General features: G+C 44.7%; 2 protein-coding genes across 3 annotated transcripts; one reads left to right on the forward strand and one right to left on the reverse strand.

The window, feature by feature from the left end:
* The first annotated feature begins 29881 nt into the window (after positions 1-29881).
* On the forward strand, positions 29882-39744 carry LOC109740321 (glycerol-3-phosphate 2-O-acyltransferase 6). Of its 2 annotated transcripts, XM_020299364.3 has the most exons (3): positions 29882-30680; positions 38494-39390; positions 39502-39744. In XM_020299364.3, exons 1-2 carry the CDS (start codon positions 29907-29909, stop codon positions 39373-39375), a joined length of 1656 nt encoding a protein of 551 aa, XP_020154953.2. In that variant the 5' UTR covers positions 29882-29906; the 3' UTR covers positions 39376-39390; positions 39502-39744. The 2 variants fall into 2 exon arrangements, with proteins under 2 accessions (XP_020154953.2, XP_045083819.1); XM_045227884.1 differs by having other exon boundaries at positions 38494-39744.
* Positions 39745-41552: 1808 nt separating this feature from the next.
* Positions 41553-43451, reverse strand: LOC109740316 (uncharacterized acetyltransferase At3g50280). The gene has a single exon (XM_020299359.4). It carries the CDS (start codon positions 43343-43345, stop codon positions 41759-41761), a length of 1587 nt encoding a protein of 528 aa, XP_020154948.1. The 5' UTR covers positions 43346-43451; the 3' UTR covers positions 41553-41758.
* Between the last annotated feature and the right edge of the window lie 28638 nt (positions 43452-72089).

A 72089-nucleotide genomic window follows, 5' to 3' on the forward strand; every position in this document is an offset into this window, starting at 1 on the left:
TGTTGCAATCAATAACAGCCCCTACAGTATTCAAAAAGAGTCTACCAAGGATAGTAGACATACTATTGTCCTCGGGAATATCAAGAATAACAAAGTCCGTTAAAATAGTAACGTTTGCAACCACAACAGGCACATCCTCACAAATACCGACAGGTATAGCAGTTGATTTATCAGCCATTTGCAAAGATATTTCAGTAGGTGTCAACTTATTCAATTCAAGTCTACGATATAAAGAGAGAGGCATAACACTAACACCGGCTCCAAGATCACATAAAGCAGTTTTAACATAGTTTCTTTTAATGGAGCATGGTATAGTTGGTATTCCTGGATCTCCTAGTTTCTTAGGTATTCCACCTTTAAAAGTATAATTAGCAACCATGGTGGAAATTTCAGCTTCCGGTATCTTTCTCTTATTAGTAACAATTTCTTTCATATACTTAGCATAAGGATTCATTTTGAGCATATCAGTCAAACGCATACGCAAAAAGATAGGTCTAATTATTTCAGCAAAGCGCTCAAAATCCTCATCATCCTTTTTCTTGGATGGTTTAGGAGGAAAAGGCATGGGTTTCTGAACCCATGGTTCTCTTTCTTTACCGTGCTTCCTAGCAACAAAGTCTCTCTTATCATAACGTTGATTCTTTGATTGTGGGTTATCAAGATCAACAGCAGGTTCAATATCTACATCATTATCATTGCTAGGTTGAGCATCAACATGAACATCATCATTAACATTATCACTAGGTTCATGTTCATTACCAGATTGTGTTTCAGCGTCAGAAATAGAAATATCATTAGGATTCTCAGGTGTGTCTACAATAGGTTCACTAGAATCATGCAAAGTCCTATCATTTTTCTTTTTCTTCCTCTTAGAAGGACTAGGTGCATCTACATTATTTCTCTTAGAATCTTGCTCAATTCTCTTGGGGTGGCCTTCAGGATACAAAGGTTCCTGAGTCATTCTACCAGTTCTAGTAGCCACTCTAACAGCAAAATCATTATTCTTACTATTTAATTCATTGAGCAAATCATTCTGAGCCTTGAGTACTTGTTCTACTTGAGTGGTAACCATAGAAGCATGTTTACTAATGAGTTTAAGTTCACCTTTAACTCTAGACATATAATCACCCAAGTGTTCAAGCATATAAGCATTGCGCTTTAATTCTCTACCAAAATAAGCATTGAAGTTTTCTTGCTTAACAATAAATTCATCAAACTCATCTAAGCATCGGCTATGAAACTTAGTAAGCGGGATTTCAGCTTTATCGTATCTATAGAGAGAATTTACCTTTACTACCTGTGTCGGGTTATCAAGACCATGTATTTCTTCAACAGGCGGTAAATTAAGACCATGTATTTCTTCAATAGGAGGTAAATTCTTAACATCTTCAGCTTTAATACCTTTTTCTTTCATGGGTTTCTTTGCCTCTTGCATATCTTCAGGACTGAGAAATAGAACACCCCTTTTCTTCGGAGTTAGCTTAGGAGTTGGTTCAGGAATTGGCTCGGGAGTTGACTCAGGAAGTGTCCAATTATTTTCATTTGTCAACATATTATTCAATAGAATTTCAGCCTCATCTAGAGTTCTTTCCCTGAAAACACAACCAGCACAACTATCCAGGTGGTCTCTGGAAGCATCGGTTAGTCCATTATAAAAGATATCAAGTATTTCATTTTTCTTGAGAGGATGATCAGGCAAAGCATTAAGTAATTGGAGAAGCCTCCCCCAAGCTTGTGGGAGACTCTCTTCTTCAATTTGCACAAAATTATATATTTTCCTTAAGGCAGCTTGTTTCTTATGAGCAGGGAAATATTTAGAAGAGAAGTAATAAATAATATCCTGGGGGAGAATTAAACCATATCTTAGCATCACCCTTTAATGAGAACGGAAATATTTGAAGGATATAAAAGTAGCGAGTTCTCTCATCATTAGTGAATAGGGTGGCTATATCATTTAATTTAGTAAGATGTGCCACAACAGTTTCAGATTCATAGCCATAGAAAGGATCAGATTCAACCAAAGTAACTATATCATGATCAACAGAGAATTCATAATCCTTATCAGTAACACAGATAGGTGAAGTAGCAAAAGCAAGGTCAGGTTTCATTCTAGCATTAAGAGATTGCTGCTTCCATTTAGCTAATAACTTCTTAAGATCATATCTATCATTGCAAGCAAGAATAGCTCTAGCAGCTCCTTTCTCCAAAACGTAACCCTCAGGAACAACAGGCAATTCATATTTATTAGGGGGAGAGCCTTCATCATCACTATCTTCAACTCGCTAGGGGAGCCAAAGAATATTCTCAAGTATTAGCAGTTGAGTTGTCAATTCAACCACACCCGGATAACTTAATATCTGCAGCAAAGTATTTAGTAGCAAAGTAATATGATAGTAGTGGTAACGGTAGCAAAGGTAATGGTAGCAAAAGTAATATTTTTGGGTTTTGTAGTGATTGTAACAATAGCAACAGAAAAGTAAATAAGCAAAGAACAAAATAGGAAAAGCTCATAGGCATTGGATCGGTGATGGATAATTATGTCGGATGCGGTTCATCATGTAACAGCTATAACATAGGGTGACACAGAACTAGCTCCAATTCATCAATGTAATATAGGCATGTATTCCGAATATAGTCATACGTGCTTATGGAAAAGAACTTGCATGACATCTTTTGTCCTACCCTCCCGTGCCAGCGGGGTCCTATTGGAAACTAAGGGATATTAAGGCCTCCTTTTAATAGAGTACCGGCACAAAGCATTAACACATAGTGAATACATGAACTCCTCAAACTACGGTCATCACCGGGAGTGGTCCCGATTATTGTCACTTCGGGGTTGCCGGATCATAACACATAGTAGGTGACTATAGACTCGCAAGATAGGATCAAGAACTCACATATATTCATGAAAGCATAATAGGTTCAGATCTGAAATCATGGCACTCGGGCGCTAGTGACAAGCATTAAGCATAACAAAGTCATAGCAACATCAATCTCAGAACATAATGGATACAAGGGATCAAACCCTAACAAAACTAACTCGATTACATGATAGATCTCATCCAACCCATCACCGTCCAGCAAGCCTACGATGGAATTACTCATGCACGGCGGTGAGCATCATGAAATTGGTGATGGACGATGGTTGATGATGAAGACGGCGACGGATCCCCCTCTCCGGAGCCTAGAACGGACTCCAGATCAGCCCTCCTGAGAGAGTTTAGGGCTTGGTGGCGGCTCCGTATTGTAAAACGGGATGAATCCTTCTCTCTGATTTTTTTCTCCCCGAACACGAATATATGGAGTTGGAGTTGAGGTCGGTGGAGCACCAGGGGGCACGCCCAGGGGGGTAGGCGCGCCTCCCACCCTCATGGACAGCGTGTGGGCCCCCCGGCCTTGATTCTTTCGCCAGTATTTTTTATATTGTCCAAAAATAATCTCTGTGGAGTTTCAGGTCAATCCGAGAACGTTTGTTTCTGCACAAAGATAACACCATGGAAATTCTGCTGAAAATAGCGTCAGTCCGGGTTAGTTCCATTCAAATCATGCAAGTTAGAGTCCAAAACAAGGGCAAAAGTGTTTGGAAAAGTATATACGACGGAGACGTATCAATTTACCACTATCATTTTGGGGTTATGCTTTAGAGACGGCTGCATTCACGTTAAATAGGGCACCATCTAAATCCATTGAGACGACACCATATGAATTGTGGTTTAGCAAGAAACCTAAGCTATCGTTTCTTAAAGTTTGGGGCTGCGATGCTTATGTGAAAAAGCTTAAACCTGATAAGCTCGAACCCAAATCAGAGAAATGCGTCTTCATAGGATACCCAAAGGAGACTGTTGGGTACACCTTCTATCACAGATCCGAAGGCAAGATATTCGTTGCTAAGAATGGATCCTTCCTAGAGAAGGAGTTTCTCTCGAAAGAAGTGAGTGGGAGGAAAGTAGAACTTGATGAGGTAATTGTACCTTCTCCCGAATTGGAAAGTAGTTCATCACAGAGATCAGTTGCAACGATGCCTACACCAATTAGTGATGAAGTTAATGATAATGATCATGAAACTTCAGATCAAGTTACTACCGAACCTCGTAGGTCAACAAGAGTACGTTCTGCACCAGAGTGGTACGGTAATCCTATTCTGGAAGTCATGTTACTAGACCTTGATGAACCTACGAAGTATGAGGAAGCGATGATGAGCCCAGATTCCGCGAAATGGCTTGAGGAGATGAAATCTGAGATGGGATCCATGTATGAGAACAAAGTGCGGACTTTGGTTGACTTGCCCGATGATCAGCAAGCCATAGAGAATAAATGGATCTTCAAGAAGAAGACTGACGCTGATGGTAATGTTACTGTCTACAAAGCTCGACTTGTTGCGAAAGGTTTTCGACAAGTTCAAGGAGTTGACTACGATGAGACCTTCTCACCTGTAGCGATGCTTAAGTCTGTCTGAATCATGTTAGCAATTGCCGCATTTTATGATTATGAAATTTGGCAAATGGATGTCAAAACTGCATTCCTTAATGGATTACTTAAAGAAGAGTTGTATATGATGCAACCAGAAGGTTTTGTCGATCCTAAAGGTGCTAACAAAGTGTGCAAGCTCCAGCGATCCATTTCTGGACTGGTGCAAGCCTCTCGGAGTTGGAATATATGCTTTGATAGTGTGATCAAAGCATATGGTTTTATACAGACTTTTGGAGAAGCCTGTATTTACAAGAAAGTGAGTGGGAGCTCTATAGCATTTCTAATATTATATGTGGATGGCATATTGTTGATTGGAAATGATACCGATTTCTGGATAGCATAAAAGGATACTTGAATAAGAATTTTTCAATGAAAGACCTCGGTGAAGCTGCTTATATATTGGGCATCAAGATCTATAGATATAGATCAAGACGCTTAATTGCACTTTCACAAAGCACATACCTTGATAAAGTTTTGAAGAAGTTCAAAATGGACCAGTCAAAGAAAGGGTTCTTGCCTGTGTTACAAGGTGTGAAGTTGAGTCAGACTCAATGCCCGACCATTGCAGAAGATAGAGAGAAAATGAAAGTCATTCCCTATGCCTCAGCCATAGGTTCTATCTTTTGGGTAACGTAGCAATAATTCAAAATTTTCCTACGTGTCACCAAGATCAATCTAGGAGATGCTAGCAACGAGAGAGAGGGAGTGCATCTGCATACCCTTGAAGATCGCTAAGCGGAAGCGTTACAAGAACGCGGTTGATGGAGTCGTACTCGCGGCGATTCAAATCGCGGAAGATCCGATCTAGCGCCGAACGAACGGCGCCTCCGCGTTCAACACACGTACAGCCCGGGGACGTCTCCTCCTTCTTGATCCAGCAAGGGGAGAGGAGAAGTTGAGGGAGGACTCCGACAACACGACGGCGTGGTGGTGGAGCTTGGGGTATTCCTGCAGGGCTTCGCCAAGCTCTACGGAGGAGAAGGAAGAGTTGGAGGAGGAGAGGGCTGTGCCAGGGGAAGGGTGCGGCTGCCCTCTCTCTCCCTCACTATATATAGGGGGAAGGGGGTGGAGGAGGCGCCCTAGGGTTCCCTAGGGGAGGGGCGGCGGCCACAGGGGAAACCCTAGATGGGTTTGGGCGCCCCCACCCCTAGGAAACTTGCCCCCCAAGCCGGGAGGGGCGGCTGCCCTAGGGGAGGCGCCCCCACCTCTCCAGGTTACGTGAGAGAGGGTGGGAGGGGCGCACAACCCCTTAGTGGGCTGGTGTGCCCCCTCCCCTTGGCCCATAAGGCCCCCCAACGCTTGCCGGGGCCTCCGAAACACCTTTCGGTCACGCTGGTCGTCACCCGGTACTCCCAGAACAATTCCGGACTCCAATACCCTTCGTCCAATATATCAATCTTCACCTCCGGACCACTCCGGAGTTCCTCGTCATGTCCGGGATCTCATCCGGGACTCCGAACAACCTTCGGTAACCACATACTATTTCCCATAACAACTCTAGCGTAACCCGAACCTTAAGTGTGTAGACCCTACGGGTTCGGGAACCATGCAGACATGACCGAGACACCTCTCCGGCCAATAACCAATAGCGGGATCTGGATACCCATATTGGCTCCCACATGTTCCACGATGATCTCATCGGATGAACCACGATGTCGAAGATTCAGTCAATCCCGTATACAATTCCCTTTTGTCTATCGGTATGTTACTTGCCCGAGATTCGATCGTCGGTATCCCTATACCTTGTTCAATCTCGTTACCGGCAAGTCTCTTTAGTCGTTCCGTAACGCATGATTCCATGGCTAACTCATTAGTCACACTGAGCTCATTATGATGATGCATTACCGAGTGGGCCCAGATATACCTCTCAGTCATACGGAGTGACAAATCCCAGTCTCGATTCGTGCCAACTCAACAGATACTTTCGGAGCTACCTGTAGTGCACCTTTATAGTCACCCAGTTATATTGTGACGTTGGGTACACCCAAAGCATTCCTACGGTATCCGGGAGTTGCACAATCTCATGGTCTAAGGAAATGATACTTGACATTAGAAAAGCTCTTAGCAAACGAACTACACGATCTTGTGCTATGCTTAGGATTGGGTCTTGCCCATCACATCATTCTCCTAATGATGTGATCCCGTTAGCAATGACATCCAATGTCCATGGTCAGGAAACCATAACCATCTATTGATCAACGAGCTAGTCAACTAGAGGCTTACTAGGGACATGTTGTGGTCTATGTATTCACACATGTATTACGGTTTCCAGTTAGTACAATTATAGCATGAACAATAGAAAATTATCATGAACAAGGAAATACAATAATGACCATTTTATTAGTACCTCTAGGGCGTATTTCCAACAGTCTCCCACTTGCACTGGAGTCAATAATCTAGTTCACGTCACTATGTGATTGTAATGAATCCAACACCCATGAGGTTTGTTCATATCTCGCTTGTGAGAGAGGTTATTAGTCAACGGGTCTGAACCTTTCAGATCCGTGTGTGCTTTAGAAATCTCTATGTCATCTTGTAGATGCAGCTACCACGCGCTACTTGGAGCTATTCCAAATAACTGCTCTCCTATACGAATCCGGTTTACTACTCAGAGTCATCCGGATTAGTGTCAAAGTTTGCATCGACGTAACCCTTTACGACAAACTCTTTTACCACCTCCATAATCAAGAAAATTCCTTAGTCCACTAGTTACTAAGGATAAGTTCGACCGCTGTCATGTGATCCATTCCTGGATCACTCTTGTACCCTTTGACTGACTCATGGCAAGGCACACTTCTGGTGCGGTACACAGCATAGCATACTGTAGAGCCTACGTCTAAAGCATAGGGGACGACCTTCGTCCTTTCTCTCTCTTCTGCCGTGGTCAGGTCTTGAGTCTTACTCAATACTCACACCTTGTAACACAGCCAAGAACTCCTTCTTTGCTGATCTATTTTGAACTCCTTCAAAATCTTGTCACGGTATGTATTCATTTGAAAGTACTATTAAGCGTTTTTGATCTATCCTTATAGATCTTGATGCTCAATGTTCAAGTAGCTTACTCCAGGTTTTCCATTGAAAAACACTTTTCAAATAACCCTGTATGCTTTCCAGAAATTCTACATCATTTCTGATCAACAATATGTTAACAACATATACTCATCAAAAATTCTATAGTGCTCCCACTCACTTCTTTGGAATTAAAAGTTTCTCATAAACTTTGTATAAACCCAAAATCTTTGATCATCTCATCAAAGCGTACATTCCAACTCCGAGATGCTTACTCCGGTCCTTAGAAGGATTGCTGGAGCTTTAGATACATGTTAGCATCTTTCAGGATTGACAAAACCTTCTGGTTGTATCACATACAACCTTTTCTCAAGAAAATCATCGAGGAAACAATGTTTTGACATCCCATCTGCAAGATTTCATAAATAATGCAGTAACTGCTAATATAATTCCAACAGACTCTTAGCATCGCTACGAGTGAGAAAGTCTCATCATAGTGAACTCCTTGAACTTGTCGGAAAACATCTTAATGACACGTCGAGCTTTCTTAATGGTGACACTTACCATCATTGTCCGTCTTCCTTTTAAAATCCATCTGCATGTAGCAACCCGACCCAAATGGATCAAGTCTCTGTGCTTAAGTGTCATCCCTGGATCGGTATGCTGACACACACAGTACTCGAGGATTTATAACAGAGGTAAATCACATGTATAAAGTAACGTAAATACCATTACCTCAATCCAAAATAGCGGAAGTAACAAGGTTGTGGATTCCCATCAACACCAACGGCAAAGTTGAGTGTAGAAATCGTAACCCTAACGTATCACTTACTCGTCGTAAGATATCCTGCAACATGAAACGTTGCAGCCCGAAAACGGGTCAGTACATTGAATGTACTGGCAAATTCACACCATAGAGAAATGATGAACAAAGGCTATCACTACATGCATATATGGCTGGTGGAAAAGCTCTATGGTTATAATGTTTTTGCGAAAAGCCAATTTTTCCCTACTGCAAAGGAATAAACTTTATATAACTATCATGGTGGTTGTGAAACATTGAGATGGTTGACAGCATCTCAATCCCAATTAAGTATCATCATTAACCCAACAATATTAATTAAAAGTAACATGATGAGATCAACGGGATAATCCAAGAACTAGATACTCAAGATGTCCATAACCGGGGACACGGCTAATCATGATTAGTTTGTACACTCTGCAGAGGTTTGTGCACTTTTCCCCACAAGACTCGATCGCCTCCGCTTGATTCTCGCACAGCATGATGTTTGAGAAACGGATGACCGAGACACAGTCTTTCAGAAACAATCACTCTTTACTCTGGATGGACCGGTACACCTACTTTCCCCTACATCTCCTAGTCCACCTCTTCAAGAGATCCTGTAACCTACTCAGCTATGCTAGAGCCCATAATAGCTTGTGGCTGCACACGGAAGTTTCTAGCATGAATAATCTTATGATCCCTTTGAGCCTGGGTGGCGGACCTTATACATGCAGGCAACACTGGGTTCTCCAGGTGCCTCAATCCACCCAGATGTGAGTTTTAGTTGCCACCTTAAGTTGAACCATTAATAAACATCTCACATCTGTCATGAATATCACTCAAACCCAAATCCACGTCTACGAGCATAGCATGCAATAATAAAAGCAACGTAGAAGTAACTCCCAAGGGTTTGATAAGAAAACAGGTAATAGGCACTACCTCAACTACTTCCCAGTACCCACAGTTTAATTAGATCCTAATCATACAAGTGTTTGAGGAAAACAGATCTAATGCAATAAAACTGGGTATGAACGGGGTATGATCAAAGTGTGAACTTGCCTGCAATGCTGATGAAGATGATTCGCACTCAAAACTCTTGATAGATCTACTCGTCACACTCCGGTCAATCTATCGTAAGCAAGCAGTAGCAACCATACATAAGCAATCACTCAAGATCAGAAAGATCGAAGAAAACAATTCGGAAAACTTCAAAACCAAGCAAATAACTCTTGCAACATAAAACAATTTCTAACAGCACCAAAATTATGTGAATTTGGCCTTATCAGAAAGTTTAGGTCAAGAGCTTCGATTTGCAAAAAGAATCAACTCAAACGGAGTTACGAAACTCAAGTTATGAACAAAAGAAGTTTGAATACAAATCTGTTTGAATTCAAATTTTAAAACTTTCAAAAACATGTTTAAGTTGTTTTACTAAATAGAGGGGATCATAACGAAGACGTGGGCGTTGGTTTCGTTGGATTTGGACAAACGGTTGAAAAGTTGTGATCATTTGAAAACCAGGAGCTAATCTGCAAATAAAATATTTACGGATAGGTCCCTGACGTAAAACTAACAGAAAAAGAAAAGGACTAAATAACGAACGTTCGTTTTCTAACCCTAACCAGCGAACGTTCACTAAATAACTAGATTAAAAGAAAAACCGGGTTTTAAAACAGAAAACCGAAAAAAAACCTAAACCCTAAACGAAATAAACCGGGCCTGGCGGTTTACCGGATCAGCGGTTCGGGCAAGAAAACCGAACGGCGACGGTCGACGGCAGCAGCGGCTCCGGCGACGGTTGGCGGTGGCGCGGCGGCGGAGAGGTGCGGCGAGGCAGTGAGGTCGCAGCGGCGGGCAACGGCGCTGCGGGCGGCGGATCCAGGCGCGACGGCGGCGTGCAGCGCAAGGAGGTGGCGCGGGCGGCTAAGTGCGGCGGCGGCGAGCTCCGGCGCGGCGCGTCTTGCGGCGGGAGGGCGGCGGCGCGGGGAGAGAGAGAGAGGGGGGGGCCGGGGCGGCGCTATTTAAGGGGGGAGGGGCGGCGCGGTGCCGTGCAGGAGGGGGCAGGAGAGGAGGAGTCCGGCGGGGAGACGGCTCCGGCGAGCCGTGGCGGCGGCGGACTCCCGCCTGGAGTCGGTCGCGCGGGGGTGACGGGGCGGCACGCTGGGCTGGCCTGGCCTGGCGGCCAGCGGGGGCCGGCCCAGTTCGGCGGTGAAGAGAATTGTTTTTTAAACTCCGACAAACAAAAAAATATTATATAGGCATATAATATATCAAAATTTTCAGAAAAAGATTTCCTACAGCGTGAACATTTTTGTAAAGTCAAATAAAGACCACAAAAATTCAAATAAATCAAACAGTTCTACTGCCTTAATAAAATCCAATAAAAATCATTTTAAAAATACCAAAATGATTTCAAATTTATTTTTCTCCAATTTTCTGATGTAGGGAATCATGTTACCCTATTTTCTGTATATTTTATTTTTGGAGAAAAATAATTTGAATAAAACTCAAATAACTCCAATATTGAAAAATAATTGCAATGGGACTTTGAATAAATCCTTTGAAACTCCCAACTCATATTTCATTTGTTTTGAAGAAGTCATTTTATCTTCTCTCGTGAAAATCATTGAGTTGCATAAAGTTTCAGAATTGGAAAATATTTTCAAATGATATTCAAATATTTTCAACACCCCCCTTTCATTTAAATAAATGGAAGAAGTCATGTCATCTTCTCTCCAGGGTTTTGTGATGAAAAGAATTTGATTTCATGGAGACCATAAAAGCAAAATGAAAGTTTGGGAAAGTCCTTTTATTCCCTCTCATTTAACTTTCAAAAGATTTCGAATTTCACTCACTTTCAGTCAATCAATCAAACAATCAATCCAATCTATCTGTTTATTATAACATTCCAAAATTTAAAATTTTGGGATGTTACAAACCTACCACCCTTGAAATGAATCTCGTCCTCGAGATTCGGAGAGGCTAGAAAGAAATAGGTTAGGGTTTGGGGGTGTCCTCAAAATCCAACGATCATCACCGGGGTCTGGGGTGCTACCACCCTTAAAAGCATTGTTACGGTTCCACCAAAACTCGTATACTCCATCCTTGTTGTTGACAATGTCAGTCTTCTCAGATTCTCGGAAAAATTCCTTCTCTTGCTCTTTGGGTAGCGGCATAACCTTTTCCTCAATTCTTCTGTCTTTCATCTCGGTAAGGTTATTCCGAGACTGGGTCTTCTTAGCTGACGGGTCAGGCGCCAATACTAAACAACTATCGACATCTCCTGGTGGTCAACAATTTATGGTTTCTCCTGCAGAAAATGGGTCTGGGTTGATCCTCATCGTATAACCTACGATTGGCAAGAACTGCCGTGTACAAGGGAAACATTCTTATACCATTCTAAGGTTCAAGCAAGGTTTAATACCGTCGTCTCTCTACTATAGGTAGGTCACTCAGATTTGCCATACCATATAGCAAAGCGAACAATAAGAGTAAGTCGGTATGGTGATCAATCCATCCCGCACCCAAATCATTTCCTTGTACATGGTTTAGCGAATCTCGCATTCTAACACTCGGTCATCCTCGCAAGCATTGCAGAATTTCTCTTGTCGACGAACCAAGTTCGGAAAAATCCAATGATTCTGCAAGCCAAACAAACATCTATCGTTCCTTCACAACTCTCAGGTTTTGCGTTACTCCTATAAAATCGTCTGTCGATAAAATCGTAACTTCTTCCAGGGTCTTCCCTTCAACAAGAGTGTGCTTGCTTCTTGGCAGGTCCTGGGGCCTGTGGGTTATGGCCCATCTCATCACTTGTAGTTCCTTGAACTTATCGTCGGGTAACTGATCCTTAATCCAACATCCAACTTCCTGGTATTCTTAAATCCATCCAATTGTACTGTCTTCCTTCCTTCTATTGGCACCACTAGGACATGATTACTCAGACTCATCATGGAATTTCCATTGGTACATATTTCCAACATCATACCTCCTTTATATCCAATAGTAGTTCATCCCTTCATCCTCGGGGATATCCCACATACCGAGATAAAAAAACACTTATACTTATGAAGTCCATACTCCACTTCGTGGAACATCATTATCCTTTCCAGGGTCAAGCGTCCTTACAGGGGAATATTGGCCATCTCTGCATGGCACTTCTTCAACTGGGAAACGTGAAACACATCATGAACTCATGACAGTCCTTCGGGTGACTCCAACTTGTTGGCCACTTCTCCCATACGTTCCAAAACTCGGTATGGTCCTACAAATCTCGGGGCTAACTTTCCCTTAACTCCAATAGGTTAACTCCTCGCAGAGGGAACACACGAAGACATGCTCTGTCTCCAATTTCATAGACTACCTCCTTTACATCCAATAATACTCCATACCCTCATATTCTTGGGGTATCCAACATATCAAGATAAAACTCATACTTATTTTGTTCGAAATCCACTTCGTGGAATATCATTACCTTTTTCCAAGGGTCAAGTTTCCTCACAGGGTACTACCACCCTTAAGATGCACAATCTTCCATAGACCATATTTCTCATATCCTCGAAAATGGTCAAAATCTTTCTTCATAGAGTAACAACTCATAGAATCCAAATCAATACCAATGATGCTAACTTTATTGATTCTCAAATTATTACAATCTCCTGCATTCCATTACATGCCTCAATCCGACACCTCACTAATAAAAGAAATGTCCACACTACTACTACTATATTTCTCGTTCCGCTCAACTATTTATCACAAGTCTCCGTCTCCTTGGGGCATTCTCTGGCAAAGTGCCCTGCTTCATCACAACGGAAACATATTACTTCTGACATATCTCGAGGTTTCCTTGTGATTATATAGCCTCCTGGGGTCCTCATCTTCCCTTTTGGGCAATCATTGAAGTAGTGTCCTGAATTTTTGCACCTGAAACATGTGATATGACTCAGGTCTCTCTTTGTAGAAATTGGGTTGTTCCTGGGATCCAATCTATTTCTCTTCCTGGACTTTTCCGTTCCAATCAGGGCTTCTATTTCTTGTGGGTCATACTCTATTTCCTCTGTCGGGAATTCTACTAAATCCCCATTCAGACAATTTTGGGAGATGTGTCCTTCTTCTCCACATGAATAGCATGACTTGGTGCAGGGTTTAATTTGTTCTTCTTTGGGTGTGTCCTCCACCTCTTCCTTCATCACAGGTTCCTCTAAAATTTCCATGAGGGCTCTTTTCATTGCTTCTTTCTTTTGCTGGACGGTCCTTTGTACCATGGGGTAGATGTGACACTGAGCAGGGTAGTGGGTAGTCCCTTCACACAAGAAACAAGTGATCTGCCTAGTTGGGCATTCTTCAGCTGGGTGACTTCCTTCACAATTAGGGCATTCATCCTTGTGTTCCTTATGGTTGTGGCCTATTTCTCCACAAGGCTTGTATGCACAAGGTTTCTTCATATCCTTTCCATAAGGCTTCAATTTCTGGGACACAAGACGAGATCTTTGTAGAGTCCACTTACATTCTTTCCAAGTGGTTACTTCTTGCCATCCATTGGTGGTTTGGTACATCCTCCACCAAGTAGCAGCACCTCTTTCAAAACATTGAAGAGCATGCCGGGTCATATCCTTTCCGACTATAGGGTTATTCTTCATGTGATCCTCCATGTTCTGAATCCATCGGTCCGTCTCCAATTGACTCATCGGTCCAGAAAATACAAGCTCATCTCCATTCATCCTCTGTTGGGTCCATGGGTTTGGGGGTGAGATAAGAGAGGTAGAGAGGGATACACACAATACAAACAATAGTTTTGAAAAGACAGATTTTTTTATTGTGGCTGTAGGAAAAACAACAAACAAATGACAGCTCACAAACGTCGCATCTAACGTAGGTATAACATGGGTTTGGTCTTCTAAAGGTCAATATGTCTTCAACGTCGCCAAACTCTTCAAGTCTTGTTAATGTCTCCGATGGCTTCTTCCAATCATGCTTGTCCTTCTCAAGTTCTTTTGCCAAATCATCTCTGTTGACGCGAAGTCTCTCGTGACGTCCTTTAATATTTCTGGAGCTATGCTCCAACTTCTGGGTTTCAACACCCTTGACATGAACCATGATCCTACTGTCCTTCAGTTCCTGACGAGTCTTTGATGTCTCAGGGTTTTGCTCCTCTAGCTTGGCTACTTTCAGTTTCTGGGTCATGAGTCCTTCACGAAATGCTTACTTGTCGAAAACTTCTTGATGTAATACTCCAGATCCTGGTGATACACCGGTCTAAAGTTAAAACTTCATCTTGCTGATAGGTGCTCCATCAGCCTTCTACCATCCAATCCTTCCATGCATATGCATACTTAACTCAACACGGTGACAATATGATAAGCGGGCGATAACATCATGGGTATCCGTGTTTCTGCTCTTGTCATTACCATGAGCTATCATTCCATAGTTGATATCTCCTGCCTTGGGGTTTCCTTGACAAAACTTTGAGTTTCTAACTCTCCATGTTTCGGTCTTTCTCCGATACACCTTGCTCTCGAGTATTGACAGCTTCCATAGTCTGCCAAGTTCCATAAGGGTAACCTTCCTAGGTCATACACATCTGGCAATTCTTCAGAGCCTTCAAATTCTCCTAGTCTTCGGAGTCTTCAATCATTGTAGTTTCCATGCACGATAAAATCCTCTTCATTCCGAATGGTCTTAGTTGTCCGATATCCTGTACTTCTTGGAGTGGTCTCATCAGTCGAATCTTCGAGTGGTCAAAAGGGGAAAGGGTATGGTCTCACTAAAGGGAATATTTGAATAAGACTCGGAAAAGAAGAGATGTAAAAGATCTTTTTGAAAAGGAAAGTTTTAGAGAAAATCCTTCCTATGGGCTTGCCAGTTTCTAGGGTCACGTCCTACAGCCAACATGTGCTCTGATACCATCTTGTAGCGACCCGACCCGAATGGATCAAGTCTCTGTGCTTAAGTGTCATCCCTGGATCGGTATGCTGACACACACAGTACTCGAGGATTTATAACAGAGGTAAATCACATGTATAAAGTAACGTAAATACCATTACCTCAATCCAAAATAGCGGAAGTAACAAGGTTGTGGATTCCCATCAACACCAACGGCAAAGTTGAGTGTAGAAATCGTAACCCTAACGTATCACTTACTCATTGTAAGATATCCTGCAACATGAAACGTTGCAGCCCGAAAACGGGTCAGTGCATTGAATGTACTGGCAAATTCACACCATAGAGAAATGATGAACAAAGGCTATCACTACATGCATATATGGCTGGTGGAAAAGCTCTATGGTTATAATGTTTTTGCGAAAAGCCAATTTTTCCCTACTGCAAAGGAATAAACTTTATATAACTATCATGGTGGTTGTGAAACATTGAGATGGTTGACAGCATCTCAATCCCAATTAAGTATCATCATTAACCCAACAATATTAATTAAAAGTAACATGATGAGATCAACGGGATAATCCAAGAACTATATACTCAAGATGTCCATAACCGGGGACACGGCTAATCATGATTAGTTTGTACACTCTGCAGAGGTTTGTGCACTTTTCCCCACAAGACTCGATCGCCTCCGCTTGATTCTCGCACAGCATGATGTTTGAGAAACGGATGACCGAGACACAGTCTTTCAGAAACAATCACTCTTTACTCTGGATGGACCGGTACACCTACTTTCCCCTACATCTCCTAGTCCACCTCTTCAAGAGATCCTGTAACCTACTCAGCTATGCTAGAGCCCATAATAGCTTGTGGCTGCACACGGAAGTTTCTAGCATGAATAATCTTATGATCCCTTTGAGCCTGGGTGGCGGACCTTATACATGCAGGCAACACTGGGTTCTCCAGGTGCCTCAATCCACCCAGATGTGAGTTTTAGTTGCCACCTTAAGTTGAACCATTAATAAACATCTCACATCTGTCATGAATATCACTCAAACCCAAATCCACGTCTACGAGCATAGCATGCAATAATAAAAGCAACGTAGAAGTAACTCCCAAGGGTTTGATAAGAAAACAGGTAATAGGCACTACCTCAACTACTTCCCAGTACCCACAGTTTAATTAGATCCTAATCATACAAGTGTTTGAGGAAAACAGATCTAATGCAATAAAACTGGGTATGAACGGGGTATGATCAAAGTGTGAACTTGCCTGCAATGCTGATGAAGATGATTCGCACTCAAAACACTTGATAGATCTACTCGTCACACTCCGGTCAATCTATCATAAGCAAGCAGTAGCAACCATACATAAGCAATCACTCAAGATCAGAAAGATCGAAGAAAACAATACGGAAAACTTCAAAACCAAGCAAATAACTCTTGCAACATAAAACAATTTCTAACAGCACCAAAATTATGTGAATTTGGCCTTATCAGAAAGTTTAGGTCAAGAGCTTCGATTTGCAAAAAGAATCAACTCAAACGGAGTTACGGAACTCAAGTTATGAACAAAAGAAGTTTGAATACAAATCTGTTTGAATTCAAATTTTAAAACTTTCAAAAACATTTTTAATTTTTTTTACTGGATAGAGGGGATCATAACGAAGACGTGGGCGTTGGTTTCGTTGGATTTGGACAAACGGTTGAAAAGTTGTGATCATTTGAAAACCAGGGGCTAATCTGCAAATAAAATATTTACGGATAGGTCCCTGATGTAAAACTAACAGAAAAAGAAAAGGACTAAATAACGAACGTTCGTTTTCTAACCCGAACCAGCGAACGTTCACTAAATAACTAGATTAAAAGAAAAACCGGGTTTTAAAACAGAAAACCGAAAAAAAACCTAAACCCTAAACGAAATAAACCGGGCCTGGCGGTTTACCGGATCAGCGGTTCGGGCAAGAAAACCGAACGGCGACGGTCGACGACAGCAGCGGCTCCGGCGACGGTTGGCGGTGGCGCGGCGGCGGAGAGGTGCGGCGAGGCAGCGAGGTCGCAGCGGCGGGCAACGGCGCTGCGGGCGGCGGATCCAGGCGCGACGGCGGCGTGCAGCGCAAGGAGGCGGCGCGGGCGGCTAAGTGCGGCGGCGGCGGCAGGCGAGCTCCGGCGCGGCGCGGCTTGCGGCGGGAGGGCGGCGGCGCGGGGAGAGAGAGAGAGGGGGCCCGGGGCGGCGCTATTTAAGGGGGGGCGGCGCGGTGGCGTGCGGGAGGGGGCAGGAGAGGAGGAGTCCGGCGGGGAGACGGCTCCGGCGAGCCGTGGCGGCGGCGGACTCCCGCCTGGAGTCGGTCGCGCGGGGGTGACGGGGCGGCACGCTGGGCTGGCCTGGCGGCTAGCGGGGGCCGGCCCAGTTCGGCGGTGAAGAGAATTGTTTTTTAAACTCCGACAAACAAAAAAATATTATATAGGCATATAATATATCAAAATTTTCAGAAAAAGATTTCCTACAGCGTGAACATTTTTGTAAAGTCAAATAAAGACCACAAAAATTCAAATAAATCAAACAGTGCTACTGCCTTAATAAAATCCAATAAAAATCATTTTAAAAATACCAAAATGATTTCAAATTTATTTTTCTCCAATTTTCTGATGTAGGGAATCATGTTACCCTATTTTCTGTATATTTTATTTTTGGAGAAAAATAATTTGAATAAAACTCAAATAACTCCAATATTGAAAAATAATTGCAATGGGACTTTGAATAAATCCTTTGAAACTCCCAACTCATATTTCATTTGTTTTGAAGAAGTCATTTTATCTTCTCTCGTGAAAATCATTGAGTTGCATAAAGTTTCATAATTGGAAAATATTTTCAAATGATATTCAAATATTTTCAACACCCCCTTTCATTTAAATAAATGGAAGAAGTCATGTCATCTTCTCTCCAGGGTTTTGTGATGAAAAGAATTTGATTTCATGGAGACCATAAAAGCAAAATGAAAGTTTGGGAAAGTCCTTTTATTCCCTCTCATTTAACTTTCAAAAGATTTCGAATTTCACTCACTTTCAGTCAATCAATCAAACAATCAATCCAATCTATCTGTTTATTATAACATTCCAAAATTTAAAATTTTGGGATGTTACACTGCACCCAACAGCCTTACGACCATCAAGTAGTTCTTCCAAAGTCTATACTTTGCTTTTATACATGGACCCTCTCTCGGATTTTATGGCCTCGAGCCATTCATCGGAATCCGGGCCCACCATCGCTTCTCCATAGCTCGTAGGTTCATTATTGTCTAGCAACATGATTTCCAAGACAGGATTACGTACCACTCTGAAGTAGTACTCATCATTGTCGACCTACAAGGTTTGGTAGTGACTTGATCCGAAGTTTCATGATCACTATCATAAGCTTCCACTTCAATTGGTGTAGGTGCCACAGGAACAACTTCCTGTGCCCTACTACACACTAGTTGAAGTGACGGTTCAATAACCTCATCAAGTCTCCACCATCCTCCCACTCAATTCTTTCGAGAGAAAATTTTCCTCGAGAAAGCACCCGTTTCTAGAAACAATCACTTTTGCTTCCGGATCTAAAATAGTAGGTATACCCAACTGTTTTGGGTATTCTATGAAGATGCATTTATCCGCTTTGGGTTCGAGCTTATCAGCCTGAAACTTTTTCACATAAGCGTTGCAGCCCCAAAGTTTTAAGAAACGACAGCTTAGGTTTTTTCTAAACCATAGTTCATACGGTGTCGTCTCAACGGAATTGCGTGGTGCCCTATTTAAAGTGAATGCGGCTGTCTCTAATGCCTAGCCCATAAACGATAGTGGTAATTCGATAAGAGACATCATGGTATGCACCGTATCCAATAGGGTGCAGTTATGATGTTCGGACACACCATCACACTATGGTGTTCCAGGCGGTATTAGTTGTGAAACAATTTCCACAATGTCTTAACTGTGTGCCAAACTCGTAACTCAGATATTCATCTCTATGATCATATCATAGACATTTTTATCCTCTTGTCACGACGATCTTCAACTTCACTCTGAAATTACTTGAACCTTTCAATAATTCAGACTTGTGTTTCATCAAGTAAATATACTGAGCATCTACTCAAATCATCTGTGAAGTAAGAACATAACGATATCCACTGCGTGCCTCAGCACTCATTGGACTGCACACATCAAAATGTATTACTTCCAACAAGTTGCTTTCTTGTTCCATCTTACTAAAAACGAGGCCTTTCAGTCATCTTGCCCATGTGGTATGATTTGCATGTCTCAAGTGATTCAAACTCAAGTGAGTCCAAACGATCCATCTGTATGGAGTTTCTTCATGCATATCTACCAATAGACATGATTTGCATGTCTCAATCTTTTCAAAAACGAATGAGTCCAAAGATCCATCAACATGGAGCTTCTTTATGCGTTTTATACCAATATGACTCAAATGGCAGTGCCACAAGTATGTGGTACTATCATTACTATCTTATATCTTTTGGCATGAACATGTGTATCACTACGATCGAGATTCAATAAACCATTCATTTTAGGTGCAAGACCATTGAAGGTATTATTCAAATAAACAGAGTAACCATTATTCTCCTTAAATGAATAACCGCATTGCGATAAACATAATCCAATCATGTCTATGCTCAACGCAAACACCAAATAACAATTATTTAGGTTTAACACCAATCCCGATGGTAGAGGGAGCGTGCGATGTTTGATCACATCAACCTTGGAAACACTTTGAACACATATCGTCATCTCACCTTTAGCTAGTCTTCGCAGCCTTTTATTTCGAGTTACTAACACTTAGCAACCGAACCGGTATTTATTTCCCTGGTGCTACTAGGAGTACTAGTAAAGTACACAATAATATAACGTATATTCAAAATACTTCTGTCGACCTTGCCAGCCTTCTCATCTACCAAGTATCTAGGGTAGTTCTGCTTCAGTGACCGTTCCCCTCATTACAGAAGCACTTAGTCTCGGGTTTGGGTTCAACCTTGGGTTTCTTCACTAGAGCAGCAACTGATTTTCCGTTTCATGAAGTATCCCTTCTTTCCCTTGCCCTTCTTGAAACTAGTGGTTTTACTAACCATCAACAATTGATGCTCCTACTTGATTTCTACTTTCGCGGTGTCAAACATCGCGAGTTGCTCAAGGATCATCATGTCTATCCCTGATATGTTATAGTTCATCACGAAGCTCTAATAGCTTGGTGGCAGTGACTATGGAGAACCATCACTATCTCATCTGGAAGATTAACTCCCACTCGATTCAAGCAATTGAAGTACTCAGACAATCTGAGCACATGCTCAACGATTGAGCTTTTCTCCCTTAGTTTGCAGGCTTAAGAAACTTGTCACAGGTCTCATACCTCTTGACGTGGGCACTAGTCTGAAATCCAAATTTCAGTCTTTGGAACATCTCATATGTTCTGCGACGTTTCAAAACCGTCTTTGGTGCCACAATTCTAAACCGTTAGCATTATGCATTGAACTATCCCATAGTCATCAAAACGTGTATGTCAGATGTTTCGCAACATCTACATACGACGCTCGAGGTTTAGCACACCGAGCGGTGCATTAAGGACATAAGCCTTCTGCACAGCAATGAGGATAATCCTCAGTTGACGGACCCAGTCCGCATAATTTCTACTATCAACTTTCAACTAAATTTTCTCTAGGAACATATCTTAAACAGTAGAACTAAAGCATAAGCTATGACATAATTTGCAAAGACCTTTTGACTATGTTCATGATAATTAAGTTCATCTGATTATTTAATGAACTCCCACTTAGATAGACATCCCTCTAGTCATCTAAGTGATACATGATCCGAGTCAACTAGGCCGTGTCCGATCATCACGTGAGACGGACTAGTCATCATCGGTGAACATCTTCATGTTGATCGTATCTACTATACGACTCATGTTCGACCTTTCGGTCTCTTGTGTTCTGAGGCCATGTCTGTACATGCTAGGCTCGTCACGTCAACCTAAGTGTTTCGCATGTGTAAATCTGGCTTACACCCATTGTATGCGAACGTTAGAATCTATCACACCCGATCATCACGTGGTGCTTCGAAACAACGAACCTTCGCAACGGTGCACAGTTAGGGGGAACACATCTGTTGAAATTTGAGTGAGGGATCATCTTATTTATGCTACCGTCGTTCTAAGCAAATAAGATGTAAACATGATAAACATCACATGCAAATCATAAAGTGACATGATATGGCCAATATCATATTGCGCCTTTATCTCCATCTTCGAGGCGCGGCATGATCACCTTCGTCACCGGCATGACACCATGATCTCCATCATCGTGTCTTCGTGAAGTTGTCTAGCCAACTATTACTTCTACTACTATGGCTAACGGTTAGCAATAAAGTAAAGTAATTACATGGCGTTTTACATTGACACGCATGTCATACAATAAATTAAGACAACTCATATGGCTCCTGCCGGTTGTCATACTCATCGACATGCAAGTCGTGATTCCTATTACAAGAACATGATCAATCTCACACATCACATATATATATATATATATATAATTCACCGCATCCTTTTGGCCATATCACATCACATAGCATACCCTGCAAAAACAAGTTAGACGTCCTCTAATTTTTTTGCATGTTTTACGTGGCTGCTATGGGTTTCTAGCAAGAACGTTTCTTACCTACGCAAAAGCCACAACGGTGATATGCCAATTTCTATTTATCCTTCATAAGGACCCTCTTCATCGAATCCGATCCGACTAAAGTGGGAGAGACAGACACCCGGTAGCCACCTTATGCATCAAGTGCATGTCAGTCGGTGGAACCTGTCTCACGTAAGTGTACGTGTAAGGTCGGTCCGGGCCACTTCATCCCACAATGCCGCCGAATCAAGATAAGACTAGTAACGGCAAGCAAATTGAACAAATCATCGCCCACAACTACTTTGTGTTCTACTCGTGCATAGAATCTACGCATAGACCTAGCTCATGATGGAACTTTTGGGTAACGTAGCAATAATTCAAAATTTCCCTACGTGTCACCAAGATCAATCTAGGAGATGCTAGCAACGAGAGAGAGGGAGTGCATCTTCATACCCTTGAAGATCGCTAAGCGGAAGCGTTACAAGAACGTGGTTGATGGAGTCGTACTCGCGGCGATTCAAATCGCGGAAGATCCGATCTAGCGCCGGACGGACGGCGCCTCCGCGTTCAACACACGTACAGCCCGGGGACGTCTCCTCCTTCTGGATCCAGCAAGGGGAGAGGAGAAGTTGAGGGGGGACTCCGACAGCACGACGGCGTGGTGGTGGAGCTTGTGGTATTCCTGCAGGGCTTCGCCAAGCTCTACGGAGGAGAAGGAAGAGTTCGAGGAGGAGAGGGCTGCGCCAGGGGAAGGGTGCGGCTGCCCTCTCTCTCCCTCACTATATATAGGGGGAAGGGGGTGGAGGAGGCGCCCTAGGGGAGGGGCGGCGGCCACAGGGGAAACCCTAGATGGGTTTGGGCGCCCCCACCCCTAGGAAACTTGCCCCCCAAGCCGGAAGGGGCGGCTGCCCTAGGGGAGGCGCCCCCACCTCTCCAGGTTACGTGAGAGGGGGTGGGAGGGGCGCACAACCCCTTAGTGGGCTGGTGTGCCCCCTCCCCTTGGCCCATAAGGCCCCCCAACGCTTGTCGGGGCCTCCGAAACACCTTTCGGTCACGCTGGTCGTCACCCGGTACTCCCAGAACAATTCCGGACTCCAATACCCTTCGTCAATATATCGATCTTCACCTCCGGACCACTCCAGAGTTCCTCGTCACATCCAGGATCTCATCCGGGACTCCGAACAACCTTCGGTAACCACATACTATTTCCCATAACAACTCTAGCGTCACCGAACCTTAAGTGTGTAGACCCTACGGGTTCGGGAACCATGCAGACATGACCGAGACACCTCTCCAGCCAATAACCAATAGCGGGATCTGGATACCCATATTGGCTCCCACATGTTCCACAATGATCTCATCGGATGAACCACGATGTCGAGGATTCAGTCAATCCCGTATACAATTCCCTTTGTCTATCGGTATGTTACTTGCCCGAGATTCGATCGTCGGTATCCCTATACCTTGTTCAATCTCGTTACCGGCAAGTCTCTTTACTCGTTCCGTAACGCATGATCCCGTGGCTAACTCATTAGTCACACTGAGCTCATTATGATGATGCATTACCGAGTGGGCCCAGATATACCTCTCCGTCATACGGAGTGACAAATCCCAGTCTCGATTCGTGCCAACTCAACACATACTTTCGGAGCTACCTGTAGTGCACCTTTATAGTCACCCAATTACGTTGTGACGTTTGGTACACCCAAAGCATTCCTACGGTATCCGGGAGTTTCACAATCTCATTGTTTAAGGAAATGATACTTGACATTAGAAAAGCTCTTAGCAAACGAACTACACGATCTTGTGCTATGCTTAGGATTGGGTCTTGTCCATCACATCATTCTCCTAATGATGTGATCCCGTTATCAATGACATTCAATGTCCATGGTCAGGAAACCATAACCATCTATTGATCAACGAGCTAGTCAACTAGAGGCTTACTAGGGACATGTTGTGGTCTATGTATTCACACATGTATTACGGTTTCCAGTTAATATAATTATAGCATGAACAATAGACAATTATCATGAACAAGGAAATACAATAATGATCATTTTATTATTGCCTCTAGGGCATATTTCCAACACTATCATGTATGCAATGTTGTGTACCAGACCTGATGTATGCCTTGCTATAAGTTTAGCAGGGAGGTACCAAAGTAATCCAGGAGTGGATCACTGGACAGCGGTCAAGAACATCCTGAAATACCTGAAAAGGACTAAGGATATGTTTCTCGTTTATGGAGGTGACAAAGAGCTTGTCGTAAATGGTTACGTCGATGCAAGCTTTGACACTGATCCGGATGACTCTAAGTCACAAACCGGATAGGTATTTATATTGAATGGTGGAGTTGTCAGTTGGTGCAGTTCCAAGCAGAGCGTGGTGGCAGGATCTACGTGTGAAGCGGAGTACATAGCTACTTCGGAAGCAGCAAATGAAGGAGTCTGGATGAAGGAGTTCATATCTGATCTAGGTGTAATACCTAGTTCATCGGGTCCAATGAAAATCTTTTGTGACAATACTGGAGCAATTGCCTTGGCAATGGAATCCAAATTTCACAAGAGAACCAAACACATCAAGAGACGCTTCAATTCCATCCGCGATCAAGTCAAGGAGGGAGACATCGAGATTTGCAAAATACATACGGATCTGAATGTTGCAGACCCATTGACTAAGCCTCTTCCACGAGCAAAACATGATCAGCACAAAGACTCCATGGGTGTTAGAATCATTACTGTGTAATCTAGATTATTGACTCTAGTGCAAGTGGGAGACTGAAGGAAATATGCCCTAGAGGCAATAATAAAGTTGTTATTTACATTTCCTTATATCATGATAAATGTTTATTATTCATGCTAGAATTGTATTAACCGGAAACTTAGTACATGTGTGAATACATAGACAAAATAGAGTGTCCCTAGTATGCCTCTACTTGACTAACTCGTTGACCAAAGATGGTTATGTTTCCTGAGCATAGACATGTGTTGTCATTTGATGAACGGGATCACATCATTAGAGAATGATGTGATGGACAAGACCCATTCGGTAGCTTAGCATAATGATAGTTAAGTTTTATTCCTATTGCTTTCTTCATGACTTATACATATTCCTCTGACTATGAGATTATGCAACTCCCGAATACCGGAGGAACACCTTGTGTGCTATCAAACGTCACAACGTAACTGGGTGATTATAAAGATGCTCTACAGGTGTCTCCGAAGGTGTTTTTTGGGTTGGCATAGATCAAGATTAGGATTTGTCACTCCGAGTATCGGAGAGGTATCTCTGGGCCCTCTCGGTAATGCACATCACTATAAGCCTTCAAAGCAATGTGACTAATGAGTTAGTTACGGGATGATGCATTACGGAACGAGTAAAGAGACTTGCCGGTAACGAGATTGAACTAGGTATGATGATACTGACGATCGAATCTCGGGCAAGTAACACACCGATGACAAAGGGAATGGCGTATGTTGTTATGCGGTTTGATCGATAAAGATCTTCATAGAATATGTAGGAACCAATATGAGCATCCAGGTTCTGCTATTGGTTATTGACCCGAGATGTATCTCGGTCATGTCTACATAGTTCTCGAACCCGTAGGGTCCGCACGCTTAACGTTCGATGACGATTTGTATTATGAGTTGTGTGTTTGTGTGATCGAAGTTTGTTTGGAGTCCCGGATGAGATAACGGACATGACGAGGAGTCTCGAAATGGTCGAGAGGTAAAGATTGATATATTGGAAGGTTATATACGGACACTAGAATGGTTCCGAAGAGGTTCGGAGATTTTTGGAGTACAGGGAGGTTACCGGAACCCCCCGGGAAAGTTAATGGGCCTCATGGGCCATAGTGGAGAGAGGGAGGCAGGCCACAAGAAGTGGCGCGCGCCTCCCCCCTGCCCAATCCGAATTGGACAAGGGGTGGGGGCGCAGCCCCCCTTTCCTTCTCCCACTCCCCTCTTTCCCCTTTCCCCTCTCCGTTGAAAGGAAGGGGGGCAAATCCTACTAGGAGTGGAGTCCTAGTAGGACTCCCCCCATGGCACGCCACCCCTAGGGCCAGCCACCTCCTCCTCCCCTCCTTTATATACGGGGGCGGGGGGCACCCCAAAGGCACATCAATTGTTCTCTTAGCCGTGTGCGGTGCCCCCCTCCACAGTTTACTCCTCCGGTCATAGCATCGTAGTGCTTAGGCGAAGCCCTGCGCAGATCACATCACCATCACCGTCACTAGGCCGTCGTGCTGACGGAACTCTCCCTCGACCCTCTGCTGGATCAAGAGTTCGAGAGACATCATCGAGCTGAACGTGTGCTGAACTCGGAGGTGCCGTACGTTCGGTACTTGGATCGGTTGGATCATGAAGACGTTCGACTACATCAACCGTGTTAACCTAACGCTTCCGCTTTCGATCTACGAGGGTACGTGGATACACTCTCCCCCTCTCGTTGCTATGCATCTCCTAAATAGATCTTGCTTGAGCGTAGGAATTTTAATGAAATTGCATGCTACGTTCCCCAACAGGTTGCAACCCAAAATTAGTGGTAGAGGTGTGTACGGTGGCCATATAGAGAAGGTCATCATACATCGACAATATTGCCATTTCAACATTTTCAATAGATTCGGTCACCTTGATGGATCGTGACCCATCATCAAATCGAGGCGCACGGGACTCCTTGAGAGGGACTCCAAATTCCTCTTCCTTGACGTTAGTTCGAGTTGTACGGGACTACCTAGATATGTGACTAGGGTTCGCCAAATGGGTCTTGGAACTATCTTCTTATCCTTCTTTTTCTTTAGGAAAAATTTCCTATCTACTCCCTCTATAAGACTTTAGTGATCTAAAAAGTCTTATATTACTTTATAGAGGAAGTATTTTCAACTGCCGGGTAGCACAATTAACACCAGAAATTTAAAAAATTACACCAGGCTATGTATATTCTTCCCCATCAGTTCTATTCAAATTAGAGATGAATGAGCTTCTACCCCTTGGAGGCTTATACTACAAAAAATCAAGGTTACTCTGTGGAAGGATGAAGATGTGATGTATGTTACATTGTGCACTAGCCCCACTCTCTTCACTTGAACGGACTTCTTTCTTCATGGGCCTTCCTATTGGCTTGAACTTGGTTTTTTTTTGCGGGAAACTGTCGATCTATTCATCTTCAATCATGGCAGTACAACGAACACTGGAAATAATAAAAATTACATCCAGATTCATAGACCACCTAGCGACGACTACAAGCACTGAAGCGAGCCGAAGGCGCGCTGCCGTCATCGCCCTCCCTCGCCGGAGCCGGGCACAACTTGTTGTAATAGACAGTCGGGAAGTCGTTGTGCTAAGGTCCCATAGGACCAACGCCCCAGAACAGCAACCGCCGCCGATGAAGAGAATTTTAGATCCGAAGGATCCAACCTGAAGACACATGAACAAAGACGAACAAAGATCGGATCCGAGCAGATCCACCAAAGACAACCACCGACTAAATATCGCGAGATCCGCCGGAGACACACCTCCACACGCCCTCTAATGATGCTAGACACACCATTGGGACGGGGGCTAGGCGGGGAGAACCTTATTCCATCTTCAAGAAGCCGCCGTCGTCTCGTCTTCTTGAGCAGGACACAAACCCTAACAAAACTTGAAGAAGCACATGAAAACGGAGCCCTCCCGCCGGCAAGGGGCGGGATCCACCCTGCACCCATGGCCCTAAGGCCACAGGAGACGTGGGAGATCGGCGGCGCTGCCGACGAGAGGCAGAAACCCTAGCCGCCTTTTCTTGGAGGAGGGACAAAGAGAGGAGACTTTGCTTGACTTTTGATCAAGGCTACTCTATGGATGCCGTGTATGAATATCAACTCCCCCCTCCATTTTGGCGGCTGCGGTGGTCGTTCGATGGTCTAGAGATATCAACATAATTTTTATTGTGCTCAAGGTGCTTGGTACTTCTGGTATATCTTTATAATAAATCTGAATCGTTTTCAAAAAAATGACTTAATGGACTAGTCTGACGGAAACCGAAGGACGGTTCAGTTCTCCCATGAGCACTGCATCTACATGAGAGGAGATTAGAGCGTCTCTAGCAGACCCCACATCCCGCCGGCCCGCAGAACGCGTTTGCAGTTCGCGGAAAAGCGATTTTGTGGCCCGGCGCGGACGGCCGCAGAGGCAGACCCCGCAAATCAGACCCATAAAAAAGGATATTCACGGAATATACTCTTTTACGGGTCGGCTTTGTTGGGTCTGGTCTAGCGCCGCTCCCCCCGGCCCGGAAAACCTAAATTTACACCTCAATTTGACCCAACATAATGCATTTTTTGCTTTTTCAACATTGGATACATAAGAGATCACCAAATCTTTGCTAGAATAGCAAGACCAAAGAAAACAAGAACCACAAGTATGCATTTTAGAAGATTTCCAACTTCCATAACTGCTCCCACTAGTTGGACCAATATCTTCTTCATGCTTTCATTGTTGATCTGTGGATACTTGATTTTGCATTCTTCTTTCTTCATCTTTGGTTCAAAAGAAGTAGACGTTGCTTCCCCTCTAGTTGCACATGCAGCCGCATCACTGCCTTCAATTCTACTAAGGAGTGCACGAACGTCTATTAAGTTTCTTTCTATCAATAAATCAATGTATTCGCCTTCCCAAAACCAAAATAAGCATCCATCTTCCTACACACATGATGATGTTCGAAATGAGCTACCGCAATTGAACCACAGAATGAGCTATCAAAATGAGCCGAATAAAAACAGCACGTACCCCGTCGTTTTCGCATTTGAAGAACACCCATCCGGGGTGCTTCAGCGTGCCCGAAGTTAGCCGCAGCACTGTCTGCGTGCAGTCGTCGCACTGTATGAGCGGCATCGGCGAGCCACAGAGCCGCTGGGCGAGCGCCGAGCCCGGTGGACGGCCGGCCGAATCCATGCCCGCAAACCGTCGACGGCGGCGAGAGGACGAATCCGTACCTGCATGCGGCGATGCGAATTTGCCGGGGCTGCGCGAGATGCTCCCCGACCATTCCATCGCTTGGCGCAGCCACCGGCGGCCGGAAAAGCCAAATCCGGCCGCCCGCGATGAGGGGCCGCAGATCCGCAACTTTTCAGCCCGCCGATGCAGGAGGGGGGGAGGGCAACCTCGTGCGTGTGGCGGCCTTTTGGCGTGCTCCCGCCGGCTACTTTCGGCGGAATCTTGGGCGGCAGCCCGGCAGCGGGGCGAGGTGGAGAGCGGAGGTGGTTGGTGGGGAAAAGCGCGGGCTGAAATGTCCTCCCCACCAACCGCTTCCGCTATATGCAGGGCACCGACGGGCCGGGGGGCAAACCCGCGTATTCGCGGGTTGGGGTCAAATTTTTGCCGCGCCCCTCAAAAAATTTTGCGGGCTGGCCGCGTTTGCGGGGTCTGTTCGGGCGGGATTTTCCACGCCGACCCGCATTTTGACGGTTATTTTGCGGGGTCTGCTAGAGATGCTCTGAGCGGGGAAGAGGACACATCACCCTGTAAATCCAATTTTCCTCCATAAGTTTATCAATTTCCGACAGATTGGTACACGATTAGCCGACTAGATTTTCTTACAGTACAGTAATCGGCCCACTTTGTTACGATTCCAGAATAGTTACATCATGCACCAGTAGAGGGATAATAGCCGAGTAGACCACTTGGCAAGCAGTGAAGTGCATCACCACAAAAGGGGGCCTTCATCACATGCATCTTCCAACCTTGCCTCTGCATCAAGCTTTCGTAGGACCATCTCCACTGTGTATTGAATCCTGCCAGCCGGCCACAGATCTGTTCCGATCTCCGAACCACACGAGCGACCCCTGTCCATAAAAAGCTTGCGATCTGTCGACACCGCATCGTGTGTCGCCAGTGAAGAATTTCCATGCTCACCGAGATTTATTACCACGGTTACAGCTCGTATCCGTTGAAATTGAATCAACGTCCAAATGTACCACATTGATCTTCATGCAAAGTACTGAATGGTCTGACGATTAACATTGTGTGCCGTCGCATCTGAGCTAGCATACCATGATCAGAACGACAGTGCAAAAGTGCTGGTTTTGCAATTTAACGGGTTAACGGCCCGGACACACCATGCATGTCTGCTGAAATCATTGAAGAACCCAGAGCGCAAGGCATCTCGATCATATATTCCCTGCGCTTGCTGCCACTCTTCTTCGTTAACCTCCCACTATCCACTCACATTTCAAGCAAACAGCTTCGACGTCCATCGATCTCTTCGTGCATGAGAAACGGCATGGCGGCTCCGAGGTTCAGGCCGATCGAGGAGTGCGCCACGGAAGGGCGGTCCCGGCAGACGGTCGCCGCCGACCTCGACGGCACGCTGCTCCTGTCCCGGAGCGCGTTCCCCTACTACCTCCTCATCGCGCTCGAGGCCGGCGGCCTCCTGCGCGCGCTCGCCCTCCTCGCGTCCGTGCCGTTCGTGTACCTCACCTACATCTCCGTGTCGGAGCCGCTGGCGGTGCGCACGTTCGTGTACATCGCCGTGGCGGGCCTGAGGGTGAGCGACATCGAGGCGGTGGCGCGGTCGGTGCTCCCGAGGTTCTACGCCGGCGACGTGCACCCGGAGGGGTGGCGGGTGTTCCGCTCGTTCGGCAGGAGGTGCATCGTCACCGCGAGCCCCCGGGTGATGGTGGAGCCGTTCGCCCGGGCGTTCCTCGGCGCCGACAGGGTCATCGGGACGGAGCTGGAGGTGGACGGGTCCGGGCGGGCGACGGGCTTCGTCGCGCAGCCCGGCGTGCTCGTCAGCGAGCACAAGAGGCAGGCGGTGATGAGGGAGTTCGGCGATGCGCTGCCAGACGTCGGCATGGGGGACAGGGAGAGTGACTTCGACTTCATGTCCATCTGCAAGGTATGCTCAAGTGCTCGACCACCCCATGTTCCGTTAATTGATAACCTTCTCTACACACATTTCTCGCGTGTACAGTTATCGGAAAGTAGGCCGTCAGCCCTGATTTTTGTTGGCGTACATTTGACCACCAATACATTAGTGCAGTACAGTACATTGCTTCCCCATCTAGATCGTAGTCTGCAAATTTTGCCGTCCTAGATAGCAGACATGACCAAGCTCGAGAAGGAGTTTGGATGCCTTGCTAAGAAGGTGAGGAAATTACAGGCCAAGCTCGAGATATTGAGAAAACAATCTGTCGGCAGAGGCCCGTCGGATGAAGAGAAAGCCACAGTGCTGAAACTTCGTGAAGCATTGAGGCAAGAGGAGGTTTGGATGAGGCAGCGTTCCGGAGTGCCGTGGCTGCGGAAAGGTGACCGCAACACAGCTTACTATCATGCACAAGCGGCGCATCGGAAACGTTTGAATAGAATAGCCAATCTTCGTCGTGCTGATGGATCCTTTTGTGCATCTGAAGCCGAAGATATGGCGGAAGTTCAGTCATTCTATCAGAATTTGTATTCCTCTCAAAGTTACAATGATATGAGTGAGTTGCTGCAGTATGTTGCCGAGCGTGTTACGGGGGAAATGAATATGTTGTTGGATAAACCCTATGAACCGGAGGAGGTCCGTGCTGCCCTTTTTGAGATGTCTCCTTCGAAGGCTCCGGGTGTCGATGGTTTTACCATGGGTTTTTTTTTCAGAGGCATTGGAATATTATTCAAGGAGATCTAGTACCCGCAATTTTGGGTTTTCTTAATGGGGGTGAGTTACCTGCAGGGTTTAATGATACCTCGATCACACTTATACCAAAGGTACGTAACCCTCAGTGCATTGCTCAGTACCGACCCATATCTTTGTGTCCGGTTCCCTATCAGATTGGGGCTAAGATGATCACTAATCACTTGAAAGAGCTAATGGACATTGTGGTTGGCGAGGAGCAAAGTGCTTTTATCCCTGGCAGGTTGATCACTAATAATGTTGTGGTGTCCTTTGAGAGCGTCCACACGATGAGAAGGAGAAAGAAGGGGAAGAATTATTCTTGTGCTATCAAGTTAGACATGATGAAGGCCTATGATCGAGTAGAATGGCATTACTTACAGGCTATTATGACTAAGCTTGGGTTCAGCGGCAACTTTGTGAACTTAACAATGAAGTGTGTCTCTTCGGTCAGGTTCACAGTGAGAGTTAACGGGGAACTTTTGCCGTTCTTTACACCATCTTGTGGTTTGCATCAAGGAGATCCTGTATCACCTTTTCTCTTCCTATTGTGTGCAGAAGGCCTTACTTCACTATTGAATTCATATGGTTCACCTTATATAGACAGAGGCATCCGTGTATCCTTTCGGGTACCATGGGTGAGCCACTTATTATTTGCCGATGATAGTCTTATCTTCATCAGTGCAACACAGGAGAGCGTGGTTCGGCTGAATGAAGTCTTGATGATATATGCTTCATGTTCCGGCCAGGCTGTCAATAGAGAAAAAAGTGCAGTCTTCTTTTTGCCAAACACTCCAACTGATAGAAGGCATGAGTTGAAAATTCTGTTGGGCATTCAAGTGGAGGCGTTCAGCGAGCAGTATCTTGGACTCCCAACTGCTGTAGGGAGGATCACTAGTGGTACTTTTGACCACATTGGCGAGAGATCTCGGAGTAAAATGAACGGGTGGGCGGAGAGACTCCTTGCTTGTGCTGGGAGAGAATCACTTATCAAGTCGGTTGTTCAAGCAATCCTGATTTTCAGTATGAGTTGCTTCCTTCTAACAAAAAAGGTATGCAAAAGTCTGACGGCCAATATGGCAAAGTTTTGGTGGAGTGGTTCCCTGGATCGTCGATCTCTTCATTGGGTGGCATGGGATAAACTCGCTACTCCGAAAGCTCGCGGTGGAATGGGTTTTCCCGACTTGAATCTTTTCAATTTGCCGCTGCTCGGCAAACACGGGTGGAGGTTCATTACTAACCCAGAGTCGCTTTGTGCCCGGGTAATGAAGGGCCGGTATTTTCCTGACAGTGATTTCATGGAGGCTACGGTGCCAAAGACTTCCTCTGCCATATGGCAAGCGATAGTGGCTGGTAGGGTGGCGCTCCGCGATGGTCTGATCAAAAGGGTGGGAGACGGGACAGCAATCTCAATTTGGCATGATAGATGGATTCCAGGTCTCACTTCTTTGTCGCCCATGGTGGTACCGGGTGGGACTACCCTCAAGATAGTTCATCAGCTCATCGACCCAGAGAATTGGACGTGGCGTCGGGACTTGATTAGGGACATGTTCACAGCCCCCGATGTCGATTCTATACTGAATATCCCGCTACGGACGGGGGGTGGTGATGATTTTCTTGCTTGGGCCCATGAAAGAAGTGGCATCTATTCTGTAAAATCGGCGTACCGTGCTCTTGTGACTCAGAAGGAGCTTGCGGCTCTAGACGAAGGGACGGCTACCGGATCCTCACAGACAGAAGAACAGATGTGGAAGTCACTATGGAAGCTCAAGGTTTTGCCGAAGGTTCGTATTTTCTGGTGGAGAGTGGTGCGTGGAATTCTTCCAGATGAATGTACCTTGAGGCATCGACATATAAAGGCAATCAGCAGATTTAATGTCTGTAATGCAATGGATGAGGATCTTATGCATGCCCTAGTGCATTGCTCCCATGCCAAGTTGTTTTGGGAACAAGCCTTTGCATTGTTTGATCTTCGAAGGCCGCGCTTGCACCCTGATACATGGTCTCGTGACATTATATGTGATGGGAGGTTCTCTGATGTTCAAAGGGCTCAAATGATCTCCGTAATGTGGGCTGTATGGCACTCGCCGAATAGAGTTACTCATGATGATGACCAGCTCGACCCTTTTACTTCGGTGAAGAGAATTCGAGAGGATTTGGCTTTGCTAGATATGCCTGACTCACATGCATCGGTACTCCCGGGTTTTGGGTGCATACCTCCAGAGCTGGGGATCGTCAAGATAAACACAGATGCGGCTGTGAATGTGGACTCCAATAAGGTGGGCGCGGGAGGTGTAGCCCGCTCCACAAATGCCTTGTTGGGTGCTTGGAGTAAACCCCATCCGGGGATATCAGATCCGTTCATTGGGGAGACTATGGCGCTGCGTGATGCAGTTATCTTTGCTAATCTACGTGACTTCTCCCAAGTGATAATGGAAACAGACTGCCTGGTGATTGTTAATCTCTGGAACACTCGTCACAATAGCCTTTCTATTGTGGCACCATTACTTTTAGAAATTGGAGAGCTAGCTTCCTCTTTTTCTTCTTTTGTTATTCAACATGTAAGCAGATCAACCAATGTACTGGCCCACCTTTGTGCTAAACATGCATGCACACTATTGGTCACCGAAAGTTGGACTGGATCTAGACCCTCTTTCCTACTCACCAGCCTTATGGGTGATGATGCTAGGAGCTCTTTCGTTGAATAAAGCTCTCAATTGGAACGCAAAAAAAGGGATAGCAGACATGACCGATGTTGCAACTCTGGTGCAGTTCGACCCATTATATCCCATGAAAGAGGATTACCAGTGCAATTAGAAAACATAACAGTAAACCATACTAGGGGGTGTTAAGAATGCAACAAAACACTGCAAAATGTGCCGGGGAGTGAGACATGAGGAAACTCAAGGATTGACACTTGTCGACATATCACATATTCCATAACGGGATTACTAAATCTCTGTCCACTGATACTTAACTAAGTCTAGGTCGATGTTATATTCGTGAGATCTTATATGGATATTCATGCGAATGCGATATTAAAAAAAAACTTTCATTCCATTTATATATTCTGCCACTCGACTGAGACTTGGTTAAGTTTTAGTCGACTGGGATCTAGCCACACCCATTCTAGAACGCTCTTGTTAGTTGCACCAAAGCTGCATTTATAGGAACCCTTATAACGACATTTGATGGGATTTATACTCTCAAAAGCCCTAGAGTAAGATATTTGAATATACTACTAAAACGAACACGACCACATATGAATAAACACACTATATTCATTGAAGTCACACAAATTTATTTGTAGAGAACATGTCTCTATTTTCTTTGTTAGAATTGGAAGCAAAACAAATTTAGATAAGGATTACTCTAGTCCCAAATATTCATTAAAAAATCCAATGAAAATATAATTTTAAATCACAACGTATCTTCCACAATTGACAACCAAAAATATAGAATAAGTACGTGTTTTAATATTTACCAATGCGGTTAAATGAGTAGTCTTGAAAATTGGTAAAGTATTTAAGGGTCTCAAGAATGAAAAAATATATACATTTGGTAGTACGATAACTTTTGAAGTAAAAAGGATTAGTACAAACAAAAAATTGTTGTCTCATCTCGAACACTATTATCTAATAAATGTGGTGGAAACCACTAAAAGGCAACTAAAAATATTGCAAACACATATGTATAATCGCAAGCAAAGAACCTGTTTATTTAGGTTTTTTTATGGCACAAAAAAGATTCAAACAGTTTACTTGTAATAGAAGAATAGCTCCATTGATATAAGCATTCACATAAAATCTGAATTGTCAACTTTTTAGTAGTTTTTCATGTATGAAAATGTTCACACTAACAAAAAATTAAATGTTTTTCTCATGACTAAACCACCCAAGTCGGTTATTTTTTTTGAAAAAATTGATTTTCTTATTAAAACTTAGTCAAAATTTAAAAAAAAATCATAATTTCAGATGAGTTCAAAAATATTCTCAAACTTTCCTAGGGTATGTATGAGCCTAGATTGAATTGGCAGAATTTCTTCAATTTTATTTAAAAAATTTATATCCAACTTTGGCTGAAGGTTGTACAATTATTGTAAACTTTAAATTGGATGGTCATAATTATCTCAAAATATCCAAAAGTATTTGGCGGACCTGGTTTGTAGTGCGAGAATGATTTTGATTTTCTAATATAGTTTGTATCTCAATTTGGATAAAAAAAGGCAGGGCAACCAATGGCATGTCGGGGTGCAGTTGGAACTGGGACAAATTGGTCGGACCCAGTTGCGTGTCGACCGTGGACTTGCAAATGGGACAAAATATGTTAGCAGTTGCGTATCGTGGATGGACTTGCAACTGGGACAAAAAAAACGAACACCTCAATTGCATGTCAGAGGTGGAGTTGCAACTGGGGACAAAAATGGCTAGCCCCCACCTACCCAACCCCAATTGCTTGTCGAGGGTGGAACTGCAATTCAGAAAAAAATAGTTAGGGCCCAATTGCGTATCTAGGGTGGATTAGCAACTAGGACAAAAAATGTGCCCTCCAATTGCATGTCGGGGCTGTGAAGCTGTAACTGGGACAAAAAGAGTTGCCCCCCTCCACTGCATGTCGAGGGTTGACTTGCAACAGGACAAAAATGGAGTTTGAGTCTAGGTGTATATCGACGGTGGACTTTCAATTAAAAAAGGTGGGCCCCGAGTTGCATGTCGGGAGTGGAGTCGCTACTGAGACAAAAAATGGCAAGCCACCCCAATTGCATGTCGGAGGTGGATTTGCAATTGGGACAAAAAGGGTAGGGCCCCGGGTTGCACGTCAAGGATGGACTTGTAACTTGGACAAAAAATGGGTGAGGCACTAGTTGCATGTCGAGGGTAAACTTGCAACTAGGACCCCCAAACTGCATGTTGGGGGTGAAGTGGCAACTGGGGAAAAAATGAGTCGGCCTCCTAGTTGCATATCGAGGGTGTACTTGCAAGTTGCTACTAAAAAAAGGGATCCGCTTGCATGTTGGGGATGGCGTTACAACTGGGACAAAGATGGTTCCCATCCCTAACCAAAAAAAGGTTGTGTGCCGAGGGTGGACTTGTAATCAGGACAACAAAAAAGGCTTTCCTGAGTTGCATGTCAGCGTGGACTTGCAACTAGGATAAAAATGGATCGGATTGAGTTGCGTATCGAGGTATGGACTTGCAACAGGGACACAAAAGGCGACCCAGCTGCATGTCGGGGGCGGGGGGGGGGGGGAGGGGATTTAGAACTAGGACAAAAAAGGTCTATGAATAAAAACCACAAAATCCAAAGATGAAAATAGGGCAAAAGGGATACAAATGGATCCGAGGTCACTCATCACATCATCATTCACTGCCATCTTTTTCGTCGCGAGAAAAAAAAAATCAAACCCCTCAGTCGACTCCCTCCTTCCTGCTCGCGTCGGCTCTACTCAAAGGCAAAGGGCAATGAAAGAGAGACAGTGACGAATAGAACTGAGGAGGCAACGACCAGCTCATATTTTCAACTTGTACAACACATTCCAAAAAGAAATGGGCCCTCGAGGTCGTCTCATGAAGACAACCTAACAAAAGACACATGCACGAACGGGCCAACAAGTGGACACTGGACTTACGATGAGACATGGAAGTATAGGACGTACGTGACAAAACAACCTACGATCAAGATTTGTACAACATTTAAAACGAACTGGTCAAACATCAGGAATTAGATGAGACAATGCTAAATCTATTTAAAAATAATGAATTTAAAACAAATAAATAAGAAGGAAAAGGAAAAATAAATAATAAATAAGGAAAAGGAAAAAATAAAAAAATTGATATTTTATTAAAAAAAGTTATGAATTGAAAACAATTGAACTTAAAAAAAGTTCAAAAAATCAAAGCAAATAAATTAAAAATAAAAAGGAAAATAACACAACTCTGACTCGTACATTTCTACCCCCACCCCATAGGGGAAAACAATGAAAAAGGCCCACTCTTTGTTTGCATTGCATGAGACAAAAATATGTCCTTTTAGCCATTTTTTGTTCAAGTTATATTTGAGCAAATAAAAAAGAAAAATTTAGAAAAACAATGCACTGCTGAGTTGCTGAAGTTTGAAACTCCTCCCTTACATATATGCATAAACTGTATGCTAGCGTCATTGCGGGCAGCGTGAAAAACAAAATCGATACACCATTCCTGAGCATAAAAGAAAAAGATAACAAAAATGTATTGTTCAGTTTGTCTGATCCAAAATGCACACTTTTTCGGTTAGTCCTATCCTCTCGAAACACAAAACTAGAGTCATCAGTAAAAAGATACAAATAAACTTCGAAGCCCTCAACACAGAGGCAAACATGGCCCAACAAAAAGCTGAAAAACACTAACAAAGCACCGAAAACACTAATTGAGGAGTACTTTTTTCAAAGATCACTTCCATCTCCCCAGATTGCGACAAGTGGTGCAATAAGCAGTGTGTCACTTGTCGCAACCTGGACCTTTTCTTTTTTGCGTAGATCCGTTTATTCAAAATGTTTTATCTCTTAAACCGTGCGTCCAAATCTCGAACCGTTTTCATCGTTGGATTCCTCGTGTCGAGATCTTCAGAACTACCTCCCATGTTGATGGGTTTTGAAGAACATTTTTAAACGAAAAAAACGGACAAAAAACCCGAACCAAGAGTATGTTTTTTTCCTTTCCGAAAGCCATTTCCAAGAGACACGGCCGTGCCTCTCGTAGAAGTAAATCCATGCCGCTTGCGGAAGCAAAATCCTGCATCTCGCGAAAGAAAACAAAAGAAAATGCGTTCTTTTTTTTCTGCTTCCGAAAGACACGGGCGTGCCTCTCGCGGAAGCAAAACCGTGCCTCTCACGGAAGGAAAAAAAAAGATGTGGCATAGTCCAATGTATTTGTAGAAATACAGGGGCAGAGCTGCCCATGCATTGAGCATGCAACATTCTCTTGGACCTTCCATGACATGATGTGCATACGGGCTAAAGTTTTTTAGAGACATACTGTATATGACTCTTTTTTTAACCATGACGCCCCCATGCATGCAGGAAGGGTACATCGTGACTCGGAGCAAGTACAGCCCGGTGCCAAAGAACCAGCTGGAGGGCCCTGTCATCCTCCACGACGGCCGCCTCGTCCAGCCCCCGACCGACATCAACGCGCTGCTCACCTTCCTGTGGTTGCCGATCGGCTTCGCCCTGGCGCTCCTCCGCGTGCACGTCAAGCCGCTCCTCCCCGACCGCGTCGCCTTCTACGCCTACAAGCTCATGGGCGTCAAGCTCGCCGTGCGCGGCAACCCGCCGCCGCCGCCCACGAAGGGCCGACCGGGCGTCCTCTTCGTGTGCAACCACCGCACCGCTCTCGACCCGACCATGGTCTCCGTCGCGCTGGGCCGCAAGGTGACACGCGTCACGCACAACAGCGCCTCCGGCATCCTGACGGAGCACACGTCGCCGGTCAAGGCCGTCGCGCTGTCCGGGGAGCGCGACGGGGACGCGGCCCGCATCCGGCGGCTGCTCGAGGAGGGCGACCTCGTCTTGTTCCCCGAGGGCACGGCCTGCCGCCAGCCGTTACTGCTGCGGTTCGGCGCGCTCTTCGCGGAGCTCACGGACCGCATCGTGCCCGTGGCCATCGCCACCGAGGAGAGCATGTTCCACGGCTCGACGGTCCGCGGGCTGAAGACCATGGACCCCTACTTCTTCTTCATGAACCCGCGCCCGACGTACGAGATCACGTTCCTCGACCAGCTGCCAAGGGAGCTCACCTGCGGCAATGGCAAGTCGCCGGTCGAGGTGGCAAACTACATCCAGAAGTTACTGGCCCGGGTGCTCGGGTTCGAGTGCACGAGCATCACGCGCGAGGAGATGTACCGGATCGTCGGAGCCGCGTGCCGTCCAACGACGACGGACCTGGAGAAGCCAACAACGTAACCACTTGAGCTAGGGGTATATATGAATGCATTCTCAATTTCTTATGTGTTAATAATGGCCATTCATCGTTTCCAATTGGTGTCATGTGCACAATATTTTTCTAATTTTCTGTTTCATGTTGTACAGTAAACCTTGGCAAGATCCGAGCCGCGAAGCTACCATGGTGTGTTTGACTTGTCGTGGATGTCTTGCTAGTTGCTACTTTCTTTTAGGGCCTATTCGGTTGCTAGGAAAAGTAGATTGAATCCTTCGGTAGCATTATTTACATTTTTGGTTGAAATGAATGGAGTAAAGGAGAAGCAAAGACATTTTCCTTCGATATCATTTGATCTCACTTTTAAATGAAGATCACAGGAATTTGACAATCCACTTGGACCTCTTTTTTTTGGCACAATAGCTAAATGTCAGTCGACTGACTTTAGCTTTTGTGGTCAGTCGATTTTGAGAATGGCAAAGAGGTTTGCATGAGGGAGGCCGAAGGGCTGCCCCATCATCTATCTTAGGGTGAGGGGGTGGGGAGGGGGGGGGTGGGTGGAGGCGGCAACACGCCGGTGGTGGGGAGCAGTAGCACGAGGTGGTGCAAGTTCGCCAGTGAAAATCACCGTCGGCGCCGGGGCTAGATGGATGGCCGGGGGAGGGGGGGCGGCAACACGGTGGTGGGGCGCGGTTGGGGGAGGGCGGTACGGCGAGGCTGTGCATGAGCGCCGTCAGATGCGGGCGGCGGAAGCAGGTGGTTAGGCTGGCGACGACGGGGCGGTTCAGCGTGGAGAAGAGCGAAGCGGGAGGTTGAAGAAGGAAGCTGGTCCGTTCATTTCGCATCCAATGGTTGGTAAAATCGACTGACCCCAAAAGAAAATTCAGGCGGTTGGCGGGGAGGAGGGGGGACATTTCAACCCACGCTTTTCTCCACCCACCGCCGCCGGGCCGCCGCTTACGATTTCGGTCATACCAGCCGTCGGGATCACGCCGGTGGGCCGCCACACGCCTGAGATTGTCCTTCACCACTTCCTCCTGGCCCGGCCGGAAAGTTGCAGACCGGCGGCTGTTTGTCGTGGCTGCCGGATTTGGAGTTTCCGGCCACCGGCGGCTGCGCCAAGCCATGGATTGGTCGGGGAGCACCCCGCACAGCCCCGACAAAAGCCCCAGCGCCGCATGCAGGTACTGGTTCGTCTTCTAGCCGTCTTCATTGGTTTGCCGGCTAGGACTCAGCCGACCGTCGTCCGGGCTCGGAGCTCGCGCAGCGGCTCGCCGGCTCGCTGATGCTGCTCATACAGTGCGAAAATAATGATGCGCCTAACATCTAGCACGCCGCAACACTCCGGATGGGTATTCTTCAATGCGAAAACAACGGAGTATGTTCTTGTTTTCATTCGACTTTGTCAACCTATTCGGTTCAATTTCGATAGCTTATTGAGATGGTCATGTGGGTAGGAAGGTGGATGCTCATTTTGGTATTGGGAAGAAGAATACATCAATTTATTAATAGGAAGAAACTTAATATATGTTCGTGCACTCGTTGATAGAATTGAGGCTAATAATGCGGCTGCATGTGCAATTAGAGAAGAAACTAGAGGGGAAGCAACGTCTACTTCTTTAGAATCAAAGAAGAAGAATGAAGAATGCAAGATCAAGAATCCGCAGATCAACAATGAAGGCATGAAGAAGATGTTGGTCCAACTAATGGAAGCAGTTATGAAAGTTGGATATATTCTAAATGTCTAATTGTGGTTCTTGTTTTTTTGTCTTACTATTCTAGCAAAGATTTGGTGAATTATTATTTATCCAATGCCCTTGAAGTAAATAAAGAAACAAAAAAAATATGTTTTCATGTCCGAAATTGAAATAAATTACTGATTTACGGGCCGCCGAGCAGACCTCGCAAAGCGGACCGTAAAAAAGGACATTGCTGCCCCCCGCCCAGCCCGTAAAGCGGTTTTTCTGCGATCTGTAAACGCATTTTGCGAGTCGGCATTATACGGGGTCTTCTTCTAGAGATGCTCTTAGTCTCGGAAGGTTGGTTCATGCCAAAGTTTCGTAACGAGATCATACTTAACTTCGCTAATAAAATCATAACAATGTCTTCGCAAAAAAAAAAACAGTGGTTTTGGCCCTCTTCGACACGACTTGAGCGCCAGTAGCACCGCTACATATCCTATCTAGCTGGTCACTACTGGATATAGAGTAGCCAACCAGTCCATGATATTTCTTGATTGATATCTCGCAACGATACAAATCCATTACGTATCTGCTGCACAAACATGTGTTACATACATGCATGTGACATGTCCAGGTGACCACATCGATCACAGGTGGCCATGTCACATCTTATGCGCTGGTACTGTAGTGGTACAACGCACAGGGCGGCCAGATGCGGTGCACTGCATCACGGTGAAGGTGCATGGGACACGAACTGCAGGAACTCGTCGTCGCATAGGAGGCGGCCCATGGTGTCCGGGGCGAGGCACACCTCCACGTCCACGCTGCCGTCCCCGGCCTGGCCCGGGAACGCCGACATCTTGCCGTCGAACTTGTTCGCCCGCCCGCTCCGCACGGCGAGCGCCCTGCCCCAGCCGAAGTCGTTGCCGTCGTACATCGGGAACCGCGGGGAGCTGCCCATGGTGAGCGCCGCGCCGTCGGGGTTCCCCAGCGGGAAGCACCGGGGCGCCGCCTCCCAGTCCGCCGCGGCCTTCCGGATGGCGCCGTCCTCGTGCGCCACCACGGTGGCGTGCAGCCTGGCCGCCGCCCACCCGAGGTCGTGGGAAGCCAGCTCGGCCACCGTTGCCGTCGTTGCCACGCTCTGGATGGCGTTGCCGAAGTAGACCGGGGAGATCTTCGGGCGCAGGCGGTGCCGGCAGTTCACCGCCATGCGGAACGTTGTCGTAGCGTCGGCGGCCAGCTGCAGCCGCGCCCGCGTCACGGCCCTCCACATGTGCGCGCACATCGACTGGAAGGAGGAGATCTCTCCGCAACCTCCCTGGACCTTCAGATCATGCACGAGCTTGCCGTTAACCTCGTCATCTTCGTTGGTTTTTCTGCAGCGGTTGGCCGCCGCCTTCAGGCCGCGAATCGACGCGGCGCTGAAGTGGATGACTCGCTCGCGGAGGGGCGCCGATGCGTCGAACGTCACTGCGGGGCCGTCGCGTCCGGAGAAGCGGAGGACGGCCGTGGAGCCGCCAAAGAAGTTGCGGCTGAAGTCCGGCGGCTGGACTGGCTCGCCGCGGCACAGCCCAGCCCACGTGTTGAAAAAGTGCCAGAATGAGGTGCCGTCCACGACGGCGTGGTTGGCGACGAGGCCGACAAAGACAGCGCCGTCGCCGAGCACGGTGACCTGAAACGACGTGAGCGGGCGGCGGTGGCCTTCGTAGCTGACGGTGCGGTCCATCGGGAACAGATCTTTCGTCAGCCTGGTGGGCACGTCGGCGTCGCGCACGAGGAAGTCGGCGAGCGACAGAGCGGGCGCCACCGCATGGTAGAACTCAACGGCAGCGCCGTCGTCGCACCGGATGACGATGCGGTCGTCGGGGAGCGTGACGAGCCGTCCCGCGAGCGCCGGGAAGACGCCGAGCGCGCGGGACAGTGACAGCGCGAGCGACGACACGAGGCGGGCATTCGGCATGCCCGCGGGCGGGAAGAAGAGACCCTTCTGAATGTAGTGGCACGACAGCATGGGCATGTCGGAGACGGACAGGTTGAGGTCTCCAACCGGCGCCGCGCCCTCCGGCAGAACCAGCTGCTTGGAGACGACGGTGATGATCGGCGCCGGCGCGCTCGCGCAAACCATTTGGTTTAGCACGGCCATGGAAGCAGGCGCCGGTGCGGCCTCCACCACGACGTCGGCGGAGATCGGCGGAGCCATACTGTGTGTAGTGGCTGCTGCGCGCGCTCTCAGTGATGGCGTCACACAAGATGGCGTTGGGCATCGCTCGGTGGTCGACACGTTATATAGGCATGGAGCTGGGCCTGGGTTCATGCATCTCGCCTTCTCCTGTTCATCTTGTACATTGTTGCGAGGTGACCGTGGGCTGTGGCTCCCAGGTACACTTGAGTGGATGTGCTGATAAGAAGTTGTTCTTCCTGGCCAGAGAAAGCAGAGAACCATAGAATAGACGAGGGACCGCCGTTGGATCAAAATCCAACGGTTCACGACCCTGAAAATATGTTACTAGTTTCAATCGAACTAGTCAACCATACGCCATTCCTCCAGCAACGCTTTTCTGGTGAGACCTCATTTCTTCTCCACCAAAATCGTCTGAAACATTAAAAAAAAAGATCTTCAATTGACGAGGAATAGGAAAATCTAGAAGATAATTTACCACTAGCTCAAGCGATGCAGTACTTCACAGATCTGTCGCTCTCACAAGGAAAAAGGCATAGAAAAGTCACATTTGAGCGCACGTTTGCATAGGTAGGATTCTACCCAGATATTTGCGGATTGGCATAGAAATTCACAGGAGTACGTATTCTTTCTGATCCTCAACGTGGGTAGCCTTGGACAGTGATGTGCATCCGCAAAGTGGCACCTTTTTCTTGCGGGGGCTGGAAAGTAGCACTTTGACAATGAATTACATTAAAATGTGTTGCTTGAAATAAAACAAATGTATCATTATAAAATGAAATTTTCTCTTCTAAGTCAACCTAGAAATTACTATTTACATGTTGATAATTCAAGTGGTGATTTATTTTCAGCAGAATTTACTATGTAACTATAGAAATTGTACTTTGTGCACAACTAGATCGACTTATTAGGAATAACTATTTCCAGTGTGATGTAGAATCCAATAGAAAACTACATCTCATGATGAATCTATTCCTATCAATTATGTTGATGGTTTTAATATTGTTAACTAATGATCAAACTTAAAATCACCTGATCAGACAAATTGTAAAACATATTTTTCCAACCAGAACAAACTTCTCTCGTTGAGGGGAATTAGGCCTCTGTGTAAACAAGTCCATTTTTTCCTTAAAAGAGAAAACGGGTTTATAATTAGTGAACATATGTTGAAGGCAATGGTTATAGGTGGAAAGACTTGAAGAATAGTAAAAGCCATATATGACGGTTCATAGTCGGTAGTGCTATATATTCGGGAGTTAGACATCGATGCTATTTTTATATTAAAAAATACATGATGTGTTATCCCAATAGAACATGAAGTAGGTTCAAATTCTCACAGTTTTTTTGGGGCAAAACACCCACCATTCTCTGCCTTTGCAACACTATCCTTGTTTGCCATTGCAGCATCACACCGCTCCATCATCTACATGCTCGCCTCTCCACGCCATTTGCACGTCTACTCCTCGACTTTGCATCCTTCGTTCTCAAGGATAAGAGGTGATGAAAACCCCATACTAGGGCACAACTTTCCATAACCTACGGCACAATCTTCGTCGATGAACATTTTTTTCTTAGGACATAGGCAACATGAGTAACACCATACCACTTGGTCAAGAATCCATCGAGGAACAAAGGAGTAGTGAAGCAATACTTTCAACCAACCCATCATAGTCCCCACTTGCCCTTCCACCCCTTACATCATCCTAAACTAATGGATGATTAGCTCTTCTGCTTTCTTCCCTCGCATTGCCCTTTTTTTTCTTCCTTTTTCTTGTACAACAAAGCATCAATCACCCTTGCAAGAGGTTGTTTGGATGTGCTGTCGCCTGTCTTTTTCAAGTCTTTCCTCCACATCAGCCGCACATTCGACGTACATCTTTTCTTTTACAAAAAGAATGGTTTTTCATTAGCTCTGCATCAGAGGACGCACACAACTATCTTTTTTTCGAGAAAATTTCCGATCTATTCATCTTCAAACATGGCAGTACAACGAATAACAGAAATAATAAAAATTACATCCAGATCCGTAGGCCACCTAGCGATGACTACAAGCACTGAAGCGAGTCGAAGGCGCGTCGCCGTCATCGCCCCCCATCGCCGGAGTCGGGCACAACTTGTTGTAGTAGACAGTCGGGAAGTCGTTGTGCTAAGGCACCGTAGGACCAGCGTACAGAACAACAACCGCCACAGATGAAGAATAATGTAGATCAGAAGGATCCAACTCGAAGACACACGAACGTAGACGAACAACGACGAGATCCGAACAAATCCACCAAAGATAGATCCGCCGGAGACACACCTCCACACGCCCACCAACAGTGCTAGACGCACCACCAGAACGGGGTCTAGGCGGGAAGATCTTTATTCCATCTTCAGAACGCACACAACTATATTTATCAAGAGAAAAGTGTAAACCATCCATAAAATCATTCAAACGATCAGAAAAAAAAGGAGCACGAATCTTAGAACAACCAACAAACAACTACAAAGATTACGTAACTCAATAACATATCCTATCACTGAATAGACATCCAACTTGATTGCCTAAATCTCACATAACATAACTCAATAACAAGTTTGACGTGAAGTTTTAGGTCGTGTTTGTTTGGGCATCAGATTCGACTGAATCAGCCATGAATTTGATGCGCTGGCCAGGCTGATTCGAGAGAATCGGAATCAGGTTTGGCACTGGAGTACACCGGGACATTCCGTTAGCTCAATACACTAAAAATAACACAAATAAGAATTTTCACTCATTTTCTAAATCTTATTTGAGAGATTTGTTTGTTTCAGATTCACCTAATTTACATTTGGTCCCAAAAAGCATATACAGTCGGGCGCTCCAAACCCGCCTCAAACGTCCGGGCGGACGGCCCGGTCACTGACCGGTTACAAAAATAAGACCTAGACGGGCTCCTTAAACGAGCCTCAAATGCACGGACTGACCGACACCCCTCATATCCAGCCCAAATATGGGGCGGATATGGGAGCGCTCGGGCGCGTCCGCCACATCGGACCCGCTAGCCCTACCCCACCACAATTTGCACCAAATCAACCAAACTCTTCCTCGTCCTCCCACCTTCCTCCTACCTTTCTCGCGTCTGAGCCCTCGCCGTCCGTCACCCTTGCTCCCCATCCTCACCACGGTCCCGATCCACCGTCCTAGATGCCATCCAGCCCGTCCCCGACCGCCGCGACAGAGATTGCGCCCGCTTTGTCCATCAGTGTCCCATCCTCGGCTTCTTCGTGGAAGCCAGAGAACATCGCCCAAGGAACCGGCAACGCCGGCAGCAAGACAGGGAAGCAGCGGCACTGGGAGATGCAGACAGGACGAGAAGTTGCCCTCCCTCCCGCCGCGAACGGAACCCTGCACCTCATCCATCCGTCCGCCGACGCGGATTGCGCCGTCGGACCACGTTGGGACAGAGGAGGATCTGAAGGGCGGTTGGGGCATTCCGGAGTGCTTTCCGCCCATGCAGATGCCGGCGATGGACGAATGTCTCTCTCCGCAGTTCGTTCGGGTGTGGATGCGGTGGCAGCGGAGCATGCTGCAAGGATGCAGGCGGAGCATGAGGGTCGGATGCAGGCGGAGCGGGATGCAAGGATGGCCTCGGAGCAGGCGGCTGGATGACGTCCGACGAGTGATCCGGCCAGCCAGTGAGGCGTCCGTCAGGCTCGGACATTGATTTCATTTTGGCATAACCAGATTGTTGAACTATGATTTGCTTTGCTTTGTTTTGAACTATTGAATTCGAACAAGTTCAACATGATCTGCGGACTCGTACATATAGAGCATCAAATTTGCCAACTCCGACTGTAGATGCTAAACAAACCCTGCCTTGGACTGTGCCCTTTGTTTTTTTTGAACATCAGACAGACACAAACGTTTATAAACACGCGCATACACTCATCCCTATAAGCGCGCACACGCACACCCTACCCTATGAGCACCTCCGAAAGACTGAGCCGACATATTATCTTGAGATTTACGAAGTCACCGTAGGCGCCTCGTCGTCGACGGAAACGTCTCCTCCCACTGAATGCGCATCGCCGGAAATCCAGAAATAAATCCAGAAATAAATACGAGCACCAGGATTTTAACCCTGGTTAGCTGAGATACTACAGTCCCTCTAAGAGCATCTCCAATAACTTGTCTATATGAATGTCTATACTCGTTTTTCACGACATGAGCTCAAAACAGCCGTCCAACGGCTTCTCTATATGATTGTCCAAATATACACATCCTCTAAATCGACCTCGACAATGTCCACGCCTGGACAATGTGAAGGCGTCGTCTAAACTCAGATGCAGTCATGATTTCTTCCTCTCCTCAACGACGGCCCACCTGTCACGGTCCCTGTATATAGACGTTCTGATGCAAAACTGGACATGTATATGAGGGAATCTTTTTAGACCATTATCTATATGAATATATAGACATCCAAATATACACATGCTATTGGAGATGCTCTAACCATCCAACTACATGTTGGTTCGCATTGCGCCCTTTGTTCGTACTCGTGTCGTGTGAGGCATGTGATGCATCGCCAAGTGCACCTCTTTGGCATGTGCGTGCACGGCCAATCCCGGCTTGTCCTCCTGTCCCCAAACATTTTCATCTCACCAGCGCAGATCTCCATACAATGTACGCAGTACACATCACGATCCGATCGCCACATGACATGCCGGGGCACACACGTGTCACGCAAGCTTTCTAATTGCGCACACAGCAACAACGGTAGGACCTGCCTGCGCCTCGGCCCTTGGAGCGGAACCAGATAATCCCCAGCGACTGTTGGCGACGCGGTACGAGCTCCGGTCGACCGTCCCTCGTGCGGCCTGTCCCCGTGGCCCACCGCACCGCCGCAATGCGCCAAGCCATCGAATCCGCCCGGCGGTGTGCCGTCGCTGTCGCGGGGTGGCCGTGCCATTATTAGACGGAGCACCCGGGCGTGCGCGCGCGCGCGCGGCTGAGGTTCGCGGAGGCTGCGGAGGGGCGCAGCCGATGGCTCCCGGCGCCCCGGGGGCGTCGTGGCGCGTCGCCCGCCGCAGCATTGCGGATGGGGGAGGGGTGGCCGGTGAGACAGTGTGGGTGCGCCGTTGGCCTCGGTGGGCCGAGGCATGGAGCTGCACGCTGCTCTGCCCGCCCCGCCGTACGTAGCGAGGCGACGACGGGGCCGGCGACGCGCCCGGACAGGACGTCGGCCGGGAGCAGAACGAAATGGACAGTCGAAGCCATGCCCCCTGGCGCGAAAAACTGGAACTTGGGTAGGTGAGGTGGAGTCTGTCGTGTAATTTATAATTCTTTACTTATAATCCATTTGGAACGTGAGCTAAATATGTTGAAAATTCCGTCTGTATAGTTGATTGAGATCCGTGGAAATATTAGCATTTTTCGATTAGACAAATCCATGAGTATACAGTAAACATGGTAAATACGGTATGCATCTCATACCGACACCTAAGCATGTGAGCACGTACAGTAAACGGAAACATTTATGAACAACATATATACCGCCAGCACATAAACGAACAAATAAGGGATGAACAAGTCATACCTTTTGGTTGGCCAGGCCAACGCGACGGCGGCCTTGGCATCGGCCGAGGCCTTCTTCATGGCAGCTTCGCCGTCAGCTATGGAGTCGATGCAGGGAAAGTACTGTAAGCAAAGGCAGATGGAAACGGGAACGGATCGGGAGTAGTCGCGTCGAGATGCTTCCCATAAACTGTATTGCCGTTCTTCCGGGCAGAATCTCAAACGACAGGGTTCCCGAGGCACTTGCTCTCCCGACCAACCGTGAACGCTGTCATCGGGGATGGGATTGCCGAAACCAGCGCAGAGAGAGGAACAGTAGATGACGGTTAGGTGTGCAAGAGGTAGTGAATGAACTAGGTCTCACTCCACTGGCCAACGCCTCTTATATAGGTCGTCGATTATATGGGCCTGGGATCAGGCCCACGACCGAGTACGCGAACAACCCACGATCCAACGTCTCGGACAGTGGCACTTTCGTAAGCGACTCGTTAACCATTCCTGACAGGCAAAAATAACCTTCGGCTCGGCTCATTCCTGCAACCCGCGGCGGGCGCGCATGTCGTGACGAGGCGTGACAAAGCGAGGCGGGTGGAGGAGGAGGAGGAGCGCGCGTGTACAACTCCTCTTCCCATGTTTCCACTAGCATGTGGTAGAGCAGACCTTATAAAAGGGTCTCACTCTTCTTACTGTAGCAATATGATACTAAACTTTCCACCACTTGACATGCACCTAAATGGGCCTTAGAGATTAAACAGGGATTATTGTCTTATACGGTCCTAAGCCCATCTATAATCCAAGAATCCTCCGCCAGATCTCGAGGCACACAAGTTTGTCAATTGTTTCAAACAATGTTTGATATACCAAAATTTTCAATGGAGACTGTTAAGTTGAACTTCCACCTAGAGCAACAGGATTAGACTTGTTCACAACTGAACAATGGACTATGCCTTGAATTGTTAGTTTGGCGTGCAAAAGTTTCACCTATTGTCAGCTGGTACGTGGCTGCTGAAGGCTAAACCCCACGGGTGGAGCTTATTAGTCAGACTCCTTACCTTTCTCATGAGCTTCCTAGATATTACCCAATCTCACTGTGACTAGCAGTCGGGATCACATAGGTGTATTCGTTTAAAGAATGCTCTGTAGGATAGCATCTTGCTTACATAAGCTTCGGAACACATTAAGACAAAAGTTGGCATGCCTTACAGATTACGAGAGTATTATTGCATCTCCAACGGAGTGAATTAATTAAGGATACTCTTGTCAATTCACCGTTGGATTGTTTTCCCAGGTCATAACTCATGGGATCTCCGCTCATATAGGTTGGGTTACCCCCGTCGCAACTTACATGGGTCTCATGCACATCTCCCTCGATGCATTTTCTATCACAATCTGTGATAGCCCTTTCGTAAAAGAGTCTGCCAGATTTTTAGTGCTATCACTCCAGAGTTTCTTGATTTTTTGACAGATTTTAATCTTCTTATTATATGATTTGTGGATTTCATGTTGTCCTTTGAACTCTTAGCCTTGGCAATTATTGTTTGATTGTCATAGATCATGAGGACAGTCGGGACTGGTTTATCAACCACTAGCAAATCCATCAAAAGCTCTCGAAGCCATTCTACTTCGACGCAATATGTGTCTAATGTTGTGAGTTATGCCTCCATAGTCGATCTCGTTTAGATCGACTGCTTGCAAGACTTCCAGGAAACAACACCACCACCAAGTGTGAAGACATATCCACTTGTGGCTTTCATCTCATCAATATCAGATATCCAATTCAAATCATTATACCCCTCAAGTACCGTCGGGTACCAAATTTCATAGTTCACAATACCTTGCAAATAGCTCATGACTCCCTCAAGAGCATGCCAGTGCACAACTACCAGATTGGAAACTAACCGGATAACTTTGCACACAGCAAATGATATGTCAGGCCGAGTAGCACAAGTTAGGTACATGAGTGAACCAATCACTTGAGAATATCTCAATTGATCTACAGTCGTGCCTTCAAACTTTCGAATCCGCGCGCTAGGATCATATGATGTTGCAGAAGGTTTGTAGTCCGAATATCCAAAACGGCTCAAAATCTTATTAACATAGTGGAATTGCAAAAGTGTAATCCCACCCTTAATATCTCTCAGTAGCCTGATGTTCAAGATAACATCAGCCAAGTCGAGGTCTTTCATCTCAAAGTTATGAGATAGAAAAGACTTGACCTCCTCAATGACTTTGAGGTGGGTCCCAAATATCAGTATGTCATCGACATACAGACAAAGTATAACTCCTTCGCTCCCACCATAGCGATAGTATACACATTTGTCAGCTTCGTTAACAACAAAGCCAACAGATGTCAAAGTTGTATTAAACTTCTCATGCCATTGCTTAGACGCTTGTTTCAGGCCATACAAAGATTTCACTAGTCTGCACACCTTTTTTTCCTGGCCATTTACTACAAAGCCATTTGGCTGTTGCATGTAAATTTTCTTGTCTAGCTCTCCGTTAAGGAAAGTCGTCTTAACGTCCATCTAATGAACGAGAAGACCATGTGAGGCAACCAACGAGAGTAACACTCGAATGGTTGTAAGTCTAGCCACAGGTGAGTAAGTATCGAAGAAATCTTCTTATTCTTTCTGGGTATAACCCTTGGCTACATACCTAACCTTGTACTTCTCAACAATACCATCGGGCCTAAGCTTCCTTTTGAACACCCACTTACATCCCAATGGTTGGCAACCATAAGGAAATCAGATTTCACCACTAGAAATCTATAGCCAACGCTATGGTTGGCATAGCCCAGAAAACGCAGTCCACAGTCTTCGGTCCCAACTTACGCATTTTGGTTATCGACACGTTTACTTTCACCAAACAGCCCCAAGTGCGCAAGTAAAAGAGTGTAGTTCCTTTCTTTTCCCATTGCTCATACGGAGTAGTCTCATTATCCTTCGTGGGAACTTTATTCAGGACATGAAATGATGTCAGTACAACCTTCCCCCACGATGCCTTTGATAAACTCGATGTATCTAACATGGCATTAACCAAATCTGTTAGAGTATGATTTTTTCGTTCGGCAACCCTGTTTGACTGGGGTTAATACATGTGTCCTCTCATGAATAATACCATGTTCCACACAGAATAAATCGAACTCATTAGAAAAGTACACTCCACCACGATCAAACTGGACTCATTTTTTTCCAAGTTGGCTCTCAACTTCTGCCTTATAGATCTTAAAGTAGTGTAGAGCCTCATCCTTGGTATTTAACAAATACACATAGCAGAATCTACTAGAATCATCAATCAACGTCATGAAAAATTTCTTTCCACCTTTAGTCAATACACCATTCACCTCGCACAGATTTGAATGTATGAACTCTAGTGGTGCCAGATGTCTCTCCTTCGCAGGCTTGTGAGGCTTATGAGATTGCTTAGCTTGCACACACGCATGGCACCTAGAGCCTTTGGCTAAAGTGAAATTCGGGATTAAATCCATCTTGGCTAGCCGTGTCATACAACCGAAATTAATGTGACAAAGACGTGAATGCCAAACCTCAAATTCATTCACATTGGAATGAATTTGGTTCACGCCTTTATTACAGAAATCCACCAGGGAAAGGCATAACAAACCACCACAGTCATATCCTTTTCCAAAAAACATTCCATGTCAAGATTCGACTACTTTATTAGACACAAATACTAACTTAAATCCTTCTTTAGACAGAAGGGATCTACTAACGATATTCTTCTGATGGCGGGGACATGATGCATGTTCTTAAGTTGCACGATATTTCCCGGAGTAAACTTCAGATCTACCGTGCCAACACCATGAACAGAAGCATGCGAGCCATTCCCCATCAGGGCGGAGGAATATCGTGCGACCTGGTAAGAAGAAAACAAAGATACATTGGCACACACATGAATATTGGCCCCAGTGCCAGCCCAGCAATCGGTGGACTGACAAACTGAAAGTACGGTAAACAGATTACCATACCCAGATGCCCCATCATTGTTACTCAGAGTGACATTGACAGACTCGGAGTCCTATCATGGCTTCTTGTACTTGCTTGGCACTTGTTTGCCCAGTGTTCCTCTGAACCACAAGTATAGCAGCCATATCTCCTTTTGTCTTTCTTCTTACCCTTCTTCTTAAAGGTAGTATTCTGCTAGACAGAGTTCTTTCCCTTGAACTTGTGGAAAATCTTCTGTATCACATTGCCACTAGAAGAACCCTCCATCCCTTTCACGTGTGATTCCTTTGCTCTCGAGTTCTGCTCAACACTTGGGTTACCGATGACATCCTCAACAGAGAATTCACGTCTCAAGTGCTTGAGAAGTATCAAAGCACCTCCATCCAGGAGGGAGTTTTGCAATAATGCAACCCGCGACAAACTTGTCCGGTAGCTCACACTTCAGGAGTTCGAGCTACTTAGTGATGCACTATAGCTCATGAGCCTTGTCCAATACAGGACGAGTATCAACCATCTTGTAATCATGGAATTGCTCCATAGCATACAGTTCGCTTCCAGCATCGGTTGCGCCAAATTTAACTTTGAGTGCATCCCACAAGTTTTTGGCAACCCACATATGAATATATGCATCAACCAACTGTCTCCAATCACACTCAGAAATGTTCCGACAAAGGTGGTGGTCGCCTCCCTAAACGCTTTCTCCTGTTCAGGAGCAATCATTTCCGTGGGAGACACACCACCAACCCAGAACATATTCATCGTTGTGAGCCACAAGGTGGTCCTAGAGTGCCAACGCTTAAAATGTGTAGCGGTAAACTTTTTTCGGTGCCAGAGTAGCGGCAAAGGCATGAGTCAAAAAGTGCCTAATTAAGGTTTTTGGATTGTTAGAAATATCAGCACTTCTCCGATTAGACTAATCCATGAGTATACAGTAAACATGGCAAATATGGCATGCATCTCATAGCAATACCTAAGCATGTGATCAAATACGGTACATAGAACCGAAATATCTATGAACATCATATATACGGCCAACACATGAACGAGCAAATAGGGGATGAACGAGACATACCCTACGGTTGGCCAGGCCAACGCGGCGGCGGAAGCGGCAGCCACGACATCGGCCGAGGCCTTCTTCTTGGCGGCTTACTCGTTGATAACCCACAAGTATAGGGGATCGCAATAGTTTTTGAGGGTAGAGTATTCAACCCAAATTTATTGATTCGACACAAGGGGAGCCAAAGAATATTCTCAAGTATTAGCAGTTGAGTTGTCAATTGAACCACACCTGGATAACTTAGTATCTGCAGCAAAGTATTTAGTAGCAAAGTAATATGGAAGTAACGGTAACGGTAGCAAAAGTAATATTTTTGGGTTTTGTAGTGATTGTAACAGTAGCAACGGAAAAGTAAATAAGCGGAGAACAATATGTGAAAAGCTCATAGGCATTGGATCGGTGATGGAGAATTATGCCGGATGTGGTCCATCATGTAACAATCATAACATAGGGTGACACAGAACTAGCTCCAATTCATCAATGTAATGTAGGCATGTATTCCGAATATAGTCATACGTGCTTATGGAAAAGAACTTGCATGACATCTTTTGTCCTACCCTCCCGTGGAAGCGGGGTCCTAGCGGAAACTAAGGGATATTAAGGCCTCCTTTTAATAGAGTACCGGACCAAAGCATTAACACATAGTGAATACATGAACTCCTCAAACTACGGTCATCACCGGGAGTGGTCCTGATTATTGTCACTTCGGGGTTGCCGGATCATAACACATAATAGGTGACTATAGACTTTCAAGATAGGATCAAGAACTCACATATATTCATGAAAACATAATAGGTTCAGATTTGAAATCATGGCACTCGGGCCCTAGTGACAAGCATTAAGCATAGCAAAGTCATAGCAACATCAATCTCAGAACATAGTGGATACTAGGGATCAAACCCAAACAAATCTAACTCGATTACATGATAAATCTCATCCAACCCATCACCGTCCAGCAAGCCTACGATGGAATTACTCACGCACGGCGGTGAGCATCATGAAATTGGTGATGGAGGATGGTTGATGATGACGATGGCGACGGATTCCCCTCTTCGGAGCCCCGAATGGACTCCAGACCAGCCCTCCCGAGAGAGTTTAGGGCTTGGCAGCGGCTCCGTATCGTAAAACGCGATGAATCTTTCTCTCTGATTTTTTCTCCCTGAACACGAATATATGGAGTTGGAGTTGAGGTCGGTGGAGCTCCAGGGGGCCCACGAGGCAGGGGCGCGCCCCCCACCCCCGTGGAAAGGGTGTGGGCCCCTGGCCTTGATTCTTTCGCCAGTATTTTTTATATTTTCCAAAAATAATCTCCGTTGATTTTCAGGTCATTCCGAGAACTTTTGTTTCTGCACAAAAATAACACCATGACAATTCTGCTGAAAACAGCGTCAGTCCGGGTTAGTTCCATTCAAATCATGCAAGTTAGAGTCCAAAAAAAGGGCAAAAGTGTTTGGAAAAGTAGATACGATGGAGAGGTATCACTCGTCAGCCATGGAGTCGATGCACGGGAAGTACTAGAAGCATAGGCGGACGGAGATGGGAACGGATCGAGGGCAGTCGCGTCGAGACGCTCCCCAAAAACATTATTGTCGTTCTCTCGGGTGCGCCCAGGGGGGTAGGCGCACCCTATGAGCTTGTGGCTCACAGGTGCACCCCCTGGGGTGTGCTCAACGCCAATCATTCTTAAACATTGCAAAAAAAATCATACTAAATTTTCAAATCATTCCGAGAACTTCTATTTTCGTGACTTTTTTTATTGCATGGAAAATTCAGAAAACAGGATAATCATGGCATTCTAATTTATTAAACCTTAAATAACAGAGAGTAAATAGTAGGTACATTAGGTTGTGCTTACTAAATTCATCGACCACATGTCCCTAAAAAAGAATCCATTAATAAGATTGATCAAGTCTTATTAACAAACTATTTTTGAGTAACACCAAGTTACCTCAACGGGTATATGCATCTCCCCAACAATAAGACTTACATATTTCTTTTTGACTGACGGAAAAGGGAATTCAAAACCTCCAATAGTGATTGTAGCAGTTTTTTTCAATAATGTTGATACTATTCACGGAACTTTGTTTCCTCGGGAAATAAGCCGTATGCTCATTACCATTGACATGAGAAGTGACCTTGCTTTTGTTACAATCAATAACAACCCCTGCAATATTCAAAAAGGGTCTTCCAAGGATAATCGACATAGCGTCGTCCTCGGGCATATCATGTATAACAAAGTCTGTTAAGATAGTAACGTTTGCAACCACAACGGGAACATCATCGCAAATTCCGATAGGTATAGCAGTTGATTTATCAACCATTTGCAAAGATATTTCAGTAGGTGTGAGCTTATTCAAATCAAGTCTTCTATATAAATATAAAGGCATAACACCAACACCGGCTCCTAAATCACAGAAAGCAGTTTTGACATAATTTCTTTTAATGGAGCATGGTATAGTGGGTATTCTGGTTCTCCTAACTTCTTAGGTACTCCACCCTTAAAAGAATAATTTACAAGCATGGTGGAATTTAGCCTTCAGTTATCTTTCTTTTATTAGTGACAATATCTTTCATGTATTTAGATGGAGGCATTTTCAAAATATCAGTCAAACGAGTACGCAAGAAAACAGGCCTAAGCATTTCAACAAGGCACTCAAAATCTTTCTCATCCTTATTTTTCGGAGATTTAGTAGGAAACGACATGGGTTTTTGAACCCATGGTTCTCTTTCCTTATCATGTTTTCTAGCAATAAATCACTTCTATCATATTTTTTTCTTAGTAGGTGGTTATCAAGATCAACAACATGTTATATTTCCACATCATTATTTGGTTGAGCATCCACATGAACTCATTAGCATCATTACTAGGTGGATGTTCATCACCAGATTGTGTCTCAGCATCAGAAATAGAAACATCATTATGATTCTTAGAAGGTTTTTCTACCCCAGGTTCACTAGAATCATGCAAAGTTCTATCATTTTCTTTTTCTTCTTAGATGAACTAGGTGCATCATTATTAATTCTCTGAGAATCTTGCTCAATTCTCTTAGGATGACCTTCAAGATACAGAGGCTCCTGAGTCATTCTACCTCCTCTAATCATTACCCTAACAACATGATCACTCATTTTATTATCCATTTCATTAATCAAATCATTATGTGACTTAGCTGAAAGATCGTGGATGTCGCCTAGAGGGGGGGGGTGAATAGCCGCTTTTAAATAATTATGGTTTAGGCTTGAACAAATGCGGGATAAACCTAGCGGTTAATTTGTCAAGCACAAAACCTACAACAACTAGGATCACCTATGTGCACCAACAACTTATGCTAAGCAAGATAAACAACTAAGTGATAGCACAAGATATATAACATGAAACACTATGGCTATCACAAAGTAAAGTGCATAAGTAAAGGGCCCGGGTAAGAGATAACTGAGGCACGCGGAGATGACGATGTATCCTGAAGTTCACACCCTTGCGGATGCTAATATCCATTTGGAGCGGTGTGGATGCACAATGCTCCCCAAGAAGCCACTAGGGCCACCGTAATCTTCTCATGCCCTCGCACAATGCAAGATGCCGTGATTCCACTAAGGGACCCTTGAGGGCGGTCACAGAACCTGTACAAATGGCAACCCTTGGGGGCGGTCACTGAACCCGTACACTTTGGCAACCCTTGGGGGCAGTCACCGGTACCTGTCAAATTGCTCGGGGTGATCTCCACATCCTAATTGGAGACCCCGACGCTTTCCCGGAGCTTTACACCACAATGATTGAGCTCCGACAACAGAAACCGTCTAGGGCACCAAGGCACCCCAGAGGAACAAGCTCTAGGGTGCCCAAACACCCAAGAGTAACAAGCTTCTCAACTTCACTTCCATGTATAACCGTGGAGAAATCAAACGGATGCACCAAATGCAATGGCAAGGGCACACGAAGTGCCCAAGCCCTTCTCTCTCAAATCCCACCAAAGCAACTGATGCTATGGAGGAAAATGAGAGGAAGAACGAAGAAGAGAACATGAAGAACTCCAAGATCTAGATCCAAGGGGTTCCCCTCACATAGAGGAGAAAGTGATTGGTGGAAACGTAGATCTAGACCTCCTCTCTCTTTTCCCTCAAGAACTAGCAAGAATAATTGGAGGGATTGAGGGATAGAAAGCTCGAAGAAGGTCAACAATGGGGGAAGAACCCGAGCTAGAAGGATGAGGTCCAATGGGGAAGAAGACCCCCATTTGTAGGTGGGGAAAATCCAACCGTTATGTGCTCAGCCCGCACACGAGCGGTGCTACCGCTCCATGGAGCGGTACTACTGCTCGGACGGCAGAACAGGAAAATAGAGCAATGACAAGGAACCTCGGGGGTACTACCGCTCATCCCAGTGGTACTACCGCGGGAGAAGCAGAACACATGAGCAGAGGAGGGAGAGCAGAGCACAACGCGACGACAGTACTACAGTAGCGATACTACCGCCCGACCGGGGCGGTACTACCGCTTATAGGCCGTACTGCCGCAGTTCACCTACTACCGTTGAACCCGACACGAAAAACATAACCCCCTGAATAAGCGGAAGTACGCGCGGAACTGGAACATCAAAAGTACCGCTTCCAAGTGGTACTATCGCCCGAAAGGGTCGGTACTACCGCATACAAGCGGTACTACCGCTGACCAAAGCGGTACTAACATAGGGGTGCATGAAGCAAGCCCCAAGCAAAACAGACGCAACAAGAAAACCAGAACTGCCATAACTTCTGCATATGAGCTCCGAATTGAGCAAACTCAACCTTGTTGGATAGAAGACGATGAGTATTATCCAAACAGCGATAGAGAAGAACCTCCATATTATAGTAGGAAGAGGCAGGGGAGGTATGCCTAAGATATAGAGGAGTGAAACCTCCAACAGAGAAGAACTGACATAACCTCCAACATCGAAAACATCATAGAAGATGCATGTGAACTCCATTTCGATGAACTCGAGCTTGTCAAGAAGATAACCATAAGCTCTAAAACACACAAAGAGAAACACCAAACAAGAGCAAGAAAGATGATGCAAAGATGCAATGGTTTGAGCTCTTTACGGATGATACAATCAAGCTACTAACTTGAGATCCCTCCTTGATAGTATGACAACCGATCCTATAACCCGGTCTCCCAACTACCACCATGAGACCGGTAAAATAGAAAACTTATCAAGGGCAAACCTTTGCCTTGCACATAGTCCACTTGAGCTAGATGATGCGATCTTGACTCCCTCAAGTTGGACCACCTTTCTTGATTGCGTTGGCTCGATGAAGACTAGTTGATTGCTCCCCCATACTCCACTATGGGTGTGCCACTCTTTGGCACATCTTCACAAATCGTTTGTCACCACAATGGACGGCAAGCTTCAAGCATGATCTCTTCGTGATGCTCCACTTGAATTTGCACACGGCAATCTTGATGATGATCACTACTTGATGTCATCCTCCATGGGTTGTATGAGATCTTCCTCTTGACGCAAGCCCATCGAAACATACCTAACCCCATATAGAACTCTCACAAAGACCATGGGTTAGTACACAAAGCGTAATGGACAATGGTTACCATACCATGGGATCACTTGATCCCTCTCGGTACATCTTGTACACTTTGTGTGTTGATCAACTTGATTCACTCTTGACTCAGTCTTGATCAACCATGTATCATGACCAATCTTTATATAATTTCTTGAATAGCACCTTGGTCAACACATAAACTCCTTGAAACCAACACATGGACTTCAAGAAGTTCCTATGGAAGCATTACATTTCAAATCACTCAAACAATCAATCATGAAAGCATTACGTTTCAATTGCTTGCTAACATACATATTAATATGCTCTTGCTTAACAATGTAGTTATCAAATTCATCTAGGCATTGACTAGTAGATTTATTATAAGGAACATTACCTTCTAATAAGAGAATTTACCCCTACTACCTGTGTCGGGGTGTCGAGTCCATGTATTTCTTCAATAGGTGGTAAATTCTTAACGTCTTCAGATTTAATACCCTTTTCTTTCATAGATTTCTTTGCCTCTTGCATATCTTCTAGACTGAGAAATAGAATACCTCTATTCTTTGGAGTTGGCTGAGGTGGTGGTTCAGGAAGTGTACAATCATCGACATTTCTCAATATATTATTCAATAGTTCTTCAACATGTCCAATAGTTTGTTCTCTGAAAACAGAACTAACACAACTATCTAGGTAGTCCCTAAAAGCATCGGTTAGTCCATTATTAAAGATATCAATTATTTCATTTTTCGTAAGAGGATGATCAGGCAAAGCATTAAGTAATTGGAGAAGCCTCCCCCAAGCTTGAGGGATATTCTCTTTTTCAATTTGCACAAAGTTAAATATTTCGTGTATGGCAGCTTGTTTCTTATGAGCAGGAAAATATTTTTCAGAGAAGTAATAAATCATATCCTGGGGACTACACACACAACCAGAAGCAAGAGTATTAAACCATTTCTTGTTGGAAATATGCCCTAGAGGTAATAATAAAATGGTTATTATCATATTTCTTGTTCATGATAAATGTCTATTACTCACGCTAGAATTGTATTGACCCGAAACTTAAATACATGTGTGAATAAATAAACTACATCGTGTCCCTACTAAGCCTCTACTAGACTAGCTCGTTGATCAAAGATGGTTAAGGTTTCATAAGCATGGACATGAGTTGTCATTTGATAACGGGATCACATCATTAGGAGAATGATGTGATGGACAGACCCAACCGTAAGCTTAGCATCAGATCGTTTAGTGATTTGCTATAGCTTTCTTCATGTCAAGTATTTGTTCCTTCGACCATGAGATCATGCCACTACCGGATACTGGAGGAAAGCCTTGTGTGCTATCAAACTTCACTTTGTAATTGGGTGATCATAAAGGTGCACTACGGGTATCTCCGAAGGTGTCTGTTGGGTTGCATGGATCGAGACTGGGATTTGTCGCTCCGTGTGCCGGAGAGATATCTCTGGGCCCTCTTAGTAATACAACATATAAGAAGCTTCATGTGACTAATGAGTTTAGTCACAGGATCTTGTGTTACGGAACGAGTAAAGAGACTTGTTAGTAACAAGATTGAACTAGGTATGGAGATACCGATGATCGAATCTCGGACAAGTAACATATCGCCGGACAAAGGCAATTGCATACGGGATTGATTGAATCCTTGACATCATGTTTCAACCGATAAAGATATTCATTGAATATGTAGGAACAAATATGGGAATCCAGGTTCCGTTATTGGTTATTGACCGGAGAGGAATCTCGGTCATGTCTGCATGTTCCGAACCCGTAGGGTCGCACGTTTAACGTTCAGTAGCGCTAGGGTAGTATTGAGATATTATAGGTAGAAAATCCTAAGGTTCTTGTGAGTCCCGGATGGGATCCGAGACGTTCCTACTTCTTGAGCTTGCGTTGGTTTTTCCCTTGAAGAGGAAAGGGTGATGCAACAAAGTAGAGATAAGTATGTCCTTGATGAACCTCTAGGTGACAGACCGATTGCAAGAGCAGATGCAGACGTTATGAACATTTGGCAAGCTTGATATGATGACTACTTGATAGTTTAGTGCACCATGCTTTATGGCTTAGAATCGGGGCTTCAAAGATGTTTCGAACGCCACGGAGCATATAAGATGTTCCAAGAGCTGAAATTGGTATTTCAGACTCATGCCCGTGTCAAGAGGTATGAGACCTTTGACAAGTACTTTGCCTACAAGATGGAGGAGAATAGCTCTACTAGTGAGCATGTGCTCAGAATATCTGGGTACTACAATCGCTTGAATCAAGTGGGAGTTAATCTTCTAGATAAGATAGTGATTGACAAAATTCTCTAGCCACTATCACCAAGCTACTAGAACTTTGTGATGAACTATAATATGCAAGGGATGATGAAAATGATTCCCGAGCTCTTCGCGATCCTGAAATCAGCGAAGGTAGAAATCAAGAAAGAGCATCAAGTGTTGAGGATTAACAAGACCACTAGTTTTAAAAAAGGGTAAGGGAAAGAAAGGGAACTTCAAGAAGAATGGCAAGCAAGTTGCCACTCCCGTGAGGAAGCCCAAAGCTGGACCTAAGCCTGAAACTGAGTGCTTCTATTGCAACGGAATGGTCACTAGAAGCGGAACTACCTCGAATACTTGGCGGATTAGAAGGATGGCAAAGTGAACAAAGGTATATTTGATATACAGATTATTGATGTGTACTTTACTAGTGTTCGTAGCAACCCCTGGGTATTTGATACCGGTTCAGTTGCTAAGATTAGTAACTCGAGAGTTGCAGAATGAACAGAGACTAGTTAAGGATGAAGTGACGTTGTGTGTTGGAAGTGGTTCCCAGATTGATATGATCATCATTGCACACTCCCTATACTTTTGTTGGGGAACATAGCATGCAATTTCAAAAAAATTCCTACGATCATGCAAGATCTATCTAGGAGATGCATATCAACGAGAGGGGGAGAGTGTGTCCACGTACCCTCGTAGACCAAAAGCGGAAGCGTTAGCTTAACGCGGTTGATGTAGTCGAATGTCTTCTCGATCCAACCGATCAAGCACCGAATGTACGTCACCTCCGAGTTCTGCACACGTTCAGCTCGACGACGTCCCTCGAACTCTTGATCCAGCAAAGTGTCGAGGGATAGTTTCATCAGCACGACGGCGTTGTCACGGTGATGGTGAGGTGATTCGTGCAGGGCTTTGGCTAAGCACTACGACAATATGACCGGAGGAGTAAACGGTGGAGGGGGGCACCGCACACGGCTAAGAAACAATTGATGTGTTTAGAGGTGCCCCCCGCCCCCGTATATAAAGGAGGAGAGGGGAGGAGGCTGGCCTAGGCGCGCCCCCAAGGGGAGGAGTCCTACTAGGACTCCAAGTCCTATTCGGCCCCCCTTCCTTCTATCAGAGGGGGAAAGGGGGAAGGAGAGGGAGAGGGAGAAGGAAAGGGGGGCCACGCCCCCTCCCCTTGTCCAATTCGGACTTCCCATGGGGGGGGCATGCCCCACCCCTTATGGGCTGCCTTGCCTCTCCCCTACGGCCCATGTGGCCCATTACTTCCCCCGGGGGGTTCCGGTAACCTCCCGGTACTCCGATAAATATCTGAAACACTCCGGAACCATTCCGGTGTCTGAATACTACCGTCCAATATATCAATCTTTACCTCTCGACCATTTCGAGACTCCTTGTCATGTCCGTGATCTTATCTAGGACTCCAAACAACCTTCGGTCACCAAAACACATAACTCATAATACAAATCGTCATCGAACGTTAAGCGTGCGGACCCTACGGGTTCGAGAACTATGTAGACATGACCGAGACACCTCTTCGGTCAATAACCAATAGCGGAACCTGGATGCTCATATTGGTTCCCACATAATCTACGAGGATCTTTATCGGTTGAACCGTTATGACAACGTACGTTATTCCCTTTGTCATCGGTATGTTACTTGCCCGAGATTCGATTGTCGGTATCCTCATACCTAGTTCAATCTCGTTACCGGGAAGTCTCTTTACTCGTTCCGTAATGCATCATCCCGTAACTAACTCATTAGTCACATTGCTTGCAAGGCTTATTATGATGTGCTTTACCAAGAGGGCCCAGAGATACCTCTCCGATACTCGGAGTTACAAATCCTAATCTCGATCTATGCCAACCCAACAAAACACCTTCAGAGATACCTGTAGAGCATCTTTATAAGAACACAAGGTATTCCTCCAGTATTTGGGAGTTGCATAATCTCATAGTCAAAGCAACATGTATAAGTCATGAAGAAAGCAATAGCAATAAAACTTAACGATCATTATGCTAAGCTAACGGATGGGTCTTGTCCATCACATCATTCTCCTAATGATGTGATCTCGTTCATCAAATGACAACACATGTCTATGGTTTGGAAACTTAATCATGTTTGATTAACGAGCTAGTCTAGTAGAGGCTTACTAGGGACACTATTTTGTCTATGTATCCACACATGTATCAAGTTTACAGTTAATACAATTCTAGCATGAATAATAGATATTTATCATGATATAAGGAAATACAAATAACAACTTTATTATTGCCTCTAGGGCATATTTCCTTCAGTCTCCCACTTGCAGTAGAGTCAATAATCTAGATTACAATGCAATGATTCTAACACCCATGGAGTCTTGGTGTTGATCATGTTTTGCTTGTGGAAGAGGCTTAGTCAACGGGTCTGCCACATTCAGATCCGTATGTATTTTGCAAATATCTATGTCTATTATTTATATTTCCTTATATCATGATAAATGTTTATTATTCATGCTAGAATTGTATTAACCGGAAACTTGATACATGTGTGAATACATAGACAAAACACCGTGTCCCTAGTGAGCCTCTACTAGACTAGCTCGTTAATCAAAGATGGTTAAGTTTCCTAACCATAGACATGTGTTGTCATTTGATGAATGGGATCACATCATTATGAAAATGATGTGATGGACATGACCCATCCGTTAGCTTAGCATATTGACCATTCAGTTTTATTGCTATAGCTTTCTTCATGTCATATACATATTCCTTTGACTATGAGATTATGCAACTCCCAGATACTGGAGGAATACCTTGTGTGCCATTAAATGTCACAACGTAACTGGGTGATTATAAAGATGCTCTACAGGTATCTCCGAAGGTGTTTGTTGGGTTCGCATAGATCGATATTAGGATTTGTCAATCCGAGTATCGGAGAGGTATCTCTGGGCCCTCTCGGTAATACACATCATAAGAAGCCTTGCAAGCAATGTGACTAATGAGTTAGTTGCGGGATGATGTATCACGGAACGAGTAAAGAGACTTGTCGGTAACGAGATTGAACTAGGTATGAAGATACCGACGATCGAATCTCGGGCAAGTAACATACCGATGAGAAAGGGAATAACGTATGTTGTCATTATGGTTTGACCGACAAAGATCTTCGTAGAATATGTAGGAACCAATATGAGAATCCAGGTTCCGATATTGGTTATTGACCGGAGAGGTGTCTCGGTCATGTCTACATAGTTCTCGAACCCGTATGGTCCGCACGCTTAATATTCGATGACGATTTTGTATTATATGACTTATGTGATTTGGTGACCGAATCTTGTTCGGAGTCCCGGATGAGATTACTGATACGTCTCCATCGTATCTACTTTTTCAAACACTTTTGCCCTTGTTTTGGACTCTAACTTGCATGATTTGAATGGAACTAACCCGGACTGACGCTGTTTTCAGCAGAATTGCCATGGTGTTATTTTTGTGCAGAAATAAAAGTTCTCAAAATGACCTGAAAGTTCACGGAGAATAATTTTGGAATTAATAAAAATAGTGGCGAAAGAATCAAGGCCAGGGGGCCCACACCCTGTCCACGAGGGTGGGGGCGCGCCCCCTGCCTCGTGGGCCCCCTGGTGCTCCACTGACCTCAACTCCAACTCTATATATTCACGTTCGGGGAGAAAAAAATCAGAGAGAAGGATTCATCGCATTTTACGATACGGAGCCGCCGCCAATCCCTAATCTCTCTCGGGAGGGCTGATCTGGAGTCCATTCGGGGCTCCGGAGAGGGGAATCAGTCGCCATCGTCATCATCAACCATCCTCCATCACCAATTTCATGATGCTCACCGCCGTGCGTGAGTAATTCCATCGTAGGCTTGTTGGACGGTGATGGGTTGGATGAGATTTATCATGTAATCGAGTTAATTTTGTTAGGGTTTGATCCCTAGTATCCACTATGTTCTGAGATTGATGTTGCTATGACTTTGCTATGCTTAATGCTTGTCACTAGGGCCCGAGTGCCATGATTTCAGATCTGAACCTATTATGTTTTCATGAATATATGTGAGTTCTTGATCCTATCTTGCAAGTCTATAGTCACCTACTATGTGTTATGATCCGGAAACCCCGAAGTGACAATAATCGGGACCACTCCCGGTGATGACCGTAGTTTGAGGAGTTCATGTATTCACTATGTGTTAATGCTTTGGTCCGGTACTCTATTAAAAGGAGGCCTTAATATCCCTTAGTTTCCAATAGGACCCCGCTGCCACAGGAGGGTAGGACAAAAGATGTCATGCAAGTTCTTTTCCATAAGCACGTATGACTATATTCGGAATACATGCCTACATTACATTGATGAATTGGAGCTAGTTCTGTGTCACTCTATGTTACAACTGTTGCATAAATAATCGCATCTGGCATAATTCTCCATCACCGATCCAATGCATACGAGCTTTTCACATATTGTTCTTCGCTTATTTACTTTTCCGTTGCTGCTGTTACAATCACTACAAAATTGCTACTGTTACTTTTGCCACCGTTACAGTTACTTCCATATTACTTTTCTACTAAATACTTTGCTGCAGATACTAAGTTATACAGGTGTGGTTGAATTGACAACTCAACTGCTAATAGTTGAGAATATTCTTTGGCTCCCCTTGTGTCGAATCAATAAATTTGGGTTGAATACTCTACCCTTGAAAACTGTTGTGATCCCCTATACTTGTGGGTTATCAAGACTATTCTCCGACGCCATTGCCGGGGAGCATAGCTTTATTCTTTGAGTCACTTGGGATTTATATCTGCTGGTCACTATGAGGAACTTGAAAGACGAGAAAACCAAAATTTATCCCTCAACTATGAGGGGAGGTAAGGAACTGCCATCTAGCTCTGCACTTGATTCACCTTCTGTTTTGAGTAAGCTTGCGACACCTAAACCTGCTTCTGCTATTAATTCTGATATGTCGCTTGTTATTGATGATGCCACTTCTGTTATGCATGATACTTATGATGAAACTACTTCTATGCTTGATACTACTGTGCCACTTGGTGAATTTCTTGATGAACAACTTGCTAGGGCTAGAGAGAATGAAATTATTGAAACTGATAATATTGATGAAAGTGATGATGAAGATTCTCCCCTAGATATGAATTGCCTGTTGTGCCTGAGGGTTATGTTATGGATGAAGAAACTGCTAGAGACTTTCTTGCTTGCAATGATAGAAGTGATCTTAAGAAATTATTAGCTAAGCTGAAAGAAAAATCTCTGAATGCTAGAATGAAATATGATCCTGCTTATGCTACTTCACCTATCTTTATTACTGATAAGGATTATGATTTCTCTGTTGATACTGAGATAATTACCTTGGTTGAATCTCATCCTTTCTATGGCTATGAATCTGAAACTGTTGTGGCGCATCTTACTAAATTAAATGATATAGCCAACCTGTTCACTAATGATGAGAAAACTCGCTACTACTATATCCTTAAATTATTTCCGTTCTCATTAAAGGGTGATGCTAAGATATGGTTTAATTCTCTTGATCCTGGTTGTGTGCGTAGTCCCCAGGATATGATTTATTACTTCTCTGCTAAATATTTCCCTGCTCATAAGAAACAAGCTGCATTAAGGGAAATATATAATTTTGTGCAAATTGAAGAAGAGAGTCTCCCACAAGCTTGGGGGAGGCTTCTCCAATTACTTAATGCTTTGCCTGATCATCCTCTCAAGAAAAATGAAATACTTGATATCTTTTATAATGGACTAACCGATGCTTCCAGAGACCACCTGGATAGTTGTGCTGGTTGTGTTTTCAGGGAAAGAACCGCTAATCAAGCTGAAATTCTATTGAATAATATGTTGACCAATGAAAATAATTGGACACTTCCTGAACCAAGTCCTAAGCCAACTCCGAAGAAAAGGGGTATTCTATTCCTCAGTCCTGAAGATATGCAAGATGCAAAGAAATCTATGAAAGAAAAAGGTATTAAAGCTGAAGATGTTAAGAATTTACCTCCTGTTGAAGAAATACATGGTCTTAATTTACCTCCTATTGAAGAAACACATGGTCTTAATTTACCCCCTATTGAAGAAACACACGGTCTTGATAACCCGACATAGGTAGTAAAGGTAAATTCTCTCTATAGATATGATAAAGCTGAAATCCCTCCTACTAAGTTTACTAGCCAATGTTTGGATGAGTTTGATAACTTTATGGTTAAGCAAGAAAACTTCAATGCTTATTTTGGTAGAGAATTAAAACGCAATGCTTATATGATTGAACACTTGAGTGATTATATGTAGTTAAAGGTGCTTAAACTCATTAGTAAACATGCTTCTATGGTTACCACTCAAGTAGAACAAGTACTTAAAGCTCAGAATGATTTTCTCAATGAATTGAATAGTAAGAACAATGACTTTGCTGTTAGAGTTGCAACTAGAGGAGGTAAAGTGACTCAGGAACCTTTGTATCTTGAGGGCCACCCTAAGAGAATTGAGCAGGATTCTCAAAGAAATAATGTTTATGCACCTAGTCCTTCTAAGAAGAAGAAAAAGAAAAATGATAGGACTTTGCTATGCTTCTAGTGAACCTGTTGTTGACACACCTGAGAATCCCAATGATATATCTATCTCTGATGCTGAAACACAATGTGGAAATGAACATGAACCTAGTGATAATGTTAATGATGATATTCATGTTGATGCTCAACCTAGTAATAACAACGATGTAGAAATTGAACCTGCTGTTGATCTTGATAACCCACAATCAAAGAATCAATGTTATGATAAGAGAGACTTTGTTGCTAGGAAGCACGGTAAAGAAAGAGAGCCATGGGTTCAGAAACCCATGCCTTTTCCTCCCAAACCATCCAAGAAAAAGGATGATGAGGATTTTGAGCGCTTTGCTGAAATGATTAGACCTATCTTTTTGCGTATGCGTTTGACTGATATGCTTAAAATGAATCCTTATGCTAAGTATATGAAAGATATTGTTACTAATAAGAGAAAGATACCGGAAGCTGAAATTTCCACCATGCTTGCTAATTATACTTTTAAGGGTGGAATACCTAAGAAACATGGAGATCCAGGAGTACCCACTATACCATGCTCCATTAAAAGAAATTATGTTAGAACCGCTTTATGTGATCTTGGAGCCGGTGTTAGTGTTATGCCTCTCTCTTTACATTGTAGACTTGAATTGAATAAGTTGACACCTACTGAAATATCTTTGCAAATGGCCGATAAATCAACCGCTATACCTGTCGGCATTTGTGAGGATGTGCCTGTTGTGGTTGCAAATGTTACTATTTTAACGGACTTTGTTATTCTTGATATTCCCGAGGATGATAGTATGTCTATTATTCTTGGAAGACCCTTTTTGAATACTGTAGGGGCTGTTATTGATTGCAACAAAGGCAATGTCACTTTTCATGTTAATGGCAATGAGCATACGGTACACTTTCCGAGGAAACAACCTCAAGTTCATAGTATAAACTCTATTGGAAAAATTCCATCGATTATTTTTGGAGGTTTTGAATTTCCTCTTGCTACTGTCAAGAAGAAATATGATATTCTTATTATTGGGGACGTGCATATCCCCGTTGAGGTAACCTAGTGTTATTCGAAATTTCTCCGGTTTCATGCAATTCGGAATGAGTTTGTTAACAAGACTTGATCAACCTTGTTAGTAGATTCCTTTTGATGAGCATGAGATGGATGACGTTAGAAAGCACAACCTTCTGTACCCTCCTTTTATTTTCTGTAATTTAGATTAAATAAAGCAAAAATAGTATTTTCTGTTAGTTTTCTGAATTATCCGTGTAATAAAAAATACCCCAAAAATAAAAGTTCTCCAAATGCCCCGAAAATGAAATATGATTTTTTCTTGAATATTTGAGAATATCTGGCACTGAGAACACAGCAGGGGGAGCAAGCACCTGGCCATGAGGGTCCAGGGCGCGCCCACCCCCATGGGCGCCCCTACCTCGTGGGCCCATGGTGGCTCCCCTCCACTTATTCCAGCCACCACACACTCCTTCTTCCTCCCAAAAAAATCACCAACCAGCTCAAGCACGAGTTCTAGCTCATCTTACTGCAATTTTCGATCTCCTTGCTCAAAGCTCCACTCACAAAACTGCTTTGGGAGATTGTTCTTCGGTATGTGACTCCTCCAATGGTCCAATTATTTTTGTTCTAGTGCTTTATTTATTGCAAATTTTTGCTGCTTACATGACCCTGTTCTTGAGCTTGCGTGTCAAATTTCTTTGGTCCCAAGTAGTTCTAATGCATGATATAGTCTCTAGGCACTTGTAGGAGTAGTTGCTATCAATTTTGTTGAGTTTGGTTCACTTTTATTTTGAGTTACTAAAATTTTCAGAAATTTTTCAGAGGAAGAAATATGTTTAGGAAAATGTACCAAGGTGGTCCTTCAAGGAAGTAAGGACCCAGGCTTGGAATACGCGATGCGGACGATGAACCACCGAGGGAAGCTCAAGTGCGGGCTTGTGAATGGCCATCAGAGGACTTTATGGTTCGAGCAACAATCAAGGAGGAATTTTACGCATATGTGCGTAACGCTGATCTTGAGAGATTCGAGGCAGATAAGTGCCGTCAGTACCACTATCTCACTGATTCCTTTGTGAGAAGGTTTGAATTTTCATCATCACGCAATTCTCAAACTGTCCTGTTTGATCTTTATGAAAATTCTTATACTATGGACTTAGCGGATTTTAATACTGCTTGCAAACTTCCACAATGGGGTAGCACTAGTGAGCCTCGCAAATATGAGTTTAGAGATTTTCTTGCTAGTATAACTGTGGGGGAGTCTAGAGATATAACACAAGCTACCATAGGGAGCATTCATTTTCCTGCTATACATTATTTTGCTCTCTTCATAGGTAGGTGAATAAATGGTAAGGATGAAGCATGTCACATGTGTGTCCCTGACATCAGTGTTCACAGGAGTGTTGTATTAGGAGATAAACATTATAATTTGGGAGCCATTGTTGCACGTAGGTTGCATAATAGTAGAATTAATGGAGATTTCTTTGGTGGAATTTATGCAACCCGTCTAGCTAATTTTCTTGATATACCCATACATGGATATGATATTGAGTTGCCTCCTGTTTATTTAGATTATGAGGCTATGGTTCGTCATCAGTTTGTTGAGAGGAATGATCAGTTCCTCCAGTACTGACTAATCTTTGACAGACGACGCACCTATCACATCGCTCTCCCTGCTCCTACTTTCTTTGACTTTCAGGCGAAAGGGAGACATGTTATAACCAGGGAGGAGGCGAACAAGTACGAGAGGAGGACTTAGACAGCTCGCCTCCAAGCTACAGCCCATCAGGCCATAGCCGTTGTATCTTAGTACGACGCCGACTATAACTTTGGATATCCGCCAGGTCAGCCGTGCCAATAAACCAACTTAGGCCAAAAGCCTAAGCTTGTGGGAGTACATATTTCTCACCGACATTACATTCATATTCACACACTCATGCTAGTTGTCGGTGCTCATACTTTTTCACTGTAATATACATGCTAGTTTATTTTCCTTTTTATGCTTTCTTCTTGTGTGTTTGAAAAACCTTAAGAAAACTAAAAAAATTAGTTGTAGCTTTTAGCCAGTTTACTTTCCATGCTTGTAGTAGAAATAAGTAAAAAGAAAACCCAAAAAGATTTCTTGTTCTTCTTTTGCTTGTTGGGAGCTTTCCCGTGTAAATAGTTTTATTTCTTTTCTTTTCTTTGGGGGTCGAGAGGAGAAGACCATAATGAAAATGTTGAAGTGGCTCTTATATGCATTATTGTTGATTTAACCAAGAGCCCATATTGCCTTGTCTTCTCCTGTTTATTGAATGCCTGCAGATTCCAGCTTAGTCCAATGCACGTGCACTATTATTATTATTCACATCGTTCGGTCGTGCAAGTGAAAGGCAATTATGACGATATATGATGTACTGGTTGAGATGAGAGAAGCTAGTATGAACTCGACCTCTCTTGTTTTTGTAAATATGATTAGTTCATCGTTCCTGATTCAGCCTATTATGAATAAACATGTTTCCAATGACAATTAGAGATTATAGTTGCTTATGCCATGCTTAATTAGGTAGGAGTTTATAATGGTTTACCTTGCGTGCCAACATGCTATTAAAATGGTTGTGATGTGGAATGACAGGGTGGTATCCTCCTTTGAATGATTCAAGTGACTTGACTTGGCACATGTTCACGCATGTAGTTGAAACAAAATCAACATAGCCTTCACGATATTTATGTTCATGGTGGATTATATCCTACTCATGCTTGCACTCAATGTTTATTAATTTTAATGCATGTTCATGACTGTTGTTGCTCTCTAGTTGGTTGCTCCCCAGTTTTTTCTAGCCTTCACTTGTACTAAGCGGGAATACTGCTTGTGCATCCACTTCCATAAACCCCAAAGTTATTCCATATGAGTCCACTATACCTTCCTATATGCGGTATCTACCTGCCGTTCCAAGTAAATCTGTATGTGCCAAACTCCAA

The sequence above is a fragment of the Aegilops tauschii genome, chromosome 1 (genome assembly GCF_002575655.3).
Source record: "Aegilops tauschii subsp. strangulata cultivar AL8/78 chromosome 1, Aet v6.0, whole genome shotgun sequence".
NCBI classification, from domain to species: domain Eukaryota; kingdom Viridiplantae; phylum Streptophyta; class Magnoliopsida; order Poales; family Poaceae; genus Aegilops; species Aegilops tauschii.

What these genes read in the sequence shown, in the direction of transcription:
- LOC109740321 (XM_045227884.1), top strand. Translation starts at nt 29,907, where the DNA reads ATGTCTGCTGAAATCATTGAAGAACCCAGAGCGCAAGGCATCTCGATC. An exon ending in ACTTCATGTCCATCTGCAAG is followed by an intron (nt 30,681 to 38,493) that starts GTATGCTCAAGT and finishes CCATGCATGCAG; the next exon opens with GAAGGGTACATCGTGACTCG.
- LOC109740316 (XM_020299359.4), bottom strand. Translation starts at nt 43,345, where the DNA reads ATGAACCCAGGCCCAGCTCCATGCCTATATAACGTGTCGACCACCGAG.